Genomic DNA, 71533 nt, shown 5'->3' with positions numbered 1-71533 from the left:
TGGGTTGGGAAGGGAAACCAGGTGGTTTTTGGGGTGGATATAGACTGATCTTGTGGGTTCTCCATATTGGTGCTGCGGTAAGAAAGGTTAGGGTGGTTGCGGTAATTAGGATTGAACTTGTTATAGCCTTGGCCACCAACATAATTGACCTTTTCTTGTCTCTCAACACAAGCTTCCATACCTTCTTGATAAAGTTTATATTCATTGACAAAGTGGACTGGCTTTTGAGTGGCAAGAAGCATCTTATCCATCTTTTCATTCAATGCTTTGGTCTCCTTGCGGTGATGCTCATTCATATCAGAATGATCTCTTGTAGTTCGATCATAATCCTCCCTATAATTACCATCACCTTGAGCAAGATTCTCCACCAAAGTCATACCAACATCAACATCTTGGCCAAGAAAGTTTCCATTACTTGCTGTGTCAAGCAACATCCTTATTTTTGGTAGCACCCCTCTATATAATGTGCTAAGAAGAGACTCCTTGGAGAAACCATGATGAGGGCATTGCATAGTATAGCCCTTGAATCTCTCCCATGCTTCACAAAAACTCTCATTTCCCTTTTGAGCAAAGCTTGATATCTCATTTCTCAACCTTGCTGTTCTTGTAGTTGAGAAGAACTTGGATAGGAAAGCTCTCTTGCATTGATCCCACGAGGTGATGGATCCCACTGGTAGGTTCTTCTCCCAAGTCCTAGCTCTATCTCCAAGAGAAAACGGAAAGAGGCGTAGTTTGAATGCATCTTCCGAGATACCGTTGATTTTCACTGTCCCACACATCATATCAAACTGATCCAAGTGGTCAAGAGGGTCTTCCATAGGCAGACCATGGAACTTTGAGCTTTGCACCATGTTGATAAGACTTGACTTGATTTCGTAGTTGTTGTTCTCAACAGCGGGTGCTCTAATTCCTTGGCGGTTCCCATAAATGTTCGGTTGATCAAAGGCTTCAATGACTCGTGGTTGTCTTGGAGGATGGATAGGAGCTTCGTTTTCATTGGGCTGATCATTTCCATTATGACCAGCGGCTGGAGGAGGGTTGTTCTCCATGGCTTGGCGGGCTAAACGGCGGTTCTCTCTTTCAAGTCGGGGTACGTCGTCAACAGGCTGAAACAAGTTTGCTAAACTTTGGCTTCTCAAGTTCATACACCCTGAAAATCAAAGACAAACCACCAATGCAACCAAGCAACAAACAGTGTAAAGTAAATGAATAGTCTCAAGCAAAGATAAATCCTAATGGTCAATTAGAATGCAAACGGGCAACGGCGCCAAATTGATGTAGTAACTTTCAGTATCAATTATTATCAATCCACAATTTGCATTAATCAACACACCAAGAATACACAAAGATGCTTAATCTACTCTTGAACAAGGAAAATTCTTTGTCACAATCTTAACTAACAAAAATGATTCAAAGAAAGGAAACAAGACAGTGCAAGCTCAAGGCAAATTAACAATACTGAAAATCAAGAATAAACAAGAGAACCTTGGGCAAGGTAATTGAGTTGGGAGATAGTTAATCAATCTTAGATGTCTAAGTAACAATCAAGAACAATCCTATGGTTAGAACACTTATGCAAATCAATTCATTTCCATGATAGAGATCCTATGCTAATCAAGTGATAATCAACAATTTCCAAAGGTAATCACAAGACAAGCATGCATTAAGAACAAGTCCAAATACTACTAAGCACCCTAATCATCAATTTCCATTGGCTAGGAGTGCAAAGCTCTTGAAAAGTTTGGTTCAGGAATTTCATCAAACACCTTTTGGGCATGGAAATCCTAAAGTCTAGATTCAAGCTTGATCAAAGCTATCTAGCATTATTATCACCAATGAAGATAGGAAATGCATAAATAAAGCCCTAGACATCAAAGATCAACCATCTATCTCCCTAATCTACCAAGCCCAAAGTCCTAAAAAGATCTACTCACTAATAATCATGATCACACAAAGGAAAGAGTTTTGTCTTTGTTAAATCATAATAAAAGCTTGTAGATTAAGAGATTTGAAAGACAAACTGATATTAAAACTGGAAATCCACCAAAGATTCAACAAAACCAAGTGTAGAAAAGCATAAGAACCCTAGGTGGCTACTTAACAAAAACTAATGCAAGAGATAATAGATAAGATAAGAGATAAGTCTCCACAATTAGGGTTTGAGTATTTATAGGAAAACATAAACTAAACCGGAACAAACCGGATTGAAATTAAACAATTCAGAGAAAACCAGAACAAACCGGGTTTTGGTCAAAAAATGGTGCTTGATCGACCACTTGATCGACCATTTGGTCGATCATTCCTCCGTCGTGATCGACCATTTGGTCGATCTGTTGGTCGATCGGTCAAGTCTCGGAAGTCTCGATCCTTGAAGTCCGAAGTCTAGCTTTGCGTCACGATCGACCATTTGGTCGATTGCTCGGTCGATCGTCCAAGTCTCCGAAGTCTCGCTTTGCGTCACGATCGACCAATTGGTCAATTGCTCGGTCGATCGGCCAACTCTCCGAAGTCTCGGCTCGCGACACGATCGACCATTTGGTCGATTGCTTGGTCGATCATTTTGTCCTGTGTCTAGTCCGACGAATCCGATAGTGCTTTGATCGACCAAATGGTCGATCGGTTGCTCGATCGTTTGAAGTCCGTGAATCTGATAATGTGTTGATCGACCATTTGGTCGATCGGCTGGTCGATCGTTCGGCCTTCTTGCCTTCATTTCCAATTCCTTGCAAATTCGTGACTTTTTTGGCTCCAAAGCACACAATCCTTGCATATCTCACTCCAACACCTAAGATACCAAACTTGATGCAATATGCAGCTTAAACAACCTAAATGCTCATGAATATGCACAAAACAATGAAGAATTAAGCTCTGAAAACACATGAAAACACAAGATATCAAACGCCCCCATAATTTTTTTCTTAGCTCACATCAGAGTTGACATTCTCTTCTACCCCATGTTGAGTGCTAACTAAATTAAAACAACCAACATATCAATTTCACCAATCTTGAGTGCTTCAGCTTTGCGCAGCATCTTAAATAGTCTTGAATTAACCTGCTGTTAATCATGCTTTTACTTCAATCTCTGTAGTCCTGCAACTATCTTCTGTTTCAGTGATCTTTGTGAGCTGATGATTCATTTCTGACATCATCCTGAGCTGATTGTAACATCACACATCCGAACCAACACCTCTCTTCTACATTAACATCATGAAATAATAAACCTTGAGTTTTACAGATCCTCTAAACTTCTCCGAGCTTTCATATCTTCATCTTTCTCTTCTTTTGTAAATCTCTCTCTTTCAAAGTCTCATCTAAAAATGTCCTATATTTGTACTAAAATACTTAATAAATTATACATTTAAACCAATTATTCTTTATAAATGTGTCCATTTTGATCTTTGTAACACTCGAATCTCCGAGTTAACTGAATCTTCCCTGAATCCGCAAATCTTTCCATTTGATCCCCGATTCCTTGCCTTGTACACCTCACAACATCGAGTTTTCCTTGACTTTCCTGAGTCGAGAAGTCCTGAACTGCTCGCTTGCGACGTGTGTCTTGAAGACGAGTCCAGAGTCAACGCTCCAGGCCTTTAGCCAAGGACTTGGGTCTGGTGGGGGTTTCGGGCCCAAAAAATAACTATACAGTTGTAAGTTTTAGAGTAGAAGAAGTGTAACTTGAAGAACACAAGAGAGAAGAGTTAGCATTTTAGAGTGAAGAGAGTGTAGAAGCGAAAGTGTAATGGAGAAGAAGAATTTTCACTTCTTACTTGATTTAGTTCATAGATACATTCTAAATATAGACTCAAAAAAGAGGAATATGTTGTACAAAGATTCTATGCACAAATATCCTAGGTGATAGTGACATCCTAAACTTAAGACAACATGTGACTTCCCAGGTGATAGTGACATGCTTCCCACTTGCTTGACTCGCTAACGGTCACATAGGAAGGATCTAGAGAGGGTTGACATTTCTTCTCACGAGTCTGGTGAAGCTTCTCATTTGCCTCAATCATAAGCGGCCAGATGGTACGGACGGCCTCTTTTTCTCCTTGTACGGACGGTCCTTCTTCATTATCTTAACTTATACTCCCCCTCAAGCTTAATCATTGAGATTCCGTGATTAAGCTTGCAACTGTGATCACCTACCTCGTTAAAAACCTTAGTATAGAAAACCACTTGGGAATAACTATACATAAAAGAAAAAGAGTGTAGGAGACAAGTGAAAGGGAGTTCATGGTATTGTAAGATCCATGAGGCCAAGTTTGGAGTGTATGATTTCACACACTTGGGGACCAGCTGCTTTGGTGAAGACGTCGGCCAGTTGCTCAGAGCTTTCGGTGTAGCATGGCAAAGTAACTTCTAGTTGAATTTTCTCACGAACCTTATGACAATCAACCTCGATGTGCTTTGTCCTCTCATGAAACACCGAATTTGATGCAATGTGTATGGCTGCTTGGTTGTCGCAATGCATGGTCATCAGTTTTGTTGATTCAACACCAAGGTCCTTGAGAAGGTTCTTTAACCACATCAACTCGGTAGTGAGTTTCCTCATTGCTCTATACTCTGCTTCGGCACTAGAGAGAGACACCACTTTTTGCTTCTTGCTCTTCCAAGTGATGAGATTGCCGCCTAGAAATGTGCAATATCCAGTGGTTGAACGCCGATCTTTTCTATCTCCTGCGTAGTCCGCATCACAATAGCCTACGAGTTCCGTGTTTTCATTTTGTTCCATCCAAATGCCTTGTCCTGGTGATCCCTTGATATACTTTAGGATTCGGTTGACTATGTTTCTGATATGATTCTCCCAAGGAGTCGACACTCTAAGGTGGTGAAAGGGATAAAATTTGTATCCAAGAGACTGTGAAGTCTAAAGGATGAAAGGATGTGGAGCGAATGGTCGCACAAGAGCTGCGGAAGACTCCTGATATACCAGTGGATCGATTCGTTGGATATTACACACCAAAAGAGATCGACAACTTGCTGGATATGACACACCAACAAGGGATGGATCGAGAGATGCCACAAAGATCTGTGGAAGGATTTATGATAAGTCTGAACCAACTACGAACATAGATATGATGCACCATGAACATGGAGTTCCAAAAATTACAAGATATCACATCTTGAAAGAGAGAAACTTCTCTGATTTTTATTCAACAAAAAAACTTATTTTTTATTCATGAATTAAGCCTCATTATATAGAGGAGATACAACAATTTCCTATAACATTCAACAACTTGGGAATGCAGCAACTTGGGAATTGAAATTCAAACTCTAAAGTGTGTATAAGAGAGAGAAAACCACATAAATAAATGCTGTTTTGAGAATGGACGAAAATCTCTCTTTTCTTCTTGATTTTGGGCTGACTCCACTTTGTTGGGCTTCTCTGATGGACCAAGATTCTAGAACAATTTGGTTTGTAGCTTAATTCAATCTGGTCTGGTCAGAATTCTCCTTTGAATGGCCGTATGTCTGAATTCGCGTAAGCTGGAGATCACCTGTTTTGTTAATTGCGTAACTGCTTCATCTGGACTCTGTTTGATCTGATTCTTCTTCGAGAAGTTTTGTAATTGAGCTGAGCACATTCTCCAACTGGTTTCATGCACAAATTCCTAGTGGTTGAGAAGATACGCATCAAACAATGAGCACATGTCCTGACGCTTCCCATTATCATATCATACTCTCCCTCTTGAAAAAGGATTTGTCCTCAAATCCGGATACTATTCTTTTTTTTTTTTCGTTCCATTTCCTTCTTTTTTTTTTTTGACAAAAATAAAGAAATAAAAATAAAACAGAAATAGAAGATGAAGAGATGAGAAAATGAATGAAAGAAGATGGAGAGATGAGAAGATGATAGAATAATAGACCAAGCTTAGAGTGTTGCTCTGATACCACTTGATATGATTCTCCCAAGGAGTCGACCTCAATTTCTCTTGATACGATTCTACCATTTGATATGATGCTCTTCTATCAATTTCTTGATACGCCCAAAGTTGAGGATCACTCAGCCGGATTAGAAAAGATAGAAACTCGCCAGGGTGCAAGGTGCAACAAGGGAGATTTTATGGATTGAAGGGTCGCACAGCAGTTGCGGAAGGCTGCTGATATTCCCAACTTCAATAGCTGCTAGATATGACACACTAGTCCAGCAAGAGAAGGCTGTAGCTTGGATATTACACACCAAAAAACAAAAAAATGTTCTAGACAAAGAACAAAGAGATAGACTCATAAAATGAAAAGGAAAATTTATTGATGATTCTTAAATGAGATTACATGAGTTTATATAGTGATAGAAAAAACTTGGTAACAAAGTCAAGTATTAATTATTCTTGAAACTAAAAGACAATAAATATAGATAGTTGAATGAAGACCCAACTCTTGGTCTTGGTGCATGTTTCTCTTTCCAATGTGTCATTCCCAAGGTGAGTTGAACTCCATTTTCGTCACTCCTCTTTGACCACAAAATAAGGTGATTATTTTGGGCTTTCTTGGGCTTGTATTATGTTCAAAGTGGGCTGGACTTGATAGATATCATCCCCAATAGAAATTCCAATGTTCTCTTTGGCCATAAGCTCTTCAATTAACCCATTAAGTGCATTCTTGAACTTCTTTCCCTTTGACTCCTTGGTCCAATTTGCTTATGAGAAACAACATGGGCTGTAACATTTCTTTACCTTGGGCTTAGTAGAAACAACACCTGGTTGCCATACATAATTCTGGAAGCTCTTAAACCAATTGGTCCTAAAACTCTTCAAGTGAACAACTAGATTAACCTCCTTTGGCAAATGGAATGTATCCCAAATGGTTGTTTGGCTGGAAGAATTGATCTTCAACTTGGTTCGTGTTGAACAACGTTTAAGGATCTTCTTGGATGGTCTCATGATCATATCATACCCCTCCTCTTGAAAGAGTTTCGTCCTCGAAACTGTACGGCCATGGGTTGGAGAGTGTTGAAGTGATTCTGGTGGCTTCTCTTTGAGAGAATATATGTGTCCATATTGCATACCATGAAGCAGAAATGCACCCTTTACCGTGAGACCTTTCTTTATTCCTTCAAGATCCAAAACTTGCTCCGTCTTACTTGACCATAAGTGTACCGTTGACTTTTCTCTCTTTGTTGGTGCATTAGGTGAATAATCAATACTGCCAAGGTTGTTGATGATCATGCCTTCCTTTGCGGCTTCCTCAATCGGATCTTTGCTGACCTCTTTATGCTTTGGTTCCTCGGTTTCTGTTTGCTCACTCAGTGAATTTGTTATTTCCAATAGATTATTTTGAACCAGCAACTCCTTATGCTCCTTTGGTGATGGTAACAAATCAAATACAACTTTCTCTTCCTTAGAAACAAGAGACGTCCTTTCTCGTTGGTAACTTGGCGTGACTGTAGACGCTCCATCAGTTGGTCTAGAAGTTCTCCTTAGAATATGATTTGAACCACGATGGTGATGGTGGGGAACAAATCGCTTCCTCAACATAGACTTCAATTCTGTCCAAGACTCAATGGGGTGTTCTCCATTTCTCCTCCTGCTTACCACCAATTGATCCCACCAAGTAATAGCATAATCACAAAATCCAGTGGCTGCAAATCGTAACTTCTTCATCTCGCAATAGTTTTGACAACTAAAAACCGAGTCAATCTTTTTCTCCCACTCAAGATATGCCTTTGGGTCGTTCTTGCCTTGAAAGGTAGAAATCTTCAACTTCAAAATTCCCATGCACTCTTCCTCTTGCTTCTCTAGCACTTCTTGGTCTCAAGTGGCTCCCTCTTGATGATTGACTACTGTAATAATCATCAGCCCTTGCTACTCTAGGTTGATCTATTTCTCTTCTATGATGCAACATTTGTGGTCATCTCGGTTGTGCCTCCGCTTGAACTTCATCCAACCTCTTGTAGATGGCATTCATCTTAACCTTCCACGACCTTCGCATCTCTCCCATAAGTGCTTGAAATTGTAGATTTGGAATCCCAAGCCCTCTGTTTTCGATGATCCCACAATCTCGACGATCATTATACATTTTTTTTTTTTCTTTTTTCTGTTTTTTTTTTCTTTTTTTTTCTCTCTTTTTCTCTTTTTATTTTGTTTTTCTTTTCTTTTTTTTTTTTTGAAAGAAAATGAATAGATAAAAGATGAAAGAAAGAAAAAGATTGAAGATGAAGAAAAAAAAAGATAGATGAGAAGATGAAAAGACAAATACCGGTTGAGTGGCTCTGATACCACTTGATATGATTCTCCCAAGGAGTCGACACTCTAAGGTGGTGAAAGGGATAAACTTTGTATCCAAGAGACTGTGAAGTCTAAAGGATCAATGGATGTGGAGCGAATGGTCGCACAAGAGCTGCGGAAGACTCTTGATATACCGGTGGATCGATTCTTTGGATATTACACACCGAAAGAGATCGACAACTTGCTGGATATGACACACCAACAAGGGATGGATCGAGAGACGCCACAAAGATCTGTGAAAGGATCTATGATAAGTCTGAATCAACCATGAACATAGATATGACGCACCATGAACATGGAGTTCCAAAAATTACAAGATATCACATCTTGAAAGAGAGAAACTTCTCTGATTTTTACTCAACAAAAAAACTTATTTTTTATTCATGAATTAAGCCTCATTATATAGAGGAGATACAACAATTTCCTATAACATTCAACAACTTGGGAATTGAAATTCAAACTCTAAAGTGTGTATAAGAGAGAGAAAACCACATAAATAAATGCTGTTTTGAAAATGGACAAAAAACTCTCTTTTCTTCTTGATTTTTGGGCTGACTCCACTTTGTTGGGCTTCTCTGATGGACCAAGATTCTAGAACAATTTGGTTTGTAGCTTAATTCAATCTGGTCTGGTCAGAATCCTCTTTTGAATGGCCGTATGTCTGAATTCGCGTAAGCTGGAGATCACCTGTTTTGTTAATTGCGTAACTCCTTCATCTGGACTCTGTTTGATCTGATTCTTCTTCGAGGAGTTTTATAATTGAGCGGAGCACATTCTCCAACTGGTTTTATGCACAAATTCCTAGTGGTGGAGAAGATACGCATCAAACAATGAGCACATGTCCTGACGCTTCCCATTATCATATCAGTTCCAATGATGAATGGTTGGAGCTTGCATATGTTGGCTTGCCTGATTCACAGCAAAGAAAATGTCAGGTTTAGTAATAGTAAGATAGATAAGCTTACCAACTAGACAGCGGTATTGAGTGACATCTTCAATGGAGCGTCTTCAGGCTCCTCCTTTTGGCTGGCTTTGTAGTTTTCATCCAAGGGAGTTGATTGATAACAGGTTTTTCACCCATGGTATCAATTCTCTATGCAGTTGTAGGATAAAGGGTTATCAATCCAAATGGTTGTTATGCTAGCATATAAGATATGATTAGAAGCAAGCAAGTCAAGCCAAGCAATAATTGTGGTTTAGTCTAACAATCCTAAAATAAGCAAAAGAAAATAATAAGGCAAGAACCACACAACCTAAGCACTCGATGCAAGCATTCGAGTACAGGATCGGGTGGAGTGATCGGATCAAGAAGTCAAGGATGAAAAACTCGTAGGTATACACGAAGCTGGTGATCGAGTACCAGTTCGGGTAAGGGGTCGAGTTATAAAATGAAGTTGAACAATCAAGATAAGAAAGCTCCTAAGGATGGGGGTAATCGACTCATAAGTGTTCCTGACCAGTATGGATGTCCTACATGCCTCAAGCAAATATTCCCTAGACAATGAATCTCTAAAATCTTGTTAAAACACTCTCGTGATAGAAACAATCAACCTTGGTCACTCCCCTACCCAACTCTCGTTGGAGAAACATGACCAAACAGGCATTACAAACCAACTCATTATTGTCAATAAACTTCTTACACATCTAATCTCTTAGGCTAAGTGAGTAAATCTCTAGCATTGATTGATTCAAGCATTTCAACAACATCTATCGATGGCAAAACACCCTAGATCTAATCTCAACCTCTCGGTATGAAAATAGCATTAAGAACATCAACCTAGAAAGAAATTTATATAAAATAAACAATCAAGTTAAGACATCCTAATCGATCAAGAACAAATATTTGTCTATCCCATCCCTAGAAACTTTATTTCACTATTCAAATCTCACTGCAGAAAGCATAAAAACACAAATGAATGAAAATTGCATTGTATTGAAAATAAGATAAAAATAGAAGAGTACAGAATCAAAAACTAGAAAAAATAGCAAAAGAAATAAAACGAATCCTAACAAAGTGGAAAAAGTGTTTGAGTCACTCAAAATCTCTCTCAGAAACTATCGCTCTCTGTATTGAGTGTCTGCAGCGTGCTTGGGCAAGAGGAAGAAGAGGGGTGAAACACATTTCAATTTGTGGGTGAGATGATGAATGTATGGAATGATGAGATATGAAATAAATGGATGGCAGGGTGTTTCATTTCCCCTTATGCAATTGTAGTACAAGAGGTGTCAATCCAATATGAGAGTTTGCAAGCAATCAAGATGTGCATATATGTCTAAGTCAAGCCAAGTATGAAGGATGTTTGTCACTAACAATCCTATTGATGAAGTGTAAAATGCAGAATGTAAAAGCTGCTAGAACTAGATGCTAAATGTAAATGGAACAGAATGATTATGACAATTATGAAGCTAGAACAGAAATAGAAACTATGGTAATGCAAGTATTGAACTAAAGCAAGGCAAGTAATGAACAGGACACTAAGTGAATGCAACAGAAATGCAACTAGAATGAGACAAGAGATAAGACAGGACAACTACAAAGCATAAACAAGAAATCTGGGGATGAACTCGAGCAAGCGCTCGACCGAGTGAAGATCGAGTGCAGGGTCGAGCTGGACAAACGCGAGAAAACAGAGCAACACAAGAAAAACAGAGCAATATGAAAGCGAATCAAACAACATGATTTAAGCTAAGAAATCAATAAACAAGAAAGGCCTTGAGGAGGGATTCATGGGCTGGACTAATGATTGAGGTCATCTAACTTGGTCAACAAATCTCAAAACCTTGAGCTAATCTCTAGACAAAATTTTCTAAGACATGTTTAATCCACTCTCATGACAAAAAACAATCAAGCTCATATATATCTAGACTTGTTCTCACAAAGTAAAGAATCTACACAAGCAGGCATTAAGCAATATGTCAAATACCAAACAAGACCTCTAATCTCTTAGCAAGCCTAATGGTAAACTCTAGATCTAGCCTTATCTATGCTCCTTAGACATTGGTGTGATGCTAAGAACCAACAAAATTCAAGAATCTAGTATGTTCTCCTTCAAGGAGGTAAAAGATCTAAAAATAAAAGTGCAAAAAGAATAATTCCCAAAAAAGGTAAAAACTATGTTTTTGACTATCAAAAAAGCTGGACTCCTTGGTGGCTGCAGGATACAAGCCCTTATATAGAAAAGTAGTGGAAGCCCTAAAAATGCTAAAAGACAAAATACCTAGGCGGCTCGGCCAACTCGACCTGGTGACCGGTCGAGTTGGCTTTTCTCGTGCATCTTCCACTCGGTCGAGTCCATCTCCGCACACGGTCGAGTTTCTGGTCGAGTGGGCGGTCGAGTTGGACTTCGGACCTTGTTTCTTCACCCTTAACTCTCTTGCTTTCTCCTCTTGTTTGCTTCACTTCTCTTCAGCATTGCTTCCATGCTCCTTAAGCTCCAAAATCACCTGTTTTTGCATGGAAAAGATGCAAATGCAATGCAACTATACTCTAATGCAAGAACAGTCCTAAACCTATGCAATAATGGTCAAAATGGATAGCAAAAGATGTGAATATACTAAGGGAAAACAGAGTAAAATATATGAACATCAACACCCCCAAACTTAGTCTTTGCTTGCCCTCAAGCAAATAAACAAGACATAAGAAGGTAGGTGAGGTTTGAAAGTGGGATCTCAGCTCCTAAAGCTTGTAAATAGACCATCTAGAATCAATGTCCAAGTTACTAGTACTATGATGCAAGTTGAATGAGCTGTACTTAAAGATTTTAGACAAGCATATCACAACCTTTACTGATTTGAGCCTTAGATATCCACATGCATTCAAATCAACCATTTTCCTTAACATTCATTAATCAAAAACATGAATCAATTCTATGCAATGCTTAAACTCATTTGGCTTGGAGATAAAGGTTTTGAGACAATGGTGGTCTCTCTTTAGAGTGGAGCTTATCAAATTCAAGGTTCTCTCATAAAAAATGGATTGAGCTTTAGAAGAATGCTAAAGGTAAGAACACTTAGACACATACAAGAACAAAACCTTGTCTACCCAAAGGCACCCAAAGTGTTTATCCTATCAATCTAAACCCAAATGATCCTAGTGCTACCCTTTTAACTTCTTCTCTTCTCTTTCACCCTTTTTCTCTTTTGGTTTTCAAGTCTTAGGAGAGGTTTCTTATTTGGTCTATCTAGTGGGATGGGGGATTCTTACTTATTGCTATGGTTCTCTTTTCTTCTTATTCTTAAGACATGCAAGCATTTTGCTAGACTCTTCATTTCTTTCTTTTCTTTTATTTAACTAGAACCATCTTCAACAAAATTTTACTTCCCATCCTTTCACTAGCCTTTGCTTAAACACATTCTCCTCTTGAAGACTCTACCCTTTTTCTTTCTCTTTTTCCTCTTTTCTTTTTATATCAGCCAAGTCCCAAACCCAACAAGTGAACCACCTAATCCTATCTAGTTTGAAAAATGCAAACTAGAACTACACAAGGTTTTACTCTTGTCAGTTGAAACCTAACACTTTCTACCAAGCTCAATCCCAAAAATAGGCCTCACACACACAAGAATAAACATGGCTTGAAAGAAGGGATGGTTAAGGGGTAGGGAAACTGATTTTAATGGTTAATCAGCTACTTGGATCAACAAGAGTGGTAAAAAGGAGAAAGATGATCCAAATATGTATATGGTATCCATGAGTTTAAAGTAATGCACACATTGATAATTGTAAGTCAATATTAGGTTCCTATAAAATAGGAAATGGCATCAAATCACAACATGCTTCAATTTAGACCAAATGCAATGCAGGAATTCAAGGCTTGGTTCAATCTTATGCTTCTAACCACTCAACTAGCATCAAAGTACTATTAACTTGCGCATTGATCCTAGTCTAGTGAATAAAACAAGCTAACAAGGAAAAACTCATCATAGATCCCTAATGTAAATATTTAACAGTCCTACATGCTAAACAAGATCCTAATATGCAATGCAAACTACATGAACACTTTTTTTTTTTTTTAAGATTTTTGCAAAAAAATTTCAAATTTTTAGGGTTTTTCTATGCCTTAGATGCTATGCAAATACTAACATGATGATGCTAAAAATTTGAAATAAGAAAACAAAACACAATGTCAAATGCTATCTCAAACCCTCCCCCAAACTTAAATCACACAGTCCTCTGTGTGAAAGAAATTTGATTGAGGATTCAAGACCAAAAACAAAACACAATATGAAATGCAATGGTATTTACAAGTAAAGGTGATAGTGGTACCTCAAGGGTTCTGGAAGAAACTGTCCACATCCTCTTGCATGCTGTCAAAAGTGTAAGTGGGGGCTTGTTGGTGACTTGTAGAAGGTGATTGAGGCAGCTCGATGATGGCAACCGACTGGGACTCGGTCGAGTACGTGCTCGAGTGGGGGGGCCAAGCTGGACTGCGAGTGTCAAAATGTTGACGTTGCTGCTGGTAGAACTGGTGCAAGAGTGTTGGATCCATGAAGTACTGGGGTGGGAAGGGAGGGTAACCTGGATATCCTGGATAAGCAGCTGGAGGTGGGAAGCCATAAGGTGTTCTGGGCTGGAACTCTGTCGAGTGCATCTGTGGTGCTCGGCCGAGTGGGTGCTCGAGTGACCCGGTCGAGTGCCTTGAAAATTGTTGTTCTCGGCTACTTGAACTCCTCTTCCTCTGAATTGGCTCATACATGGAGGCTCTAGCTAGTTCCACAGGGTTTTCAACTTTTGAAAGTGCTCTAGTTGAGCTACTCCTCCTCAAAGGGCTAGATGGTGTTGGTGAAGAATTTCGACTCTTCAACTCAGCAATCTCCTTCTTTAGGCCCTTGATGGACTTAGCCATATTGGTCACCTTCTTCTTAAGCTTATCAAACCTCTTCCCATGCCACTTGTTCCACCTTTGCAAAAGTGTCAACCTCTTGCTATTCTCCCTCACTCCTCTACTATCCCTTGGGTTGGGCTCATAATCCTCAAAGTAAAATTGCTCCTCCCCATCAGCCATTTGTACATCTCCAGCTTCATCAACTCTAGGTTGAACTATCCCATCAAACAAGAACTCATCAGCTGGCCAAAAGTCAATGTTTGCTCCTTCTTGAATGGTGGTGAGCTCTTGGTTAGGCAAGATCAAGTGTTTCTTCCCAACTGTTGGAAGCTCAAAATTGAAAATGTGATTTCCTTGATGTATCTCCTTGGCTAGTATGAGAGTAGAGGTGAGGTAGCTTGAGTCAATCCATCTTGGTGAGACCTTTTCTCCTCTAAGTGGGACCTTGGCAGCTTTTAGAATTGGAGTGATGATGCCTCCAATTGTTAGGGCTCCCCTTGAACCTTTGTTTTGCAACTTGCCCACCCAACTTATCAAATATATCATGTGGTCAATGAGCACCATTGCAAGGTCAGTCTCCACAGTGGTTCCAAGAATGATGGTTCCATCTCTTGCCATGAGAATGATTCCATTGAGCGCCATGTCAATCATCTTAAGCTCACCCTCATTGAGATTTCCAGTTTCCTTCCTAGCAAAGAAGGTGTTTGCTAAGGCCTTGTCGAAGTACCTTAGGACTGGGCTTCTTATCTTTGAACTCTTGGTCTTGGAGGATAAATAAGTGATGTTGTCTCTAATGGTTTCCCAAACAGCAAAGAGCTCTTCTCTTGGTATCATCAAGCTCCTATTACTCCCAACTTCAAAACCAAACACATTGGCTATCTTCTTCAATGGAAGCTCATACTTCTTCCCCTTGATTGTGAAGGCAATATGACCAGCTCCCAACTCAACATCATTCCTTGCATATGTGTGCAGCTTGACTGTGGCTAGAAACTCACAACTTTCTTCCTTGTAGCCCTCCATGCAAAGCCCATGAACTTGGTTAGGTTGCTCTTTTCAAAAAGATACCCCACATCTTCATCAATGGCTAGCTTCTCCATGGTTTCCTTGTGTGGATATCTAGTCCCCAGGAACTCCATTCTCATGAAGGCTTCATAAAGTTGCCTCTTTGTCAAACCACAAGATTCTGCTTCTCCATCATCCTCTCCCTCTTTTTCTTCATCTTCTTCCTCATTCTCACTCTCAACCTCCTCTTGTTCAACCTCTACTGCTGGCCTTTTCCCTTTGGCCTTGTTTCTCCTCATGAACTCCATAAGAGTTGGCTCCCTTTCTTCTTCACTTTCAGTTCTCTCAGGATCTTCCTCAACTGACTGGTTCCTTGAACACGGTGTCTGGCTCGATCGGCCACTCGGACCACCACTCGGTGGAGTGCTTGCTCGAGTGGGCCGTCGAGTGGTTCTTCCATTTTCTCCTCTTAATCCAAGGCGATCATCACGACGTTCCATGGAGCTTGCAGCCGCTTGTTGAGACTTCCTAGTAATCCTTGAAGACATTTTTGAACAGAACTGAAGGGAATAGACTCAAAGCTTAAGGTTAATAGGTTAGTGACCCAAAAAATTAAAAGAGCTAAGCTTGAGCAAAATATGAACTTTGAAAGAGATTTTAAAACTTGATTTTAGCTGTTTTGAGCAAATGAGAGAGTGTGAGAGATATAGGATCGTGTAAAGCTCTATTTAAAGAAGCTAAGGGGACAAAGAGACAAGGGTGGAGCGTACATACCATTCAAATTTGAAATGGGAATCTTTGACCTGCTTTATGCTGCCACTCGACACCACACTCGACCATCACGTGGTCGAGTTCCTTGACCAAAGTTTGAAAATTCAAAATTTTCTTCTTTTTCTTCCCTCCACTCGATCATTCTAGATAAATGGGAATCGAGTGGGCCTTAGTTCTTTTCCAACTCGGTCGAGTACCTCTTGTGGGCTGGTCGAGTGGGCTTGCAAATTTACTTCCCAAGTCCAAATCTCTCCATACCCATCTACACTTTCATCAAAAGGCCTGCCAAACACAAACATAAAAGAAAACACATAAAAACTACTAAGAAAATAAAGCATATTTACAAAGGATACCTTAGGGACTTCCTCCCTAGTGAGCTTGTTTAGAGTCACTAAGCTTGACTTTTTTTGCCTTCTTAGACTTGGTCTAGATACCAAGGAGGTGATGAAATCCTCCCTGGAACCTCTTGATCACTGTGAAGTTGATCCTTGATCACTTCACCCTTATCACACAAACCATATTTCTTCTTGATTTTGAGCCTTGGTCTTGCTTTCCTCAAAGACTTCTTGTTTAGCTTGACTTAGAGATCCTTAACCATACCAGTCAACTCTTGAACTGAACTCTTAAGCTTTTCCACAGAATCCTCTTGAAGAGAGAGCTCAGCCTTTGGGGTTGCCTCATCACTTAAACCTTCATGACCACCTTTTTCCTTGATAGTAAATGGTTAATCATCAATGGTAGGAAGGTTGGTTGGGTTATAGATGTTAAACTTCATAGCTATACCCTCAGCAATGTTCATGGTCACAAGACCTTCCTTGACATCTATAACTGCTCCAACAGTGGCTAAGAATGGCCTCCCAAGAATGATAGGATCTTCAGGTTCCTTGTCCATCTCTAGAACCACAAAATCTGTATGAACCCTTGCTCTTCCTATCTTGACTGGAATATTCTCCAACTTGCCAACCACATCTCTATTTGACCCATCAGCTAGGCATACATGAAGGTTGGTTGACTTGAAGTCAGTGTGCCCAAGCTTTTGTGCTATAGAATAGGGCATCACACTGATAGATGCTCCCAAGTCACATAAGCACTGGTTGTAGTGAAGATAGCGAAGTGTTCAAGGAAGATAGAATGGACCTGGATCCTTTAGATTAATTGGGATGATAAATCCTCCAAGGCCTTCAAGATCCCTCTCATCTTGAGCTTGAGCCTTCTTCTTTGACAAATCAAGCAAAAAATCCCTATAGAGAGGATATGGATCATACTGTTCCAAGGCAGGTCCTCTCTCTTCTTCTTGATAAGCAATGATGATCTCTTGTATGGCCATCACTTCCTCTTGTTTCTCAATCACAATCTCTTCCTTTAAGGCTTTCACTTCCTCTTGTTGCAAGGCCATCATCTCCTTTTTCTCAATGATTTCCCTTAATTCCTTAAGCTTCTGTGCATTGAAACGTCCTGGGAATGGTAGAGGCGGTTTGTAAGCAGGAGGAATGTACTTAGCAGGCTTGACAGCTTCTGATCCTTCAGCTCGATCGACCACTCGATCATGCACTCGGTCGAGTGCTGACTCGAGCTCTTGGTCGAGTGCAATGTCGGATTCAGATTTCTTCTCAAAAACTTCACTCAGGGCTTCAATAACTGACCAATCCTCCCCATCTTGAACATCACTGTCCTCAGTAACTTCTTCATCAGAGATATGAATGGCTTTTGTAGTGAACTCCCTTGGATTTTGAACAGCTTTTCCAGGGAGTTGGTTGGGCTTAGGAGCTGAAGTAGAGGCAATGTTTCTCTCCATAAACTTCACTCTAGAGTTGAGACCTTCAAACTTCATGTTAATGTCATTATACTGGTATGTAAGCCTTTGATTCAACTTAGCAAACTGTTTAGCCTCCTCAATCTTTCCATTGGTTTGCCCAATCAACAACTGTTGCATCATGGCTCTTAATTCTTGTTCCTGGCCTTGGTTAGTCTGAAATCCAGGTGGGGGACACAATTGGGGCTGGAACACTTGTTGCTGTTGTTTGGGGACATAGTTGTTCTGTTGTTGAGGCTGTTGAGGTGGATAGACTTGATCTTGTGGATTGACCACATTGGTGCTTCTATAGGAGAGGTTGTTGTTCTTGAATCATCCTCCTTGGTTGTAGCCTTTGAATCCACCCTGGTTTTGCATATAACACAGCTCAGCAAATTCCCTCTCCCCTTCTTGAACTTGAACCTCTTCTTCACCAATGATGTTAATAGACTTTTGTTGGCTAAAGAGGATTTTATCAAGCTTCTCATTGACCATCTTCAAATCCTTCTTGTACTTGTCCTCTTGGTCAGTGGAGGTGGACCTTATGGTTCTGTCATAGTCCTCATTGTAATTGCCATCTGACTGAACAAGATTTTCAACCAATTCCCATCCTTCTTCCACATTCTTGTTGAGGAAGTTGCCATTTGAAGCTGTATCAAGAAGCATTCTGATCTTGGGAAGCACTCCTCTATACAAAGTACTTAGGAGGGACTCAGCCATAAAACAAAGATAAATCAGACATTACCGGAACTTTTGGTGGACCTTTTGATGTTTGAAGTTCCTGTCCATGTCCCAGGTTATTTAGTTCCTGTCCCAATTTTAAAATCTGGTCAGTCGTGCTCTTTGAAAGCACGAGCTCTTTCATCTGTTTGAGGTCCGTCTCAAAAGATCCAAGCTTGGTTTCAATCCTTTCATCCATCTTCTTCTCCAGATTCGCCGATACATTTTCAATGTTCCTATCAACGGTGTCAAACCTTGTGTATAACTTAGTGATCAATTCATAGATAGTTCTAACCGACTCATCTTCGATAGTTCTAACCGACCCATCTTCCCCAACATCTTCCTCCTCACTTACCTTTTTTCCTTTCTTCTTCCTCTCCTGTGCAACTCCTTCACTAGTTTCCAACTCCTGACTGTTGGAAAGTTTCATCTTCTGGACTTTCTGCTTCTTTGCGGGAGGAGATTCAGACTCAACAACTGCTTCAGCTTTCTTTTTTTTTTCTTCTCATCACTCCCCTTAACATCCCAAAAACCTTTAACAAACGTATTCATATGTATGTCTTCGATCAGGCGATCGATTGCTGGGTCGTCTTCTTGTTCTGGCCACGAATGAAATAGCTCGCAGCCATTTTCCTTCATAACCATATTAATCACACGCAGCTGTAACATAAGAGATTATGAAACCCATCAGTAAGTTTTAACTCAGCCAACACTAAAGCATAATTCAGCCATTACTAAAACATAACTCAGCCAAGACTAAAGCATAAATCAGCCATTACTAAAACATAACTCAGCCAACACTAAAGCATAAATCAGCCATTACTAAAACATAACTCAGCCGTTACTAAACAATAACTCAGCCATAACTAAATCATAACTCATCCATTACTAAACAATCACTCAACCAGATATAAACCTTACCTCACCAAGCGCTTTGATCTCTTCAGCAATTGCGGTTTCCAGCAATGAACGTGTACGGTTTCCACCCCATTGAAGCATCGGTATGCCACCATCTTCAGCTGATGCATTCCCAAACCGTTCTCCAAAGCATTCGATGGACTCATATGCCCAAACCTGTAACACGGGTGTAAACCCACTAAGGGTGTACGACTTTCCCGTAGGGTTCAGCATCTTTATGGAATTAACAAGAGCTTCAAATGCTGATCAACCCCACGGATACGTCTTCATTGCTTCATCATCAAAAACTCTTTTGGCACTTTCATATGGAATTCTAGAGTTATGATGCAAACCATAAAGTCCAATGAGTTGAAGAAGCAACAGCCCCAACAATTTACGATGATCACGGTTAACCCATCCCCGGCACACTTTTAATGCTTCCCTGAGTTCAAGTAGCGTTGGACCTGCCCCACCAGGCACTTTCAAAAGTCTGAAGAACTCTTTGTGTTCCTCTTCAAGTTCAAACCGTTCAGTAGGCATTGGGTCTATGTTTAACCCCGTCACATAATGAAATTCAACCCAAACCTGATAGGTTGACCGCCGACCACAAACCAAAGCTCCTTCTTATGTACCCTTAACTGGTTACATAGTAGGAAATGTACAACCTTACCAGACCAGACGAATTGGCTATCAACTAGCTTAGAGATTATTCTAATAGGTACATCCTTCGTTTTTTCCCACGCATCCAGTCCTATTGATTCCCTAATCTGAGTGAATTCTTTCATCCTGAAATTGGTGTTAATATCTCTACACTCTATTTTAGTGTATAGTCTTGGGGGTAATCCCTTGCTTGTTCTTCAGAAATAATCACCATCAACATCTGTTATAGTACATAGTTCATAAGTAAATCATAACATAAATCAGTCATAACATAAAACAAACTCAGCCATAACATAAAACAAACTCTTACACGAAGCATAACATAACTCAGCCACAAACACATAACTCAGATCTAAAGCACAAAATATATCAGTCACAACTCAGCCGTAACTCAGCCGCAAAATAAAACAATATCAGACCCGTGGCGCCTGCTCAATCCGTGCCACCTGCTGTCCTCCAGGCTGCACCTGCTGCAACGCTGCCACTGCTACCGGCTGCAACTTCGGACACATGGGCCTGATATGCCCTGGCTCCCTGCAATGATAGCATACACGAGCCGCTGCCGTCAGGGCATTCCTCTTGGGACAACTAGCAACATTGTGATCCTTGCTCCCACAACTGAAGCAACTCGCACCACTCGACCTCTGCGTAGCCTCCCACCTTCTCTTGGTTCCCTGTGCAGGCCTACCGCCCCTGCTAGAACCACCCTGCTGCTGAGCCCTACTAGGCTGAACTGCTGGACTAGCCGCCACTGACTGTGCCCGGATATCCTCCTCAATCTCTGCTGCAGTCTCAACCAGCTCTGAACGCGTAGTAAAACTCCGCCCTCTACAATGAACTCTCAAATCATCACGTAGAGCCCTCAAAAACGTCCTGATCTGAGCCTCCTCAGACTCCATAGCCCGACCCCCATAACATAAAAGTCGACTGAACTCCAAGTCCAGCTCCCGCACTGACCGCGTCCCCTGAGATAACTGAAGGAACTGCACCTCCAACCGGTCCAATGTCTCTCTAGGAAAATACTTGCGGTTGAACTCCAAGACGAAGTCAGCCCAAGTCATCTCCCGCTGCACTCTCCTAGCAGCCACTGATCTCCACCACAACTCAGAATCACCACTCAAATGGTCGACCCCTATGCCCACTCAAAACTCCTCAAGACATCTTAGAGTATGGAAGTTACGTTCCACACTCGTCCTCCACGCATCCGCAACAGTAGGGTCTGTACTACTCGAAAACTTCTCAGTGAAAAGACCCCTCATCTCCTTGAGCATAGAAAAATAACGTCCATGAACTCCTGCATCTGCAGCCACTGGCTGCCGCTCCTCCGCCACCACTGGTGGCACTACCTGAGCCTGAGCCGGTACCACTGGTGGTAACCGCTCTAACAACTGTGCTAGCATAGCCGCAAAGTCTGCACCAGGGACTCCACCCACTGGGACTCCCACACCCGGGGCCTTATCACCACCGGCCACTGGAGCATCAACACCGCCCCTCCGGCCACACTCACATAATTCCCCAGAACACCCTGCGACTCGCCAACACCCTCAGCTGTCACACTCTGGTACTCGGTCTCACTACCCTCTGGGACTCTGCCCCTACCACGACCACGTCCGCGTCCACGACCACGACCAGCAACAGCACCATCTCTAGCCATCTGCACTACCATGAACAGAAGACTAAGCAAACAATTTCTATTATAACACAGAAAACATAAACTCACAGTGGAATCACACAGTCGGCTCGAAGAGGATGTTCTAAGACTCCATGCCACACACAATTGACTAACTCACATAATCAATCAAGACATGCAATCCCAAACATCACAACAGAAACCTAGTGAACCCAAACCTAGAACCGTAAGGGCTCTGATACCAAAATGAAAGGACCGACCTTTTTAAAAAAAAAAAAAATGATAAATAATAAATATAATATAGTAAATAAACTACAACTAGTGGTCCCATACCCACTAGCCACCTAACCGCAATCACAATCATCAGCGGAATAACCAATCTCAACAAATATCTAATAATAATCCAATAATAATAATAGAGACAATATCCAATAACCAAACATCCGGAAACATGAAACCAGCAACCTAGCAATGTTTCTAATGACCCAACTCTAGCAACCTAGCAATGCCAGACAACATCAAACCGAGTCCCTAGAACATCCTCTTCTTCATTGCCTTGATTCCACGATCACACTTTGCCTTTACCTGCACCACAAACACATATTGCAATGCATGAGTATTTTATAAACACTCAGTAAGGAAATCCTCCCATCTACTGGGCTATACACACAAGCAATAGGGTCATCTCTAACCATCAAACAACAATCAACAATCAACAATAACAAACCAGGACTCTGCATCGACCGACACCAACATGCATTGACCGACACCAACTAGGGATGCATCGACCGATTCCAATCTGCATCGACCGACGCATGCTTGACATAACACGAAAACCCTAGAGTTTTACGCGCTGTCCTCGCACTTGCATCGACAGACGCAAGATATGCATCGACCGACGCAAGATATGCAGCGACCGATGCAATGCCGAGCATCGTGTTTTCTCCGAAGCTTCTCGCTGGATCTTCGTACCTACAACCACAAAACTCGATCCGAAGCCACAAGAAAGCTTCCTAACCTCCAAAGTAACGATCTAGCAAGTCTAACATCACACAACAAGAAGATTAAAGAGTTCTCTAGCTTAGATAAGTCATGGTCCTGCACTTACCTTTGCCAAGATGAATCTGAACCTAAACACAAGGAGAAAACGCTTCTAGGAAGCTCCTACAACGATCCCAGCTACAGATCTCTACAGGAACAGCCTTAAATCTCTAGAAATTACCAAGAACACCAAGAACACTTCTCTTCCTCTTTCGTTTCTCTCAAAAGCGGCTAAACACGCCTAATGAGACAAAACACGAGCTTAAGGGTTTTCCTTAACCCAAAACGCAGCGTTTAACTTAAGTCAAAATGCAGGAACTCGACCTTGCATCGACCGATGCACATAATACATCGACCGATGCAATCCCTGAACCGGGATTTTGGTTCGCGGATGTTACAGGTAGTTTCCTTAGGAGCCTTGCTCTCAGTGATATAGGACCATAGCCCTCAGCCACATAAAGCCGTCTTTGTGGTTCTTGCCCACAACAAACAGTTCTCTCCCTTGAAAGTAACTGGAATAATCAAGCTTGTGTTACCTTTCATTGTGAACAGACCGTTGGTTAAAGATATTATCCAACGGTTAAAGAGCAGAGTTTAAGAATTCGAAGATGAATAAACGAGTTAGTAGAACAAAGGGATGAAAGTAGCGAATGTGTTTAGAAAGAGGAGCGTTCTCGCTCTGATACCATGTAAGTTTTAGAGTAGAAGAAGTGTAACTTGAAGAACACAAGAGAGAAGAGTTAGCGGTTTAGAGTGAAGAGAGTGTAGAAGTGTAAAGTGTAAAGTGTAAAGGAAAAGAAGAATTCTCACTTCTTACTTGATGTAGTTCATAGATACATTTTAAATATAGACTCTACAAAGAGGAATATGCTGTACAAAGATTCTATGCACAAATATCCTAGGTGATAGTGACGTCCTAAGCTTAAGACAACATGTGACTTCTTATGCTTCCCACTTGATTGAATCGCTAACGGTCACATAGGAAGGATCTAGAGAGGGTTAACATTTCTTCTCACGAGTCTGGTGAAGCTTCTCATGGGCCTCAATCATAAGCGGCCAGATGGTACGCACGGCCTATTTTTCTCCTTGTACGGATGATGGTACGGATGGTGCTTCTTCATGATCTTAACTTATAACAGTTTAAACAACCGAATGGTTTTGCCGGATTCAGTAGATGCTGGAACAAATCCGATAAATATTTATTTCTCTAAGAGAACACGAGGTCAAAATAATATATATAAAAGTAAGGTTTTGACCTCTCCTTATTGGTTGATTTTCACTTAATACTTTCTAATTTATTTATTTTTATTTGCTTTCTAATTGTTTAATTTCTTTGAATATTATTTAATACCTAATTAACACAATATATTTATAACTCACATATTAAAATAAAATTATAACTGAAATAAAATAAATTATGTATTAACCATATTCCACCATTCAATTTTATTCAAACACAATAAATTATAATTATGCACTCACTTTTCTTTTGTAACTTCCATTCATTCTTATCATATAAATAAGCATTCTCTCATTCTCTCATATTAGCATTCTTTTACTTTCACATTTTCATATTCTCTCATTCTCTTCCACTTCTCTCATTCTCTTTTACAATACCTCAAATCATTTTTAGTTTTTGTTTTGTTTTTGATTTCTTGTTTTTGTTGTATGGGTTGCAAAAAACCAAATGAAATATCATTCTCTCCTCATCTCTCACCAATATCAAAGGTTGTTATATCTCATATGTGCTGTAAGAGTTTGATTCTATATTTTAATTCAGATAGTATTATATATATTTAATATTGTTTTCAATTTTTATTTTATTTGTATAAAAATAAAATATTTCTTTTATATTTCTTGCCTTTCTAATTTATTCATATTTTTTTTTAATTTTCCATAGTTAAATTTAAATTCACATATGTTGGTTTTAACAAAAAAAATTCAAGTTTATTTGAGAATTAGATGTTTCTATTTTGTTCAAGCGGTCAATGTGTAAAATTGAGTCTAGCCACATAAATAATTCACTTTAATATATATAGTTGACTTTTTCATTCATCATCACTCAAACACACTATAAGTTATAATTGTAACTCCTCTAATTAAATTATTTTTAAAATGTAACTTCTATCCTTGAAATCCTATAAATAACCATTCTCACATCATCATCCACCATATCACAAACTCTAAATATTTTATTTGTTTTGTTTATGTTTTTGCATGAATTCAACACTCATGGTAAGAGTGTGATTATATATTTTGCTGGATTTCTCTTATATTTTGTTCAATTTTATTTCTTGTTTTTAATGTATTTTTTCATTCCTTCTTTCTCTTATTATTATTTTCAATTACATATGTATAATAAAAATTTGGTGGCTATAAAAATACAATTATTGATGCAGATTCAACAACACTAATTTCAATAAAAACCCAATGAGGGAATCAATCTAAAGAAATCATCTTCATACATGTATATATATTTTATTTTAAAAAGTATGCAATGTTTTAACAAAATTAACTATAATAATAAAATTATTAAATCAAAATTTTTAACTCTCTCTTACCTCCAAATTGTTTTTGAGAATTTTTATACTTATCATTATATTTAGTTCTTGTGATCCAAAATATAATTATATAAAGATCATTATAATATTTCTTTAATTCAAAATTTTGTAATTTAGTGGGGGTTATTGGTTTAAGATTTGAATAGAGTTTTAAAGATTTTAAATGTTATGTAGAATATGTTGTTATTAGATCAAGATTTTGTTAAACTCTGTTAAAGTTTAGTGTTATTAGTATGTGATTTATAAAAAGTCATTTAAAATCTTAACAAATCTGGGTTATTAGATTCAGACTTTTATAAAGTCATTAAAACTTTTGTGTTATTCAATTAAAACAAAATAATCTAGGATTATTAATGAGTTCAATTATTATGTTATTGGTTCATGATTTTAGACAATTTCTTTACAAAATAAAGTCATAGAAAGTATCATAAAAATACAGAGATTGTTTGGAGGACTTTACAAGATTTTAAAAAACTAATCAACAAAACTCTCTAGCAATCTTTAACAATCTTTCACTTATTCATTTTTCATGATTTTGTTGAACTCTTCAAAAATCTTTATAAATCTCAAACCAATACCACCCCCTTAATGATTTTCTATATAATAAACAATTTGATATTCCATTTCCAAAATTTTAGTACAAAGAGGAAATCATTAGAATTTAACCTAGCAATATAGCTTAAATTAAGGTGAATATAAAAGAGATTAAAATTGAAATTAATATTTGGGATTTTTAACTGCGTTTCATATGATTTTATAGGAAATATAATTAATTGATACTTCAAAAATAATTTTGCAATTTAATTATTGAATGTTTTAGGTAAATTTTGAATATCATACTAAACTTTTATGATTTGAATAAATAAAGTGTATTATTGACACTTAGGAAATTTGTTTGTTATATATGAATTTTAATGAGAATTTTTAAAATACATATAAATTAACATAACTAACACAACAACCCGCGCATATGCGCGGATATTACCTAGTGTTTTACAATTTCTGAATTTTTACTAAAAGAACCAAAACGATTTTAACCTTTTTATATTAAAAAAAAATTTAGTAAAAAGGGCAATTCTCAAAATTATCACTAAAATAAGTTTTTTTTTCTTAAAAAATACCACTTTTAGTTTTTTTTTTTCCCAAAATATCACAAAATTAAACTTAAGTTTTAATATTACAAACTAATCTCTAAATCCTAAGACCATCTCCAATGGTTTTCCCTATTTTTCCTCTATAATAGAGATGCTCTATAATAGATGTGAGTTTTACTCCAATGGTTCTCTATTCTCACCTCTAAAATAGAGATTGCTATTTTTTCCTCTATTTATAGAGGAATCTTTGTAAAAATAAAATAGGATTCCTCTATAAATAGAGGAAAAAATAGCAATCTCTATTTTAGAGGTGAGAATAGAGGACCATTGGAGTAAAACTCACCTCTATTATCGAAGCAAAAATAGAAGACCATTGGAGATGTCCTAAATACTAAATTGTACCCCCTAAAAACTATATCCTAAATCTAGAATTGGCAACCCAAACCTTAAAAAAAGTATTCTACACTCTTAAAAATTAATTTTTTTGTTTGTGTGGCTGTGGTACTTTGGAAATTAACTTTTTTTTTTCAGTATTTTTGAAAAAAAACTTAATTTGTGATATTTTTGAAAAAAAACTTAAAATGTGGTATTTTGAGGAACCATGAATGGAAATGTGTTTTTATATGTTTTTTAGATTATAGTTTTTGGTTTTTATTTTTTCAGTTTTTAGTTTTTGTAATAGATTTTAATTTTTGGTTTTCTTTAAAATTATTTACATAAGAAAACAGAAAAAGATAAGAAACTTAAGTTTTTCCTAAAATCTCTAATTATATGGATTCTATGTTTTGCTAATATTGTAAGGAAAAACTAAAAACTGATTTTCATATTTTTTTTAGGAAATCTGTTTAATATAAAATATTGAATGGAGAAAAAATGGATTTAAAATGACCTAGATTTGAAACTTCATGGTTTAAATTACCTCAATGTAAAAATTTATTGTTTAAATAACTTAAATTTTAAAGTTAATAGTTTAAATAACATTTTTCTTTAATCAAGATTTTCATCAAAACGACATTGTTTTCTTACTAATAGAGAACTAGGTAACAGTCCGCACATAGTGCGATATAAAATAATTATTTAATGTTTTTACTGTAATTTTTATTTAAAAAATCTATTATATTTATGGGTAATTGAAATATTTAAAATTTGATTGTGTAGTATATATCTATAAAAAAATTGTAATTAAAATTTAACCCATAAGAATTATTATAATATCAATCTTATATTATTATATCATATGAACAAAGGGTTCTTAAAATTCATTTTAAAAATTTTATGAAAATATAATTAAATGATATAATTAAGTTAGAAAGATAATATAAAAAAAAAATAATTTTGGGTGTTAGGTAAATAAATGTAAATATTTTTAAAAGCTGATGACAAATAAGGAAAGAGTGTCATGAGCTCTGTAATTGTACCCCCTAAAAACTATATCCTAAATCTAGAATTGGCAACCCAAACCTTAAAAAAAGTATTCTACACTCTTAAAAATTAATTTTTTTGTTGTGGCTGTGGTATTTTGGAAATTAACTTTTTTTTTTCAGTATTTTTGAAAAAAAACTTAATTTGTGATATTTTTGAAAAAAAACTTAAAATGTGGTATTTTGAGGAACCATGAATGGAAATGTGTTTTTATATGTTTTTTAGATTATAGTTTTTGGTTTTTATTTTTTCAGTTTTTAGTTTTTGTAATAGATTTTAATTTTTGGTTTTCTTTAAAATTATTTACATAAGAAAACAGAAAAAGATAAGAAACTTAAGTTTTTCCTAAAATCTCTAATTATATGGATTCTATGTTTTGCTAATATTGTAAGGAAAAACTAAAAACTGATTTTCATATTTTTTTTAGGAAATCTGTTTAATATAAAATATTGAATGGAGAAAAAATGGATTTAAAATGACCTAGATTTGAAACTTCATGGTTTAAATTACCTCAATGTAAAAATTTATTGTTTAAATAACTTAAATTTTAAAGTTAATAGTTTAAATAACATTTTTCTTTAATCAAGATTTTCATCAAAACGACATTGTTTTCTTACTAATAGAGAACTAGGTAACAGTCCGCACATAGTGCGATATAAAATAATTAATTACTGTTTTTACTGTAATTTTTATTTACAAAATCTATTATATTTATGGGTAATTGAAATATTTAAAATTTGATTGTGTAGTATATATCTATAAAAAAATTGTAATTAAAATTTAACCCGTAAGAATTATTATAATATCAATCTTATATTATTATATCATATGAACAAAGGGTTCTTAAAATTCATTTTAAAAATTTTATGAAAATATAATTAAATGATATAATTAAGTTAGAAAGATAATATAAAAAATTAATTTTGGGTGTTAGGTAAATAAATGTAAATATTTTTAAAAGCTGATGATAAATAAGGAAAGAGTGTCATGAGCTCTGTATGGTTAAACAGCATAATAATGTCTGTAGTCATTCAGTTATAAGATTTAAAGTTATGTTTTTTTGGTTTAGCCTAACAAAACTTCATATTTAAAAGAGATAGTCAATGAAAATCGATGTTTTAATTAGATTGTAACAAAATTCATGATTTAAATAGGTAAAATTTGGAAATTAATTATTTAAATGACATTTTGTCCACGTACCATTGCTTATTATTATTTTCCTTTTTGTAGAAAAGGAAAACAAGTAAAAACTAATTAAGTACAAAAACCAACCTTCCAAAAGTCAGATCAAATTAAATGGCTTCCTCTTCCTCTTCTCCGACGGCGGCGCTCTCTCCTCGTACGGAAGAGGAACTAACTCTGACGGTTAAGTGGAATGGAAAAGAGTACACCGTCCGAATCTGTGCCGATGACTCAGTGGCCGAGTTAAAACGTCGCATCTGCCTTCTCACCACCGTCTTACCGAAACGCCAAAAGCTTCTTTATCCCAAGATCGGAAACAAACTCTCTGACGATTCTCTTCTGCTCTCTTCGATCTCCTTTAAGCCCTCGTTGAAGATGACAATGATCGGGTCAGTCTCATTCTTTTCTTCAAAATTTCTTAAACCCTAACGATCTAATTGATAACGAAACACCACTCGATTTTTTTTTTTTTTAATAATTTGCAGTACTGTTGAAGATGATATAATAGTGGATCAAGCAGAATCTCCAGAAATTGTTGATGATTTTGAGCTTGGTAAGGAAGAAGCTGTGGATGTTAAAGACAAGGAAGTCAATAAGCAGAAGTTGAGGAGAAGAATTGATCAATACAAGGTGTGACATTTATTATTTTAGGTATATATCTATGTGTTAATGAGTCAAAAAGCTTATACAACATTTTGCCCACAATTTTGTAGATAAATCTTCGAACGCCATGTCGCAAAGGCAAGAAACTTCTTGTTCTAGATATTGACTATACATTGTTCGATCATCGTTCTACAGCGGAGAACCCCTTACAGCTTATGCGTCCTTGTAAGCCCCCTATACAACACCTGTTTATGTTTTAGCTGGTTACTTAGTTTATTTTCTCTGATTGACTGTTTTGATTACTCAATGCAGATCTCCATGAATTTCTTACCGCTGCATATGCAGAATACGATATCATGATATGGTCTGCTACCAGGTGATGTTTTTAGTATTGTAGCTTTTCTTGTGTTACTTTATTCCTATATACAGTTCTGATGCTAGATTTATCCACCTTGGCTTCTGCAGCATGAAGTGGGTTGAGTTGAAGATGACAGAGCTGGGAGTGCTGAACAATCCTAACTACAAGATCACAGCTCTTCTCGACCATCTTGCAATGATCACGGTCCAGTCAGACACTCGTGGCATTTTTGATTGCAAACCACTAGGCTTAATTTGGGCACTACTTTCTGAGGTATTCATACACCCTACAACCTTACTTTACACATAAAATCTTGATCTTTCTTTGTAATGGCTAGGTGTTGTTATTGTGACTTGTGCAGTTCTATAATCCTGAGAACACGATAATGTTTGATGACTTAAGGAGGAATTTTGTAATGAATCCTCAAAACGGTCTAACAATCAGGCCGTTTAGGAAAGCTCACGCAAACCGAGATACAGATCAAGAGCTTGTGAAGCTGACTCAGTACCTTCTGACAATAGCAGAGCTTCAAGATTTGAGCTCTCTACACCATAGCAGATGGGAATCATTCTCCCAGGACAACGTCAAAAGGCGCAGACAGGAATGACTTGGCATCCATATTATTGGGGTTTTGTTTAGTTTCTTGAACATTCAGATGTCACTTTTCTGTTTGCTTTAAATATTTTAAAGGAGTGTAAGCATTAGTAGTATCTAATGTTGAACTTTCCACAGTAACAATCAAAATATTTCTTAAGGATTTCTAATAAATGATGCGAGTTTAGTTACACAAACAGATGGAAAAAAACAAACAACGCCATCAGAAAAAAAAAAAAAAAAAAAAAACAAATAAACAGTTGAGACAGAGCTTACATCACTACACATTCTACATGGGAACATTCTCTTCGGACACACGACACAGGCAATGAACATCCCAAGATTTTAGAGCCCTAGAATGAAGCAGAATCGTGATAAGGATTGCAGTCTATTGAGCAGACATGCCATGAACAAATGAGTTTTAGTAATATCTTAACATAATACCTGATGTGCGCAGAGACAGACCAAACCGCCTCCGGCGAACCCTTTGTTTCATTTATGCCATCAATCGCTGGCACTTGGTAATCGAGATGCCAAACCAGGTCAACAAGGATAAAAATAAACTAAGAAGCATGCGCACAAACAGAGCAGCTACTAATGCGATAGGGAAAGACACAAGAAGCTGATCTGGAACCATGAAGACAGCTCAAGCTCAAGCCATAAGCATAAAAATATTTTTGGCAGGAACTTTGAACCCTTAGGGCCTCAAGGACAGATTCGTGAATTGCGACTCTAGATCTCTACTTTTAGAACGTTGGTGGCTAGATGATCCTTGCTTTTTTGGCTGCTGTTGCTGTTGCAGCTCGTGCTGCTGTTGTAGCTGGTATAAAGCCCTCAGCCTAACTATCTCTTTCTCCAATACTTCATGTTCTACTGAAAAAAAAAAAAAAAAAAAAACCCCAAAATGACGTTAACATCTCACAAAATACTCAGGGAAACTAGAGTGCATCATTGACGAAGCTTTCTAGTAGTACCATAGCTTGAAGCAAGTTCTCTGATTAATATGATTTGATGCTATTATTATTCTACCCTAGCACTGATAAAAATAGTCATCTTAATTTCAAAGTGATAAGAAATTAAGAGCCTGAAAGACTTACAGTACTTGATAAGCTGTTCTTGTGCTAAGCTTTCCAACCGATTCTTAAGAGATTTGTTCTCCAAGCTGAGGATTAGATTCTGCTGATTGAGAAACTCAAGCTCCGCCGACACTTCAGAACCCTCTACCTGTAACATTTGGACGTTCCTTTCCAGTTCAGCTATGTACTGAATTTTACGGACCCGAGAGCGTTGAGCAAACTGCCTGCAAAAGAAAAACAATTTGGTTTGATTAAGCAGAGTAAAATTACAGCTGATCTAAGGGCTTTCTTGTTCTTGTATGCATGTCAGCCTTTTTATATAAGGCAAGAGAAGATATAAAAACAAAGGGTGTTTAATCAGCCAGGCCTAATATTTTGCCACACTTAGACCTCCCATCAAATAAACCATGAACATTATACATAATATCAGAAAACAGTCCAAGACACACTAAAATATCATAAAAGGACTACGTACTGTCTAGCACGTTTCGTATCTGCCTCGGAAGTAGCAGACTTAGCCAGAGAACTATCCCTTTTTACGGAATGATTGATGAAATGCATAGAAACATCTTTCTTAGCATCAGCAGCACAAGAAACCTTGTCTGCTTCATGTAGGCTACTGGATGACCCTGATCTTGGGATAGAGGCGCTCTCCAAACAACCAGAACTACTGTTTAAGCGAGCACCAGAATCTGATAATGAATCCCATGTTCTCATTTTCTGTTTGGGCAAATGAGCTGAAGGGTAGAAGGCGACTGGCTGACTTCTGATGTAATCAGACTCCTTGGGACCACTGGCGTGACCAGAGAAACTGCTATTGTTATATCTACCACCATCCCAAAGTGTGTAATCAACATCAAAACCAACAGGGACATCTACATATGCAAATGAATCACTTGATGACCGTCGATGGCCTCCTTTCCGTACAGGTGTCTCAGGTTCGTTGAGAAGGTCGTCAAGCCAAGAAGGCTGTTCCTCAATCAGAAAGCTCTCAGAAGAAGTTCGATGATGATTGATATTTCCTTCTCCCAGCTTATGAACAGCCTTAGATCCAATCACACTAGTTGGAGCAAAATCTGCACAGAATGTTGGGCCACCAGTAAACGGACTTTTCGGAGGAAGTAAAGCCTGCTTCCCACTGCATGCCAGATTTCTAAGATTCTGAGACCCCTTCGAACTTGCCATCTGCCCAACATACATATAATAATATTACTCAAGAGGCAGCTCTTTAAGGTAGAGAGATAAATAAACTTCGACTACCTAACAGAGAATAATAGAATAGATGAAGTTGGCCTAAGCAAGGAATCTTAGTACCTAACAATGTAAACATAAAAGCTCTCCTTATGCTATCAATATGCAATACCCTGAAGAGTATAACATCAAAAAATTGCTTCAACTGGTAAAGGTACTTCTTTTACATAAGATGCAAAGTCCAAATCCACCAAATGTGAACGAATTCTCAGAATTTTTTTACATAAGATGTTGTAAATCTTCCCTAATTACAACATTTCATCAACAACGAAAACAGAAAATGCAAAAAAGCCCTAAACTTACAAAAAAAAGACTGTTTTGAAAAGTCTTCTTACCACTATGTATAAATCGACAAGGAGACGAGATCTGCAAAATCGAAACGACGATTGGGTAAGAGAATATGGATTGTGTTGTCTTCTTCTAATGAATGAATGAATGAATGAATCTGTCTATTCGTTGTTTTTCTGGTGGCAGAGGTTATAAAGGCTAGCTGGATTGATGAGTAAAAAGGCCTTAAAATTAACGATGATTTGTTTTATTTTTTTTTCTAGTTATGTTTTTCGTTACCTGTGTTCTCGCGCTGTCTTCAACTTGAGCGTAGTTTGTGATCTGACTTTGTGAATAAGTTTTTTTTTTTGTTTTTTTTTTCTTTTCTGGTTAAAGGACTTTGTGAACATATATATATATATATATATATATATATATATATATATATTTTTTTTCTTTTTTGGTTAAAGGACTTTGTAAATATATATATATAAAAAATGATTTTGTGAATCTATAATATTAAAAAGGAAGTACTTTTTTCACTATGTAGACACCACTAATGAGCGTGAATTGCTTATTTTCTGTTTTGCTGAAGAACTATATATATATATATATATATATATCCTAATATATATGACTAACTGTATATCAAAGATTTTTGTTTTAGAGATGGAACTAGAATTCCCAAAAATGAAAATAACCTCAAAGAAACTAAAATTTACTTTGGATCATACCATTTAGAATTTTTAAAAGCTAAAAAAATTCTAAATTATATAATCCATTAAAAATAAAACACATGGACATAATAGATTTGTTCCCGAATATTAGTGGGATTTGGTCCCGAATTTTGCTCTGGGATTTGTTCCCAAGATTTACAACATCTCGGTTGATACGATTTGATCTCAACGGATTTGGGATATGTCTCTGGTGTAGTGTGTTCCTCGGTCTTAAATGTCTTGATTCGAAGGAGATGTTGTGGGTATATTTAAAGCCGGCTTGGTACGAAGAGTTTTCTCATCTGCAAATCTTTTACTTTCTTTTGCGAATACATCGCTCTGTTTTTGTTTCTGTTTGGTCTCTGTTGGTTCTCTTTGTGCTTCTCACGATGTCGCAGAGCAGTTTGTTTACCAAGGTTTCGTCTGGGAAGAAGGTTGCTGAGGTGCCACCGAAACGTAAGATCAAAATTCCCCATTTTGATAACTCTGCCTTGATTGAAGGCTATTTCAAGACTGTCATTTGGTGTTGTTTTAATCCTTGGGCTCAAGACATGAAGGCTTTGCTGCTCATGTTTCCTCGTATCTGGCAATTGGAGGGAAGAGTTGTTGGTGCAGATTTAGGTCTTGGGAAGTTCCAGTTCGACTTCGACAGTGAGGAGGATATTGTGGAGGTGCTAAAGATGGATCTTTTCCATTTTGATCAATGGATGGTGGCACTGGTTCGTTGGAAGCCATCGGTGGACCCTGCTTATCCGGCTTCTCTTACTTTCTGGGTTCGTGTCTTGGGAGTTCCTCTCCAGTTTTGGGCAGACCCTACGTTTAGGAGCATTGGGGAGGATTTGGGGCAGGTACAAGCGGTTGATATTGACGGGGGACGAGTTCAGGTGATTATCGATGTGTTCAAGCCTTTATGCTTCGAGTCCGAGATTGAGTTTGGTAATGGGGAGCAGACTATTGTCTCTTTGCGTTATGAGCGGCTCTTTGGTTATTGTCTGCGGTGCTTCAGTTTGTGTCACGATGCATCTCATTGTGAGGTAGCTAATGGTGTCCAAGTGCCTGAGTCTAATTCTTCTATGGAGGAGGACAATGGTGCTCGTCGGTTCCAAAGCTACAGAGGTGCAGTGGGAGGTGAGAGGAGGAGACAGGGTTGTCAGGAGAACAAGTTCCCGACTGCAAATAACAATCGGGCCATTGGGGAGAGTTCTCAACAAGGGTTCCAGCGGAACGCATCACGATCGACAACATCAGGGTGGTCAGAGGGTTCATTCTCGTTCATAGGGAGCGTCTTCTTATCGTCCGCGGAGGTGTACTGATTTGGCAAGGTTGGGGGAACAAGGTGGTACGGTACAGGTTTCTTCTCCTATTCGAGAGCCTGCTGCAGAGAAGGGAGCGGGGATGGTCAGTGTGGTTTCTCCGGTGTCATAAGGGGTAGTGCAAGTCCAGAAAAATGTGCGCAAGGCACTGTTTCAGGAGGATGCAGCAGGTGCACATGAGGATGTAGAGGACAATAGGGGAGGGGAGGATGTTGTGGAGCAGCGTTCTGAGCAGGTGGGTCTTGTGGTTACAGGTCCTGAAGAGATTTTTTTTGTTGCTTCGGTGGTGGAGGACCGTGTTACTACATCGGAGGTGATAGAGGACGCCGCTGTGGACTCTGCTGCGGAGTCTCAGGTGTCTATTGATATGGATGCTGATGATCTCAGGTCAGAGGCTATGGAGGAGAGTGGCGAGGCTGTCTTAGCAACGGATGACATTCTCCCTAGTGTGCCATCGGTTGAGACCGGCTCAGGTATTTTAGTGTCTTTTGTGTCCTCTCAGGTTCAGGATGAACAGATGGGGACTGTTGAGGGTAATGTTTTACCAGCGGAGAAGGCGGTTAAGCCAAAGGGAGGGCTGCTGAAGGGAGGGGGGGGGGTCAAAGAAGCTTCCGTAACACTCACAAAAAGAGGCCAGCCCCTAAGGGCCCGGATGAGGGGGGTGATGGTTCTAATCCAAAGAACCAGGACATGGGGAAAGGAGCGGCAGGTGGCGGAAAACCAATAGGGTGATAAATAAAGATTCTCAGCTGGAACTGCCAAGACCTGGGTAATAAGGCAACTATTGGACATCTTAGGGATCTTTGGTATTAGCATCATCCTGATTTCTTGTTTCTTTCATAAACAAAGCAGCCTTTTTCTATTTTGGAAAAATTTGTAGGCCATTTTGGCTATTTAAATTTAATAACTGTTGATCCTCTTGGTTCAAGTGGTGGATTGGCACTCTTTTATAATAAAGATGATTTCAATGTTTCAATTCGTTTTTCAGTCGGATCGAATGATTGATGTTGAGGCAGTTTGTAAAGGCAAAACTTTTATTTACGGGGATCCAGTCCCTAAAAAACAAGATTTGGTTTGGGAGAGATTAACAAGGATGTGTGTGAATAGGAATTTACCCTGGTTTCTTTTTGGGGATTTTAACGAGTTAACGGGGAATCATGAAAAGAGGGGGGGGGGGGGGGAAGCTCCGCCATGCGTCTTCTTTCCGCTCCTTTAGTTGCATGATTCAAGATTGTGGTTTTCTAGATTTTCCATACCTTGGGGACTTTTTTTCATGGCAGGACTGGCGGGATAACAAACCAATACGCTGTCGGTTGGATCGAGCTTTTGGAAATGAGGACTGGCATGATATATTCCTGGATACTGTTACAGAGTATTTGCCTATAATTGCCTCAGATCATAAGCCTCTCTTGGCTTTTATAGGAGCAAAGTACCCACGGGGGAAGTGACGTTTTTCTTTTGATAGGCGGTGGATTGGGAAGGACGGCTTGATGGGTGCTATTTCTACAGTTTGGGAGAGTAGCGGAATCCAGGAGCGGGGGGATTTTGTGGGTAAGGTGGTTGATTGTCAGCGGTCAATCTCGAGATGGTGGAAGGCACAAGTTCTGGTTGGAAGGGATGTAATTGAGGATTTAAAACAGAAGCTAATTGTGGCTCAGGCGAATGATGTGACTACTCCGGCAGACATTACTGTGCTGCATTCACAATTGCGTGAAGTCTATCGGGATGAAGAAATTTATTGGTATCAGAAAAGTAGGAAACGGTGGATGCGGGTGAAGGATAGGAATTCAAAGTATTTCCACGCATAAACGAAGCAACAGAGGGCTCGAGACCAGATTGCGGGACTTTTTGACAAAAATAATAACTGGTCTACGGACGATGATGCTATCCGGCTAATTGTGATTAAATTTTAAGGGAAGTACATACTATGATCACAGATGAGGATAATGATCGCCTTACCGTTATTGCTACGGAGAAGGAGGTCAGGGCAGCTTTATTTATGATGTATCCGGATAAGGCACCAGGTCTAGATGGGATGACAACGTTATTTTTTCATAAGGCATGGAGTGTTGTCAAAACATATTTGATTTTATTGGTCAACTCTTTTTTTACACAGGGTTCTTTTGACAAGAGGTTGAACACAACACATATTTGTTTAATTCCCAAGGTGGCAAAACCAACTCGGATGGCAGAGTTACGATCGATTAATTTGTGTAATGTGGGTTACAAGATTATTTCAAAATTTTTATGCCAACGGTTAAAGCGGTGTTACCAGGTCTTATTTCGGAGACTCAATCGGCCTTTGTTCTGGGCCGCTTGATTTCAGATAATATTTTGATCACGCAGGAAATGTTTCATGGGCTTCATACTATTCAATCATGGAAATCGAAGTATGGCCATAAAGACAGATATGAATAAGGCATATGATCGAGTAGAATGGACTTTTATTGAAAAGGTGCTTTGGAAAATGGGTTTCTCGGAGAAATGGATTTCTTGGATTATGTTTTGTGTTATCTCGATGGACTATCGGGTTTTACTGAATGGGCAACTGAATGGGCTTATCAAACCAGTCTGGGGTTTGAGGCAGGGGGATCCATTATCGCATTACTTGTTTATTTTATGTACGAAAGTTCTCATTGCAAATCCTCGGAAGGCGGAAGCGGACAAATTGATCACAGGTATTAAGGTGGCGAATCAATGTCCACCAATCACTCATCTGTTGTTTGCGGATGACAGTTTGTTCTTTTGTAAAGCGACTAAGGAAGAATGTTTGGATATCCTTGGGGTTTTGAGGAGCAATGAGGCGGCTTCGGGTCAACAAATAAACTTATAAAAATCGTCGCTTCAATTTGGTCACAAGGTGCCAGAGGAAACGAAAGTGGAAATGCAGTCGGTTCTGGGTATTTCAAATTTAGGTGGAATTGGGTCGTATTTGGGTTTGCCGGAGAGTTTGGGGGGGGGGGATCTAAAACAAAAGTGTTTTCTTTTGTCCGGGACAAGCTTCAGGGTCGCACTACGGGTTGGACGTCAAAACTTCTTTCGAAAGGGGGGGGGGAGGAATAAGTGATGATAAAGTCTGTGGCCACTGCTGTTCCGACGTTTGTGATGTCATACTTTCGGCTCCCGAAAACAATTACGTCCAAGCTTTCTAGTGCTATAGCAAATTTTTGGTGGAGTAATAACGGTCAGTCTGGGGGTATTCATTGGTTAGCTTGGGAGAAACTTTGTTTGAGTAAGCAAGTGGGAGGTTTGGGTTTCCGGAATATAGATGATTTTAACACGGCCCTGCTGGCCAAGCAGCTATGGAGGCTGATCGACGACCCAAATTCTCTTTTTGCGAGAGTTTTCAAAAGCCGGTATTATCAAAATTCAAACCCTATGGAACCTATTAAATCATACTTTTCATCTTATGGTTGTCGAAGTATTGGTTCTGCTAGATCTCTGGTAAGTTAAGGGCTTATTAAAGGGGTTGGATTGGGGGATACTGTTTTTGTCTGGACAGATCCCTGGATTCCAGCCCAATTCCCGAGACCAGCGTTAAGTAAAGATTCGTTTAAGGATCCTTTACTTCAAATTAATGATCTTATTGATCATAGTACGAACACCTGGCGAATGGATCGGCTAGCTGACCATTTCGATCCAGTGGATGTGGCTTTGATAGGTGTCCTACCTCTGAGTATAACTCCGCAAGGGGATTTGCTAGGATGGCATTTTACGAAATCTGGTAAATACACGGTTAAGTCAGGGTATCAAACGGCACGTATGGCGGTTCCTACTGCAATACTGACATTGTTTGTGGTCTTGATATAAATCCTTTGAAGGCTAGTGTTTGGAAAGTTAAGTGTCCCCCAAAAATTCAGCATTTTATGTGGCAAGTACTTTCTGGATGTCTCTCGGTGACGGCGAATTTACGCCACCGGGGGTATTGTGTGCGATGTGGAGTGTGCTCGATGTGGTGCTCTGATGGAAACAACCAATCATGCTTTATTTCAATGTCCGCCTGCCCTCTAGGCTTGGGCTCTTTCCAATGTTCCCATGGGCACAATTGGTTTTCCATCAGATTTGGTTTTAGCAAACGTGGACCATTTTCTAGGGGTACAAAATCACGGGTCACAGGTTTTTGCATTCCCTTGGATTATGTGGTATATTTGGAAAGCGAGGAATGCCCGAATATTTGAAAATGAGGTGGAACGGCCCGACGAGGTTGCACGGCTGGCGGCCAGTGAGGTGACGGCTAGACAGCGGCTCAGATTGAGAAGGATGCAGATGGTTTTGAATGTCTAAATTTAGGTCCTCGGTTGGAGAGAGGATGTGTTTCCCTCCCTACTGTTTTTACTGGCTACCATTTTTTCGTTGATGGCTCTTGGAAAGATACATACAAGTTTTCAGGTGCAGCCATGGTGTGTACGTTGGGCCAGGGAAACTCCCCGTTCATGGGCGCTTCTTTCCCCTCTTCATGCTGAGGTCGAAGCTTTTGTTTGGGCTCTGCGATGTATGATAGGACATGATTTCCGGGATGTGGTTTTCTACACAGACTGCTCAGATTTGGTGAAGATGGTGTCTTCACCCTCCAACTGGCCAGCCTTCTCAGCTTATCTCGAAGACATCAAGGTGGATATGGAAGAATTCACAAGCTTCTCGTTGATCTTGATTTCAAGGAATGCAAATGTTCTTGCGGATCAACTGGCGCGACAAGTTCGTACCCAACTGCATGTGGTTACTTATGTAAACCATTCCCCTCCCAATTGGCTCGTTTGAGCTAACCTATTTCGATTTTGTTGTAAAAAAAAGGACATAATAGATTTAAAATTGATCGATATGAAATATAACAATTTCATAAGCTTTGGAAAATATATAAGATGGGACAGGTTGGTAATATATTTGAAAATTTTCATTTTTCTATTTATGTCAAATATCTGGAGAAGTAAATGTGTACAAGACGAAAAAGGGTTATTGAGAAAATAGAAAACGTTATCTAAACTCTTATGATAAAATATGATACGAGAATTTAGGGTCACACTACAGGAAATGTGGGTATTGATAGCACCATAAGATAGCGTTTTGTACGTATATGCTATGTTTGACTGAATCGTGATTTAAAGATAGCATTTTGTATATTGTAAACGCTACAAATTATTTAAGCGGTATAATGAATGTGATGCGTGACAATTTTTTGGTTCGAGATCTTTATTATCCCGCTATTGAAAATCGTAAGAGGGAAAAAACTAAAATTTTGTCTAAGGCAAAAATCGCACTTTATCTCACTCGATTTCTCAGTCTCTCAACTCGATTTCTCAGTCTCTCAACTCGATTTCTCACAATCTCCCAGGAATCTTCAATAGGTATGTTTTCATTCAATCGTAGCTTATTTGTTTGTTGGAATGGAAAACGATTTTCATTTGGGGTTCCGATTCTTGGGTTGTGTGAACATTGATGCGGAAGTTTGTGATTTTGGGTTTTGATTCTTAGTTTTGGTGAACATGCATGTCGAAGTTTGGCACATTTCTTGTTTCAATTTTGATTTTCTGTTTTGATTATGGTTTTTGGGTTTCGATTTTATGTTGATTGAAACTGTTCTTCATTTATCAATTTCAGAAATGGCGAAGACAAGACGAGGAGGTCAAGTTGGTCATCGTCGTAGTAGACGTAATCAAGGCTTGGAGGTAGAAGAGATAACAACACAAGTTGCTCCAGCAGCAACACTAAAGGTGAATAACAAAAGAAAAGCAAAGAAAGTGGCCAAGAGAAGCAAGAAAGTGGCTGGTCAAGATGATGAGGTAGAAGATGTTACACCACAAGCAATGTCTGAAGATGAGAAAGAAGATTCTGAGAAGGGTAATGACAAAGATGTAACACCGGATGCTGATCAGACTGAGAAAGCAATGTCTGATGATGAGAAAGAAGATTCTGAGAAGGGTAATGAGAAAGATGTAACACCAGATGCTGATCAGACTGAGAAAGCAATGTCTGAAGATGAGATAGAAGATTGTGAGAAGGGTTTAGAGAAAGATGTAACAGCGGAGGTTGATCAGACTGAGAAAGCAATGTCTGAAGATGAGAAAAAAGATTCTGAGATAGAAGCAGAAGCTTGTTTGACTGGACAGGAACAGCAGGAGGATGAAGAAGAAGCTGGCAATATGGAAGAAGCTGCCAATATGGAAGAAGATGGTGTTGGCAATGGTCAAGATAATGCGATTCCTAGCAACACTGATGAAGGAAGTCAGGTACCAGAAGAAAGAGTGAAAGAAAGAAAAAAAAGAGGACCAACAAAGATGCATAAAGTGGCTGAAAATCCTAATGAAAAGGTTTCAGTTACTTTCATTGACTTTGGTGATCATGTTGGACCTGGTTCAATAACATTATCATATTTTCTTGGTGTCCTTGTGAGGGAACACGTTCCGGTTAACATTTCTTATTGGAGGAAAGTTGATGCAGTTACTAAACAAGCAATGTGGGAAGAGATTCAGGTATACATTTATATGTAACTACTTTTTGTTGAACAGATATGAAACATGTTTGACCTTTGCTTGTTGTATGTGATGCAGGGGAGGTTTAACTTGCAAGAAGAATGGCAGTGAGTTGTTATTTTGAAGCAAATGGGAAATATCTGGAGGGCTTGGAAGTCAAAGCTATTGTCAAAAGTACGTGCTGTGAAGACTGCTGCTTAGAGAATAGATTTAAAACCCATCAACATCCCATCCATTCAAGTGTGGAACTCTTGGGTTAGGAGCAAGACTAACTCAGCTTTCACGGTTAGTTATCTACAACTAAGTACCCTTCTTGTTTATATTTCATGTCTGATAGATTTAATCACACTGATATTTATAATGTAGGAAATAAGTAACAAGTACAGGAAGATGAGACAAAATCAGATTCCTCACACCAACCAGCCGCAAAGGAATGCTTCGTTTAGCTGATGATATGGTAATAGTAGTTGTCAAATATCTATATATATTGTATATCTTGTTAGAATAAAATGGTATTGAGATATGTATGTACTTTATATAGAAAAAAGACTAGAGACCCAAGTAAGGTGACGAGGAGTAAGGTATGGATTGCGGGACACACTCATGCTGATGGTAGACCTATGAAGCCTCAATTTGCTGAGACTATTGTAAGAATTCTGGAACTTGTTATATTGTGGATAATTAATGGATTACAATCACTTGATAATCACTCTGAGTTTTCTTGTGTTTAAATGTTTGTCTCATGAGCAAATACAATCACTTGATAGTTAAATGGACTCTACATTAACTGCTGATAACATAAGGGACGATGCTGTGAGCAAGATTTTGGGAAAAGACAAACCTGGACGAGTAAGGGGGTTTGGTAGAGGGATTATGGCTACTAAGTTAGCATTCTGCAATCTAGAGATGCAAAGATGGCATAAATTAAAAGTGAGATTGAAGAGTTAAGGGGCATTGTCCGAGACTTAGCTGGAAAGAAGGTAATCCGTTTCATTATTGTTCGGTCAATTGGTTTGGTTTTAATACCTTTACGAATTCCTTTTCCTTCTTTCAGACAAGTAATGGTGATACTGAAATATCCGAGAGTATTGGTGGATTCAAAGAAGGAGCTAGAGTACAAATATTGGATTGGATTCAATCAGGAGATGTAGTTGTTGGTCCTAATGCAATGGCTGTCCTTGTTAAGTCAGCACTAAGCTCAGAAGCTTCTATCTGGAGGCCTACAACCAATGTGCTATATCTTGAGGAAGCTGTGGGATGCAAAATACCTTGGCCAATGGACAAGGTGCTTCTGTATACGGATTTCGTCGCTTCTGAAGATGTATCCATGGTAAAGTTTTCAAATCTTCTTTTCTTGTGGTGAAGTGATATATCTCTAATCATTATCTATCTAATCATATATCTCGACTAACTCCAAAGAGAAGGTTAACAATATACCTCTAGGTCCAAGTGCTGTTTGTATTGAAGTTGTGAAGGTTTTCATTGATAATGCTCATTTGTGGAGGCCAACTACTGAAGCTAGTTTAATTGGTGATGCAATTAACGAGAAAATCGCATGGCCAGTCCTAAAGTTTGACGTCACGGCTGCAACCACTACAGATGCAACACTACCTAAAGTCACGGTATATTATTGAAACTAAGTTATTTCATTTTTTTGTCTGTTGATTGATGTTGGAACTTGCTTCTATTATTTGCTTTGAGTTGTAGAGTACAGGAAGCAATAGTTCCACCAGAAGTCCAAAGCAGAAGTGTTATCTTTTAGATTGCAGCAACTCTGGACATAAGGTAGCTGAAGGAAGAGTAGTTTCAACAGATCCGAACGAGACGTGCCATCATGTACCCATAGGTCCAAATGCAAGCAAGGTCTCGGTTAAAGTGGCTAAGATTGGTAATGCAAAGGTCTGGAGGCCAAATTCAGAGATTGAATTCATTTCTGATGCAATAGGTTCAGTTGTAGCATGGTCAAATGATAAAATCAAGTTTGTGTGAATGGATGGGATGTTGAAATTGTTGGAATTTTTATTTGTGTTGTAATGAATTTTTATTTTGGTTAATGACTGATTAGCAATTGTTGGAATTTGACCGGTGCAAAAAATTTCGAAAATTAAACCGGTCATGGCTAATTAAACCGGTGCTGGAAATTCGAAAAATAAACCGGTTTGGAGATGTCTAAATTAAACCGGTGCTGGAAATTTCAAAAATTAAACCGGTTTTGACATGTCTAAATTATGTCTAAACTATGTTCAAACCGGTTTGGAGATGAAACCAGCAACATTTCATCAATTATGTCTAAATTAAACCTGTTTCAATTATGTCTAAATTAAACTGGTTATGTCTAAACCGGTTTGCTAAAAATTTGTATTGTTGTGCTTCCTTTGTGCTCTATACTCAAAAACATAAAGTTAAAACTCTAAACCTCAAACATTATAGTTAAATTTCTAAATCCTATTGTATAAAACATAAACATAATCCATATGCTTAGCAGAAAAATCTAAATCGAACCATCATGTACTTCTCCAAACTTATAGCACCCCAAATTCCTTAACATCCTCCATTAAGTCTTCATCGATGGGACTCATCAATTCGATCAATGTCAAGAACCTTCTAGACTCATTCCCGTACAATACCATAACAAACAAGACATTTTCTTTTTTAAACACATGTGGTACTCTTTCTCTCCCCCAGACTTATTCTATTTAATCTTCCGTTGAGCTTTGCTTGTTTTTTTTTGTTTTATTATCATTTTTTTTAATCAAAGGTGTAAGCGAATAATGGGGTCATCGGTAATTTACCTACCCCTCGCTTCCAAGCTTTGTGTGATCATTTGACTCAAGAGTAGAATAATGGGGTCACAGGTAATCTCTCTAAACTGATCAAAATCATCTCATCTTTTATTCTCTCTTTTTTTTTTAAACAAAGCTCTCAGTTTAAATTACATGAGACTTATTCTAAGATTGATGTTCATAGGGCTTGACTCCTTGTTCATAGGGCTTGACCCCAGACTTATTCTATTTAATCTTCCTGAGAGCTTTGGTACTCCTCTTAGAGATTTGAGGAGTACCAAATTTTTTTTTTCTTTTCTCAAATCTTACTTGTCAGGTATGAACAAGGAGTCAAGCCATATGAACATCAATCTCCTTGATGAGGTAAAAAGAAAAGCACAGAAATTACCTCAGACTTTTGTGGATTTTGTTGAAAATTTGGATGTCTCTGGTTCACTGTTCAGCCTTTGGATTTTCCATTAGTCGGATTTGGACTCAATCTGCAGCATTAATCAACCAAGGCAGTACACTAAAAAGAAAAATCATAGTTCCCAACAAAAATTTTGACTCCATAAAACAATTTTTTTTTTCGACACTCTCAAAAACAAAAACAAAAACATAGTTAGTAACAGCCTCCCTCAGACTTAAACAACACTGTCCCCAGTGTTATCAAGTAAGAGATTGGTGAAGAAAAATAAACAAAAATGAATAAGTATTGAAATTGTGAACAAAAATGTGTTACCAATCCGGATGTTCTGCGTCGACCGATGCTGATGGTGTGTTGGTCGATGCACTCTGCATATGCAGAGAGTTTGAACATTACTCCTGAGTTAGCTGCATTAATTTGTGTTTCTCTCATTCCTTGGATGTTAGCACTGCTAAGAATCACTCAAACACAAGATTAAACGCAACATGATAGATAGAAGTTCATAATTCAGTAAAAATCAAATTGACTCAAAGCAAAAATAAAAATGACTCAATTGAAGTGGAAAAGAAAAACCTATGAGTGGGTTGTCTCCCACTAAGCGCTTGTTTCCAGTCATTAGCTTGACTGTGTCGGATCTCAGGCATCCGGTGGATCGGAAGATGGCAATGAATGCTTCCGAGAGAATGGCCTCTTTATCCAAGGGGGTGTATAAGCTTTAGGTGCATGAGGTTTGCCAAGGATGTGAGGAACTGGACCAGGACGGGACTGAGGTATGGGTGGCTTTCTTTTATGTCCTGCAAAATCATCAATAGAAGAAATAAACGCTCTACGATAATCTCGTGGCTTGGTTAACTGCAAAACAATTTTTGTACCTTTGAAATTCTTATTGATGAATGGAGAGGGTTTGGGTGAAGAAGATGCATACCTTGGCCTTACATGTGGGTTCTTGACTGTGGAATGGTGAGATTTTAGCTTTACAACTAGTCTAGGACTTGTAGCTAAGAAATCAACTCGAGAATCTTCAGTTTTGGACAAGTCTGGACGTTCTCCTGGAGGTGTGTCGATCGATGCTACAGCTGCATCGATCGATGCTGACTCTGCAACTCGTGTTTCTTCAATGATTCTGCAACTAACCTCAGCAATCCGTGTTTCTATTACAAAAACTTCATCTGCCAGCGACTTGTCATGCAAATCCTGGAAATTTGGCGGCTCAACCGGTCGTCGGTCACTCGTCGACATCACCCGGTACCTCTCGACCATTCTCTCGGCAACTCTCGGTCGACATCGGTAGTTCTTGGTCCTTCTTCTCGGACGCTATCGGCAACTCTCTATTCCTTTCTCGGACAGTGTCGCTAATCCTCGACAACCCTCGGACATCCTAGGCAACTCTCGGCTCTATTGGACATCCTCGGTAAACCTTCGGACGATTTTTCTCAGCAATTCTCGGTCCTTCAGACTTTCTTGACAATTCTCGATACTTTGCGGTACGCGTCGGACAACTCTCGGTCCTCGGTACGTCTCGGACGACTCGGAAAGTACGTCTCGGACAACTCGGATATTTTTCGATCCGTCCAAAATTTCTCGGACTTTTCTTCAGCAAACTTTCTTTTCTCCTTGCTGGCTTCCTCTCTTGATCTTTTGGCCTTGAGTTTTCACTTTGAAATTTACCCCTTGGTGAGGGTCACTACATTCTCCCCCTCTTAATAGAATTCGTCCCGAATTCCATAGGGTTTTGAGGGTCCTGCCTCATCTTCTTCGACAAATAATTGAGAATATTTGGCTCGAATCCTATCCTTATCTTCCCATTTGGTAACTTTACGGTTCTGCTTTCCCCAAAATACTTAGATTTGTGGGATATTCCTGTTCTTCAACTTCCGCGTCCTCCTTTGCCCTATTCCAAACGGTCCTTCGGGGTATGTCAGATTTGACTCTAACTCTTCGATAGGTTCGGACACAATCATGTTAGGATCTGGCACATGCTTCCGTAGTTGTGAAACATGGAAGACTTTATGTAGCCTCATCATCTCTGGCATAGCTAGTCGGTAGGCTACTTCTCCAACTCTTTGCTCAATCGGATATGGTCCGATGAACCTTACCGCGAGCTTTCCCACTTTACCGAAGCGATCCTTTCCTTTTTGCGGTGCGACCTTCAAGTACACCATATCTCCGACTTTAAACTCCACTTCCCGCCTTTTACGATCTGCGTACTTCTTCTGGCGGTCTTGTTCCTTCTTCATACTCTCCCGTATGAACTTGATCTTTTCCGTCGTCTCATCAATCAGCTTGTGATTGAAACTCGTTCTTTCCCCAACTTCGGTCCAACATAAAGGCGTTCGACACGGCCTTCCGTACATCGCGTCAAATGGTGACATGCCAATGCTTGAGTGATAACTGTTGTTATACGCAAACTCGACCAAAGGCAAATTCTTCTCCCAATCTGATGACCATTCCAAAGCACATAGTCGGGGTATGTCTTCTATGGTTCGGATAGTCCTTTCCGTCTGTCCATCTGTCTCTGGGTGAAATGAGGTGCTCATGTGAACATCTGTTCCCAACGCCCTGTGCAGATCTTGCCAAAATATTGACGCAAATTTCGGATCGCGATCAGAGACAATGTTTGCTTGCACACCATGCAACTCCAAAATTTCGTCTATATACTTCTCTGCCAAGACAGGTGCTTGATCCGTGCTTCTTACTGGAACCAAACGGGCTACTTTGGTTAATCGATCAACCACTACCCATACTGCATCATTAATTCTCCCCTTCCTTATTGGTAGACCATTAATAAAATCCATCGAGATAGAGTCCCATTTCCACGTTGGTATGGGCAAGTTGGGTAGCAAACCTGCTGGCACTTGATGTTCTACCTTGATTCTTTGACATGAGTCACATTGGCTTACCCATTGTGCTACCGCCCTCTTCAATCCAGGCCAATGATAATATCTGCGCACGTCCTTATACATCTTGGTGCTTCCAGAGTGTATACTTAACGCTGAACTGTGGGCTACTCTCAATATTTCCTCTCGTAGTCCACTCCGGTCTGGTACAGTGATTCTCCCGTTAAGAAGTAGGGTGTCATCATCTGCCAAATGATAACCACTAGCATTCGGTCCTTCTGAACTTTTCAACTCCTCGATAATCTTCTTCAGATTCTCGTCCTTGGCTTGCTCATCACGAATTCGACGTAGTAGGCTCGCTTGAGTTACTGCTTGTAAACCCAACGGCTCACTAGATTCTCCTTCTAAGGCTAGAAGCCTTACTTTCTTCAATTCCTCGGCTAAAGACTCCCCATCTTTCTCGGCATCCACTTGGGCTTTCCTTCGGCTTAGAGCATCTGCCACTACATTTGCTTTACCTGGGTGGTATTGGATCTTCAAATCGTAATCGGCAACGAATTCCATCCACCTTCTCTGGCGCAAATTAAGGCTTTGATGGTCCGTAAATACCTGAACCGCTTCCCCATACAAGTAGGATCTCCATATCCTTAACGCAAACACCACAGCTGCCATCTCTAGGTCATGTGTGGGGTAGTTTTCCTCATGCTTCCTTAATTTTCGGGAGGTATAGGCAATAACTCTCTCTCCTTGCATCAGAACACATCCAACACCAACTCTTGATGCATCGGTATACACAGAGTACAGCTGATTTGGCTCGGGTAGAGCTAAAATTGGTGCCGATGTTAACGCTCCCTTCAGCTTCTTAAAAGCTTCTTCCACTTCTTCGCTCCAAAGAAATGGTACTCCCTTACCGGTGGGTTGTATCAAAGGTTTTGCAATGGATGAAAACCCCTTTACGAACTTTCGGTAATACCCGGCAAGGCCTAAGAAACTTCTGACTTCTGTCACTGAGGTTGGCTTCGGCCAATTCTGAATTGCGGCAATCTTTTCTGGATCGGCAGACACGCCTTGCTCCGAAACTTGGTGTCCTAAAAATCCAATCTCTCTTTGCTAGAACTTACACTTGCTGAACTTTGCGAACAGCTTCATTTCCCTTAATCTTTCCAACACTTTTTTCAAATGTTCCGCATGCTCCTCTGCACTTCGTGAATATATGAGGATGTCATCGATGAATATTATCACGAATTGATCCAAATAATCATGGAAGCCTTCATTCATTAACCGCATGAATGCTGCTGGCGCGTTGGTAAGTCCAAACGGCATCACAACGAACTCGTACTGGCCATATCTTGTTTGAAACACTTTCTTCATCACATCTTGTTCCGTAATTGAGATTTGATGATAGCCAGAGGCTAAATCAATCTTCGAAAACCAATTTGCTCCTCTGAGTTGATCTAACAATTCATCAATCCGTGGCAACAGATACTTGTCCTTGATGGTTATGTTATTGATTCCTCGGTAATCAAAACACAAACGCATGCTTCCGTCCTTCTTCTTGACAAATAGCACTGGGGCTCCCCATGGCGATGCACTCGGTCGAATAAAACCCTTCTCCAACAAATCCTCAAATTGAGTCTTGAGTTCAGCCAACTCGGCTGGTGCCATGCGATACGGTGCCTTAGCAATAGGGACAGCTCCAGGCTCAAGATTTATAGTGAAAGGATGGCTTCTTGGTGGAGGCAATTCTTCCAACGACTTAAATACGTCCTCATAGTTCTTAACTATGGCAATATCCTCAACTCCCAAACCTTCTTTGTCATCTCCTCCCATGGCGGTAAGAGTGACTAGATACACACTTTATTCATCAAACGATTTCCGATCCTAACTGCTGATGCGAAGTACGCCGTCTTACTCAGGCTAATTCCGTTGAAAATTAGAGGTGTCCCTCCTCCATTTTCAAATATAACTCTGCTCCTGCTGCAGTCTATATGGGCTTGGTGCTCCGACAACCAATCCATTCCCAAAATAGCATCAAACCTCTCCAACGGCATCACTAAAGGATTTACCGGGAGGCTTGAATCCTGCAAGACTATCGACACTTCCTTGAGCCATCTTCTCGTCTTCAAAGGCGGTTGATTACCAGCGGTGTAGACGTTGATATTCACTTCTTCCTCCTCACACAAATCTCCAAACTTGTCAACCACTTCGGGAGTCACAAAACTATTGGACGCTCCCGAATCGAACAGTACATGTGTGGGGTTACCACCAACAAGTAATGTTCCTAAATGCAAGGCAAATATAAAAATGCAATGCAAAAACTAAACACACAATCACACAACATTCACAAGCGAGTTAGAACCCAAACAAACCTGTTATAGGGCCCTTTGCGGCCTTTGGGGTTTTGGGTGGTTCTACTCCTAAAGCAAAAACATTTGCTGGGGTTGCTTGCTTCATCGCTGGGGGTTCCTTCACTTGCTGCGCTGGCTGGGCACGGTTCACAGTTTGGGCGTTCTGTTTGGTCGGCTTTGACGGACATGAGTATTGACCGTGATCACTTTATAGCCGTTGCGATAAAGAGAAGAATAGTCTTGGGCGGTGCATTTAATGATCAAGTTTAACTTTGGGAAGGACTATATCTCCTTCCTTATTCCCTATGTGATTTATTAGGGTGTAGCCCTAGTTCTCTTGTTATATATATTCCCTTGTAAATTTTTGTAAAGGTAACTTATGCAATATAAGTCTTTTCATATTCTCTTTATCGAGTTCTGTTCTTCTCTCTTCTTCTACTTAAATCTCAACATGGTATGAGAGCAATTCTTCGATCCTTGATACTCTATTCCTATTCTTATTCTCTATTATACTTAAATCTCTTATATTCTTTTCAAATCTTGTTTCCTATTCTCGGTATACTTGTCTCAATTCCTCCTGATCTCGCTCATGGACACTACATAACCTATTGTTACACCAATTGTTCTTAAGGGAACAAACTACTTGCTGTGGACAAGAACCACAAGAACTGCCCTTGGAGGTCGTGGTCTTTGGAGTCATGTCGAAACTGACTATGTTCGAAAGCGAAACCTCAAAGGAAAAGATGAAGGCACTTCCGAGGTGGAAGTAGAGGAAGAGAGCGAGACGAAGACTAAGTGGTTCCAAGAAGACCAAATTTTCCTATCCGTTCTCCAAAACTCTCTCGATACGTCAATTCTTGAAGCCTACTCTTATTGTGAGACGGCCAAGGAGCTTTGGGAAACGCTCAAAAGTGTCTATGGTAATGTCTCTAACCTGACTCGAGTGTTTGAGGTCAAAAAGGCCATTAATGAGCTCCATCAAGAGGAATTGGAGTTCACTAAACATCTCGGTAAGTTTAGAGCACTATGGTCCGAACTCGATATGTTGCGGCCAAGTACACTTGATCCGGCGGTACTGACTGAAAGGAAGGAGCAAGACAAAGTCTTTGGACTTCTTCTCACCTCGAATCCCTCCTTCAATGACCTCTTGAAGCACATTCTTAGAGCCGAGAAGCTTCCTTCCTTCGAAGACATTTGTTCTCAAATTCAAAAGGAACAAGGATCTCTTGACTTGTTTAGCGGTAAAGGGGAGCTTGCTACGGCTAACAAAGGAGTGTATAGGCATGAAGAGAGGAAGGTGTTGATCTGTGACCATTGCAAGAAGCGAGGACACATGAAAGATAAGTGCTGGATTCGTCATCCTCATCTCAAACCGGCCAAGTTCAAGGCTAACCTCTCGAAGGAAGCGGCTAGCGACAAAGGAACTGGTTCATCGAGGCAGGGAGATGAGGCGGCTATGACGGCAGCCTATGGAGAGGTGGTAAGGAAGTCGGACCTAGAGGCCCTCATCAAGTCTATTGCCGCTCTAAAGGACTCCGGTATCAATTTCTTTGCATCAAAACCTAGTACCTCTCTTGTTGTTGATTCGGGTGCTTCTCACCACATGATTAGTAACCCTAGTCTTATACACAACATAAAACCGGCTCTAGGTAATGTTATCATTGCTAATGGAGATAGAGTACCGGTTAAAGGAATAGGTGAACTAAAGTTATTTGATAAAAGTTCGAAAGCTTTCTTTATGCCTTCTTTTACCTCGAATCTTTTATCAGTAAAGAAAGCTACTACGGATTTGAATTGTTATGCGATTTTTGGATCTAACAGTTTACATTTTCAGGATATTGAGAGTGGAAAGGTCCTTGGAGAAGGAGATGGTAGAGGAGACCTTTATGTCCTAGAGAAAGCTTCATTTCCTTCTAATTCGTTTTCTTTTGCTTCGAATCTCAGTAATAATTTAAGTGATGTTTGGCATGCTAGACTAGGCCATCCTCATTCTCGTGCTTTTGAATTAATGGTACCTAATGTTTCGTTTGATAACTCCACTTGTGAGTCTTGTATTCTTGGTAAACATTGCAAAACCGTTTTTCCTAAATCAAGTACCTTTTATGAACATTGCTTTGATTTAGTGTATTCTGATGTTTGGACATCTCCTTGTCTTTCTAGGGATAACAACAAGTATTTCGTGACCTTTATTGATGAGAAATCTAAATATACTTGGCTAACCTTGTTACCTTCTAAAGATAAAGTCTATGATGCCTTTGTCAATTTTCAAAATCATGTTACTAATCAGTTTAATGCAAAGATAAAGGTACTCAGATCGGATAATGGAGGAGAATACACTAGCCACAAACTTAAAGAGCACCTAGCTAAGCATGGAATCCTTCAACAGACCAGTTGTCCATATACGCCTCAACAAAATGGAGTGACTGAGAGGAAGAATCGACACTTAATGGAGGTGGCTCGGTCGATGATGTTTCATTTGAATGTCCCTAAGCGGTTTTGGGGGGATGCGGTCATGACGGTATGCTACTTGATAAATCGGACACCAACAAAATTCTTAAATGACGCATCACCCTATGAGGTACTTAACAAAATTAAACCTTCTCTTGATCACTTACGTGTGTTTGGGTGTGTTTGTTTTGTATTAGTACCCAGAGAACAGAGGAATAAACTTGAGGCCAAAAGTACTAGAAGCATGTTTATTGGCTACTCAACAAGCCAGAAGGGGTACACGTGTTACGATCCGATCAATGGTCGCACTCTGGTCTCGCGTGATGTCAAGTTTCTTGAACAACAAGGCTACTACGACAAGAGGGATTGGGAGGGCTTAAAAGACTTATCTCAATCTAATACTGACCGGGCAGCTAACTTACGATTCCTTCTTGACCATCTCGGCATCACTAAACCAACACCGCCTGGCGCACAGAACATCAATGCTGATCCTTTACCATCATCTCCAATCCAATCCGAAGAAAGGCTGGATACGAGTTTGCCTATTGCAAATCCATCATTGGAACAAGTTTCCGAACCCATTGCTTCTTCAACTACGAAAATTTCTACTAAGTCCGATCATGTCGAACAACAAACAGAGAGCACAGATAAAGAAGAGATACTTGATCAACCGGTTACTCAACCCTTGCTCCGGCGCAGTACCCGGATCCGATCTCATCCGTCTACATGGAAAGACAAGAGGGTTTACTACAATAATCAGGCAGTTGCTCATCCTATTCAGGCTGTTTGTTCGCTTGACCTTATTCCCTCAGCTCATGCTGCCTTCCTTGGTAAGTTGGATGCGCACTTTGTCCCTCAAACCTACGAGGAAGCTAAGCAATATAAGGAATGGCTTGATGCGGTGGACGATGAAACAGCAGCTATGATCAGAAACAGGACTTGGGATGAGGCCGATCTTCCGAAAGGTAAAAAGGCTGTCAGCTCAAAGTGGGTGTTTACTATCAAATATTTTAGTACTGGTGAGATAGAGCGTTACAAAGCCCGTCTGGTGGCCCGGGGCTTCACTCAAACCTTTGGTCTTGACTACACCGATACATTTGCACCGGTAGCCAAACTTCACACAGTCCGGGTGGTCCTATCCTTGGCTACTAACCTCTCTTGGGAACTCTACCAAATGGACGTCAAGAATGCTTTTCTTCAGGGGGAGCTGACTGAGGAAGTCTACATGCATCCTCCATCGGGCTTAGAACACATCGTTTCTCCGGGTAAGGTTCTCCGGCTCCACAAGGCAATCTACGGTCTCAAACAATCTCCGAGGGCGTGGTACCACAAGCTCAGCTCTACACTGCGTACGAATGGATTCAAACGCTCTAAGGCTGATCATACGCTGTTCACTCTCCACACTAACGGTGGCCTTGTCGTCGTTCTCGTCTATGTTGATGACATCATTATCACCGGCGATGATAAGGACGGTATTTGTGCCACTAAGGCTCTCCTTAACTCTACCTTTGATATTAAGGATTTAGGTGAACTCAAATACTTCCTTGGGATAGAAATTTCTCACTCTCCGGAGGGATTATTTCTCTCTCAAAGGAAGTATACCCTTGATCTTTTACATGAGACAGGTAAAATGGGTGCAAAACATGTGTCCACGCCACTTGAGGAGGGTTACCAGGTCAAGTGAAAGGGGGAGAAGCCAACACCCGGTGCTCCAGTTCCCAAGTTGCACCAACCATACAAAGATGTGGGACGCTACCGTAGGCTGGTGGGCAAGCTTATCTATCTCACGATCACAAGGCCGGACATATGCTATACGGTGAACCAAGTCAGCCAACACATGAAGGCCCCAACGAACTTTGACTGGCAAACGCTTGAGCGGATCCTTTGTTATCTCAAGGGTAGCCCAGGGCAAGGTATTTGGATGGGAAAGAACAACAACACGGAAATTGTCGGCTACTGTGATGCAGACTACGCTGGTGATACGATGGATAGGAGATCTACGACAGGGTATTGTACGTTTGTTGGAGGGAACCTAGTAACCTGGAAGTCGAAGAAACAGAAAGTTGTGTCTCAATCTAGTGCCGAGTCGGAATATAGGGCGATGAAGAAGCTAACCAACGAGTTAACATGGCTCAAGAGTCTCCTTAAGGATCTTGGAGTGGAGTCTGATCAACCAATCACCATGCATTGTGACAATAAAGCCGCAATACACATTGCAACCAACTCAGTCTTCCATGAAAGGACAAAGCACATTGAGGTTGATTGCCATAAAGTGCGAGAAAAGATTGAAGAAGGTGTTGTTTTGCCGTGTTACACTCCAAGCAAAGATCAACTGGCGGATATCTTCACCAAACCCACAAGCTCTCAGATTTACGAATACATCTCCAGCAAGCTCGGACTCGTTGATCCAACTCATCCGTGAAAGAACTCTTCTAACCCGTGGAGATCATACTCTTTTCCTTAACATGGTTTTGTCCCATGTGGTTTTCTATGTTGAAGTTTTTAATGAGGTGATCTTTTGCGGGTTCCAAGCTTAGCCGTCTCCCATGGCTAAGCTTGAGGGGGAGTATTGACCGTGATCACTTTATAGCCGTTGCGATAAAGAGAAGAATAGTCTTGGGCGGTGCATTTAATGATCAAGTTTAACTTTGGGAAGGACTATATCTCCTTCCTTATTCCCTATGTGATTTATTAGGATGTAGCCCTAGTTCTCTTGTTATATATATTCCCTTGTAAATCTTTGTAAAGGTAACTTATGCAATATAAGTCTTTCCATATTCTCTTTATCGAGTTCTCTTCTTCTATCTTCTTCTACTTAAATCTCAACAATGAGGTCGCATAGTGTCCCATCTCGCCACAGTAGAAACATGTGACAGACGAGAGACTCGTATTCTTAGTTTCCACAACGTCCGGCAAGCTCAAGCAAAATGCCCAATTTGACGACACACATAGCATCCCCTGGGATCCATGTTATTCACTGCACGTCCTCCTTGGTTAACAGTCATGTTGACTTTACCACGACCTGCACCCCAATTTCCGGGAATTCACAACTTTAGTCTGCTGCACGGGTTCCTTCTTTTTCTCTTGGGCCATAATTTCTTTTTCCAACTCAATGGCCTCTTCAACACTCACCGCTCTCTCTTCCACTTCTGCGACACTTCGGTATGTCACAGCGTGCAACCTTCCCTTTATATCTGGCCTGAGTCCATTAAAGAACCTCCGGGCCTTAGCTAGCTCATCGTCATTACCCTGGTATAAATACCTCCGGAGTCTGGTGAAAACTCTCCCATATGCTCGAACACTCATCTCACCTTGTTCCAAACGCAAGAACTGATTTTCCAGTCGATCACGCAACTCTGGTGGAAAATACTTCTTCTCAAACTCCCTCCTGAATATATCCCATGATATTGTCTGAAATCGATAGCGGGAAACCACGCTATCCCACCATGCACGAGCATCTTCTTGTAGAAATTTGACCGTGACTGGTCTTCTAAACTCTTCCGGACATTTCGACATTTCAAAATTAGTCTCCAATTCTTTTATCCACGCGTCTGCTAAGACCGTGTTCAGATATCCCTTGAACTTGGGAAGTCCTAAGTTCCTCATCATCATTACCCATTTTAGGAATTGGTCTAATGAATCTTCTGTTGGCTGATTTGCTTGATTCTGCTGCTGCTGGATCATGTGATTCAAAAGGTCTTGAATCATCTTAAGCGTCTGCTGGGTCTCTGGTACATTCGGCTCACTCGGGCCTTCTCCACGAACTTGGTCTCCTCTTGGCATATCCCGGTTTGGGTTATCAGCAAACTGACCCCTCGGTGGAAATCCTGGCGGATACATGTCCTCAGGTGTACTGAAATAGGTTGAGCTGGTTGGTGTGTATCTTGGCGTCGCGCCAAGTACATCCCATTCCGGGATAAACGTGTTTGGCTCAAATACGTCTGGGAACGACTCTTCCCCTTGCGCATCATCAAAATACGAACCCCATTCCTCCAAACAAAACTGTTGACTTGAACCCTCTCTGTGCCCGGCGAAAAGCGCATGGATCTAGACCTGTCGGATCCTTGACCAGACATCTGCATCCACGATCAACAAAGGGTTTACTTAATCCCATCTAACCCTAAGTGATGAACGAACCAGATTATCCTAAGTGTCTACTGCGACCTTTTTGACTCGATAAATCATTTGAAAACGCGAGTCCTATACAGCATCATAAACATGCTCTGATACCACCGTTGTAACGCCCCTGAACCGTACTATGACCACCAAGGCCATCGGACAGACCCGAGATGCTACTTGGGAAACGTTCACCAATGATCCGGCCGGGTGCAAGAACAGATCAGGACCCATTGGCCAGTCCATCGGTGAGGTTCCCAACCACACGACACATCCTTTAGGCTTTGCAACCCTACGGATACGCCGTGCGTTGAACCGACTCGGACAAAGTCTATATCAGTATAACTCGCCTGAATAAGGAAACCCGAATATTCGATTAACAAAAAGAGTTTTTACAAAAGAGTTTTTGGACAAGGCTTAGTGCCGAGTTTGATAAAAACATACTTGTATTTTACAATAGACACAAAATAAAACTACTCCGGGTTCCTATCGTTCACCACGCCCTCTAGTTCCCTCTAGGGTCACCTGCAGGACAAAATATTATCATAAGTAATCTAAGATTACTTAGTGAGCTCAGGGTTCCTGCACAATAATAATCCCCCCAACCCCAAACATCAAAAACAACAACATGCAAGCAAGCATCACAAACTTCAAGCAATCAAACAAAAATCAGAGATAGCATGCGGAAGATAATGAGCAAAGCAAATTAATCTTGCAAGCAATAACATCAACATGCATCAACATGCAACAACACGCAACAACATAAACTTGAGACAAAACAAGAGTTTTAAACAAGTTCTAATTTATGGGCCCGTTATGCTTCCTCTCCCTAACCCTTCATAAACAACCGTATTACAGCCACAAAGGCATGCAATCGGACTTCACTCAAAGCTACACCGTCGTGTAGACAGCCTCGGCCAGGGTAGCGAGCCCAGTAACCTCTGAGCTCTTCGTAACCAACCCTACAACACACGAACATGGGTTGCATGTCGCGGCTGCATGTGGTACATATGGGAAGGACAGTGATACCAAGTCTTACTATGCTTAGTAGGAATTTCTCGCGGACTAAAACGCCTTAAGACTTGAGTTTTTATGGTTTTTAACTCATAATTTTACAAGTATCTTAACATGTTATCACCATTGTTACTAGAACATTTCAAACTAGTAACTGGTATAACCTCACCGCGCATACATTTAAACAAGAAAATCACCAAGAAATTCAAGTAAAATGCAACTAAATGCTCATGCAAACCGTGCACTAGATGGATGTCTTTGTTTCCCATCTAGTCCGGCGAAATATTTGCCTGAACTCACAGAAAACTGGCAATCTCGGTAAGAGTGGTCAGACTTTCTTCACGGCAACACCTTAAACCCTCCCTTGGTGAAATCGAGTTCCTTCTCGATTCAACACTTAACTGCAGTCGTGCGATAGTCTTGTCTTGCTTCCTCTTCTCTTCTCTTCTTCTCCCTTGCGGCAATACTTCTTTTCTTTCTCTCCTCTTTCTCTCTTTCTCTCCTCTTTTTCTTTCTCTCTTCTTTACTTACGCAATTTTTGCGAAAATAAGAGAAGATAGAACTCCTTATATAGAGAAAGAGGTGAGCGACTTGGCCTAATGCATGTGTGTCATGTGCCACTCCTTTAAGCCACACAATTTTGTGGTTGTACACTTGTTAAGTGTAGACAACACTTGTCACATGGAATCTTGCATGCCTTCTCTATTCACACTTGCATGAAACATGATTGGCTGCATGGAAATCATGATGTCTTCCACTTCCAATTTTGTTGCAGAGATTCCTTGGAATATCCTCTTTGATTCCTCTCTTAACTTGCATGAATTCCCATTGGTTAAATCTTGAGAAGACAAATTCCACAAATCCCGGAAATTTGGTGGCTCAACCGGTCGTCGGTCACTCGTCGACGTCACCCGGTACCTCTCGACCATTTTCTCGGCAACTCTCGGTCGACATCGGTAGTTCTTGGTCCTTCTTCTCGGACGCTATCGGCAACTCTCTATTCCCTTCTCGGACAGTGTCGGTAATCCTCGATAACCCTCGGACATCCTAGGCAACTCTCGGCTCTATCGGACATCCTCGGTAAACCTTCGGACGATTTTTCTCGGCAATTCTCGGTCCTTCGGACTTTCTCGACAATTTCCGGTACTTTGCGGTACGCGTCGGACAACTCTCGGTCCTTGGTATGTCTCAAACGACTCGGACGGTACGTCTCGGACAACTCGGCCATTTTTCGATCCGTCCAAAATTTCTCGGACTTTTCTTCAGCAAACTTTCTTTTCTCTTTGCTGGCTTCCTCTCTTGATCTTTTGGCCTTGTGTTTTCACTTTGAAATTTACCCCTTGGTGAGGGTCACTACACGCTGGCGTTACAATTCTCCCCTTCTAACAAAAGTTTTGTTCTCGAATTTGAACACACCGCCACTAATCCACAAAACTCCTCTAACTACCGCTGCAACGGTTTGCACCACCTAACCATCCGGTCTACCGCAACCAGGACACCACCGACCAAAATCACCTTGACTCCACTGGTCAACACAATTCAGACCCCACGGGTCAACCCAAACCTGACTTTCCCAATCACCACAACTCTGACCTGACCCTCCCAGTCTACACACTGAAACCCCCAAGATTGAACGCCCATCAACCCCGAGATTTGCATCCGGTCACAACAGAAAATCTGAGATTGAACCCCCATCAATCCCCTAAATCCGCATCCGGTCACACTGCTTATCCCACGTCCTTGACGCTTTTGCCCCTAATTTATCTGCTCTTAGGTCGCAACCTTTAGGCCATACCGTTCAAAATCTTAGACACCCCGTCTTCCAGCCATAAAGTCTCACCCTCAGGTTGTCACCCTCCAAATCTCGGTACCAGGAGAACCCCCATCTCTTCTGCCACCCTCAAGACCACAGTCCCTCGAGTTATCGATATCTAGGAACCCCCTGTCCCCTTAGAAGAATCCCCATCTTCTCATGAGTTAATCAGGACCTCCCCCCCCCCCCCGCCCTTACAGCAAATGGTCATAAAGTCTATAAGCATTCCCTTGGACCACCCCGTGATCCGCATAGAACATTGCAGTGTCCTACCAACCACCATATTCTCTCCCGGAACACCAACTCCACCTTGGCCACTCCTAGGCCACACTCTAAAACATCCTAAACACTTTGAATGTTCACACACACTCTTTCCAGATATAGTCAAGTTCTAACTCCCATAAAACTTTCCATTTTTAGAAACGTTCTAATTATGGAAAGTTTCCATTCATAGAAATTCCAAGCTATTTCCTTTTCCACATGACACACAAGTCGGTCAACACTCACACCCTTGATTGGCTCCAAATTCTCTTCCTTAGCCAATTTGCTCCAAAACGTTCCAAATTGCTCCATTTTGCTCCGTCCATGCCAAAATCCTATAAAAACTGCAAAGACTCACAACGACCCTAAAAACATATCAAAAGACTCTAAAAGAATCCTTATATAATGGCTAAAAACCACAAAAACCATGATATATCAACTCCCATATACCTAGCCTTTTCTTGCCATCAAGCAAAACATAAGCTTAGACCGGTGACCAAACAAGAAACTACAAAGGACATAGAAATAATTGGATGGGTTTTTCACCCATCGGAATGGGCGGCGCCAGCGTGCATAAACTGGGAGATATCTATTCATCTCTCACAGATCCAAAGAGATTCATCTTCCAAATCACGTATTAAGTCACATGGAATTGACTGAGAAAAGCGAAAGAAAATTGTGAGAGAGAAGAGGGGCAATTTTGTCATTTTTGGTCAAATTAAATACTTATTTCTGTAATTCGGGATAATAATACCTAAATTCATAAGAATATGAAAAAGGCTTATATCTGTAATTGATCCCAAGTTTTATTAATTAACAAATTTCTTAATGATTTTTTTCATCAAAAATATATTAATTTGGGAGAAATATCTATTTACATACGTGATATAATGCAGTTCAGTACAAACTTTGCATACTGAAAGATCCGTTTTACATTTGTATTCTCGGAATAAGAAATAAATGAGAAAGTTGGGTATTCTTCTCTATTAATGATGATTTCTTCTAGGTAAACAAAAAATGTTGGCCACTCGGTAGAAGAAGATATCATCTTCACCAAATCTGAACAATCAGCATGTTTAATGCCTCGACCGTCAACTCACTTAGTGGGCCCATGTCTACTCCCAGTCCATGAGCCAACCTTGAATAGTGAGTCCCAATCCATTTCCGACCCATGGGTCCACCATATATGACGTATGGTTTGCTACGTCTGAGAATCCTCACTCACACGGTTCCAACAATCACTTTCGGCAAGATCACCTATCCTGAAACTCCTCCAGAATAAACACGCTTAACCGTGAAGTTCTTTCATATATTTCACCTTGTTTTACCTTAGTTTATTTACATCTTTTGCATGATTTACTATCTAGTTTGGCCATTATTGAGTAGCTTTAGGACTGTTTATGCATTAGAGCAGAATTGCATTGCATTTGAATAGTTTTTAGCATAAGCAGGTGATTTTAGATCCTAAGGAGCATGGAAGGATGCTGAGGAGGATTGGGGCTATCAAGTGAAGAAGACAAGGGAGCTAGAGCAGAAGAATCAAGGTGAAGAAGTCCACTCGACCACCACACTCGACCAGACACTTGACCGTGTGAGGAGAGGGACTCGGCCCACTGAAGAAACGCAAGAAGAGGTCACTCGACCAGGTACTCGACCGAGCACATGGTCGAGTTGACCGAGCCGCCTTCCTATTTTGTCTTCTAGCCGTTTTAGGGCTTCCCCTCTCTCCTATATAAGACCCTTGTACCTCATGGCCGCAAAGGAGTTAACGTCTCAAAAGTCCCTAAAAAAATTTGACAAATCTCCTATCTCCCTCTTTATTCTTCATACCCTCACCTTTTTTAATAAGAGGTGGTGAGACGATTTTAGCCTTCTAATTTCATTGATTTAGATTAAATTTTTTAAGTAAAAAAACAAACCCAGCTGAATCATTGACCCGAGAAACCCGACCTGGTTACTCACCTCTCAACCTAGCCGCCAACGACTCTTCCGTCGTCGGAGCTCCTACTGCTGTCGTTCTTCACCAACTCGAGTTGAATCAAGTTGTTCTTCAAAATGCAGGTGCATTACTTCACATTAGAGTAACTTTTGGTTGAATTTGTTTTTGATTTGTAAATTTAGAAATTCAATTGGATTTAGATCGAAGAAAGCTTAGCACATTGGGTGTTTTACAAAGGTTGATGGGTCGATTGAGCTATCTATTAGATAAGAAAGGGATTTGGTTTTTGATTTCAGTGAATTAAGGAGATTAGAACTCGTTTACCATTTGATTTGATTTTGATAGGAGAGAGAGAAGGTGGTGAAACTGGTAATACTGGTATATTTAGTAAAACTAGTAAAACTAGTAGTAGTACTAATTAGGAATTTTTTTATATTGGTTGGTTTGGCAGGATAAAATATGCGAGAACGTCAGCCTACATTTTAAATTTGAAGGTTGCATGTATAGTATAATGTTCAAGAGGAATATAACATTGTTGATGTTAAAAGTAAGGATACAGAGGAAGCTTGGGTTTGTTGAAAGTAATGTTCAGTTGCAGCTGAGCTACAAGCCACTACTAGTAGAAACATTGGAGCATTGTGAGCTTAATGTTGATGAGGATGTTAATGTTTATCTAGACTCCGTTAATTATGAGAAGCGAAGATGTATGTTGTTTGTGAATGTCATCCCTTCTGAGCCTCAGCCTGAGCAAGTTCCCATAGTGCCCATAGTGCCCACAGTGCCCACAATGGCCATAGTGGACCAAAGTTCTATTGGTATGAACTTTGAAAACCAACATACAAAGGATGGTGAAATCGGACCTAACGCCATTGTTGTCTACGTAGGCAAAGAGAAGGCTGTAGAGGGTGATTCTAATAAAGAGGGTTAAGCTGATTCACCTGACGAAGGTGATGAATATACTGAGCCACGCCTTGTTGTAGAACCGTGTAAGTATATTGAACCATGGGATGACGGTTTGGGTCTGACTAAACTTCAAGAATTTCCAAACAAGAAGGCATTGCAAGATGTGGTGGATAGAGCTTCATTCGCTAACTGTTTTATTTTTGAAATAATAAAGTCGGACAAGGTGCGTTATGTGCTCAAATGTCCTAAAGAATGATGTAACTGGGGTTTACGAGGTGGTAGGATTCGAGATACAGATATTTTCTCGATTAGAAGGCATAACAAGATGCATACATGCTCTCGGGCTAGTCAAAGTTCAAGCAACAGTAAGAGACAAGGCACTCCACAATTAGTTGCTTCTCTTTTACATGGTGATTATCCAGGGCAAATGGAAACTCCACCTCCGAAAATTATCATGGATCTTGTCAAGACAAAATTAGGTGTTGATATATCATATTCCACGGTGTTGAGAAGGAAAATTCAAGCTGTTACTGATTTGAAAGGTAGCCCAGAAGAAAGCTACAAGATGCTGTGATGTTATCTGCACATGTTAGAGAAGGTTAATCATGGTACAAGATCATATGTGCATTGCAATGAGAATAATAAATTCATGTACTTGTTCATAGCTTTGGGAGCTAGCGTTGAAAGATTTTAAGTCATGAGGAAAGTTATAACTATGGATACAACTTTTCTAAAGAACGGATATAAGGGTGTTCTTGTTCTTGTTTTTGGAGATGTTGAAAACCGTTGTTGGGGATTCTTCTGAAATAGTATTTAGGACTCACAGAAATACAAGTCTCATAAAAGCCATAGCTAATGTGTATCCTCTGGCTCATCATGGTTTTTGTATATGGCATTTATCCCAAAATGTGAAAGGTTATGCTCGTAACGTCAACAAACACGTTGTTGCATGGATTTTCATGGAGTCTAGTAGGTTTTACACAGTGGCTGAGTTCAACATTGCTTACGCTTCTTTTACGACAAGATATCCTTCTGCTGCCAGGTATCTTGCAGAATCTACCTAGAAAGAAAGATGGGCAAGATGTGTTTTTCCAGGAGATAGATACAACCTAGACACAAGCAACTGTCTTGAATCGTTGAACAGCGTATTTAAAGAACTGGTTTAATGAACATCGAAAATATGCTGTGTCTGGATCAGTCGCAAATAAATTGGTGCCTTTAGTGGAGAACTACTTACATGATTTATGGGCAACTGCTGAGAAACTAAAGGTGACAGAGCTAAATGGTTTCGAACTTGAATACAATGTCATTGACAGTGACGGAAAGCCTTCTTTGGTGAAGTTGCGATTGAGAAGTTGTAGTTGCAGGTATTTTGATATACAAAAGTATCCTTGTGTGCATGCATTGGCGTCTTTCATTACATTCCAAAATTATAGAGGTAAGGATATCGAGTTACATGAGATGTGTTCTAAGTATTATTGTAATACCCGAACTCGATACCCAGAACTGGTCAACGGCTTGACTCCCTGGCCCGGCCCAAAACGCTCCTTAAATGCAAAACCACCAATTAATTATGCAAAATGAACTCTTCTCTTAACCAACCTGCAAACAGAGAGGGGTGAGTAATTGATAATTACTTAGTGACGGAAAGCCTCAAGGCTCCCGAAGTCTCCACACCCAAACACGCTTAGACAATCCCAAAGTATAAACCTAAGACACGCAGCAATCATTGTGTCCTAAATCCTGTGACACACAAACATACGCACACATCACAGAAATGGAACTACGTACGTCCCATGATACCACATGTCAAGACACGCCAAACCGTGCATTACCAGATTCCTCATGCTTTCGCACTTCTTCCTGCACATTTTCACTTGCGTATCCGGATTCCTCGTGCTTCTCGCACTTCTTCCACGCATAACCACGTGTTGGCTCGTCAGCCAATCTTGTCTACCCGCATTCCGCGCCCGTAGACCACCACATAACTACAAGTGTATCACCGATATATATTCTCCAAATTCTGTTTCACCACGGGTCACTATGTCCCAAGCAAGGGTCTGTTTATCTTCTACAAGTGAATCTAGAGAAGATGTCATCTTGCGGTTAAGGAAGATTATGTAGAAGTGTGTGGATGCTTCAGTTTCTTAAAGCCTACAGTTGGATGACAAGAGATCAACTCATTCCTGATAATCTGCTGGGGCAGCAGATTGTAATGAGATTTTTGATTCAGGTGTCTACAGGAACAACAGAGATGTGATGCTTTGGTCATCATTGTACATGCATGTTTGGACAAGGTTGTGTTAAAGAACAGATGACTGTGTTTGCTCTCAATGATGCTGAATGCAACTGTTGAGTTTCTCAGGAATGTGTTTGCGTTGAAGAATTGCTTAAGAGAAGGTGTATGAGATTCTTACACTAATCTGTCAACTGCCAAGGGGTTTGATCAAGACAGTGAATGTTCTCTTCAAAGAACATGGATTTTATGAAGTCTCACTTATGACAGATTCGGAAAGTAGAACATGCCTTGCTCATCTGTTTATATGGGCAACACGGTTCTGTGTAGAATCGATCAAAGAAGTTGATTTGAATGCAAGGATGAAGGAGATCTACAGTGAAGCAGAGGTTTGAAATAATACACAAGAGACTGTTTTTTCTAGTAAAGCTTGTGTATGGTCACCTCTTTACTATGATTCAATCAAAGTGCTACTTGCTGTTCTAATTCTCGACTATCCGCGTCCTATTGCCCAACATCCAGTTGTGGTTGCAAGGAGAGTCAAAATGCCTACAAACATGAAGCTGTTCAAAAAGGTGTCGAGACTAATCATCAATGTGCTTAAGGATGTGAAGCACTGTTAGCAGGTAAGTGATTCCCATAACTCAGTATACAGTTGTGATACATATGTTTGTTTTTTACTTAGTTGATCACTCAAGCTGGGGGAGAATGATTCTGGTTCTGGTTTTTGTTCAACGCCTAATGATAAGGAGTTCTGAACTTATGGGGGAGAATTCTTGTAGCTACTTGGTTTAGGGAGAGAATCATTGTTTATAGGGGAGACTTAAAGATCCAGTATAACGATACATATCATTCTTCCTAATGATGAATCGATTGCCTCTTCTTCCAACCTTGTGGAACTTCTTCTGGTGTGTGAGTTGACTTACACGATTCTTAAATCTGCAGCAATCAACCTTAGTATGACCAACCACACCACAATACCAACAACGACCCAATTTCTCTCTCAGGTTGTTCACAACAATCATTTGATTAGTCTTCTACAGGTTGAACTCAGACGCTCGTTTGACAGCACCACCTCTGTTTTGCAGCACTATTAACCCATTCACTGCACTTGTGCCACCACTTGAGTTTCTTCCATGGTTCTTCATACCACAGTTTGCAATCATAGTAGCCTTGTGAGTGACCAGCCGCTTGTCCAGATCTTTTGCTCCTTTACTCAGCCTCTTGTTAATCTTTAGCTGATCCTCAAGACGTTGTCTCAACAGAGACGTAATAACATTCTCCTCAGACAACAATTTCTCAAGAGTGAAGACTCTATATAGCAGCTCTTTCTTCTCAAACACCAGATCATAATTCTCCTTCTTCTGCAGAATCAGATCCTTAGACAGAGCGATGACTTGTTTCTCAACAGATAAGCCAGCCACATCATCCTTAGGCTTCAAAATAGACTTCTAATTCTCATCATCTTCTTTGGCTGAATCAATATCACTCCATGTCAAACAAGATTTCGTATGAACACATCCTTGACAGTTGTAACACTTCAACACGCTTCTTCTTTCAAGTCTAGAACATTCTTATTGGAAGTGTCCATAACCTTGATATTCAGAACTCTGAGATTCTTTCTCTGCGTCAGATCTGGATGATGAAGATTGATGCTGACGTTGTATACCCTTCAGACTTTTGAACTGGTTCTTAATCAGTATTCCCTCATTACCTTGAACAGACGTCTAAGTTTCTACAGTCTTCAGAGTGAATGATTCCTCAGCCTTCTGATCGTTCTTTCTCATCTGCAGTTCATCTGTCTGAACTAATTTCACACACTGATCAACCTTCTGTTCATAAGAACTTAAAGGGCCTTTACCATCAGATTTGTGAGAAAGATATCCATGTGATAAGCTTCTGAGAAATTCCTTGACAAACCTTTTATCCCTTCTTCAGCACTACAACTTCATGACAAGGGGAGCTTAGTTGACTATTGAAACGACAGGATGGTGATACATCAGATTTTTCATTCTTCATCCTTCTGGTTTTCTCAAAGAAGGCTTCCAAAATATCCCAAGCTTCTTTCGCTGACATACAGTCTTGTATCATCGCAAACAGATCCATCGGCAAGCAGCTGAAAATTGTAGATAACGCTTCAGCGTTCTGTTTTCCCTTTAACTTCTCCTTAGCCATCCATAGCTTATAGGGTTTTATTACAGTTTCTCCTCCCATGCTTGTAAGTGTTGGAAGTGACCATCCATCTTCAACAGCGAACCAGGCTTCCATATCACGACTCTGAATCATCTGTCTGATTTGTGCTTTCCAATCATCATAATGCTCAGCGTCTAGCATCAGCGGATTGTTCTCATCAACAAACTGTTGTGGATTCTCCATACCTCGTCTCAAGATCTCACCTGTTGAAAAGATAAACAATTCTTTTATCAGGCGTCCCCTCTGATACCAATTGTAAAGGTATAGAGAAGCACAACACACTGATTCACACTTGGAACGCGCCAACCCAACGCTTTTCTATTCAATCTTATTAACAAAATTTATCTTTTACAAGGATACAATTTTGTTTCGGCCCTTACTCAACCTATTCTACCCAATAGGATTGAACCCGACTAAGAATGAATCTAAGCCTCTATCTTTTCTATCTAAACACACACCTGTGTAGATCTAAGAGAATAAAATCACCCTCTCTCTTTTCTATCTAAACTCTCACCAGAGTAGATCTAAGAGAAAGAAAAACAATTCTCTGTGCACTTAATCACCACCCTGATTAACGTCACAGAGAACTGGGAACACCCCTTCTAAGCCTTATCTTTGTGGCTTCGAAGTTTACAAACGTATCTATATTCTAGAGTGCTCAAATTGGCTCGTGGCCTACTCCTAAAATATATATACACGACTTGAGAAACCCTGGAAGGCAAATCTCCAAGTATCACGGGATAAGGAAACTGCTTGTTTCTCAGCCTTATCCTTTGCTTAACTGTTGCGGAGAATATTCTTCATATGTCCAAGCAAACGGAAACTGCTTGCTGCTCAAGCTTAACCTTTCCTTATTTATCGCAGAGAATATTTTCCATATCTCCAAGTACAATCTTGTCTCTATCTTCAATGCCAAGTCAATAGCCTTCCTTGACACATCATCACATCCACTCATGTCTTGTCACGTCAGCTCACACATCCATGTCAGCAACTCAAGCGTCTGTGATCTGATGCAACTTCCTGATTGGCACAACGCTCTGTTTGGCCCAATGACTTGTTTCTCACAGTGAGTTGTTCCAGAATCTTCATTTACAATCTCTCCCTTTTGACTGAGTTTGATACTCAAGCATCTCTCTGGTTCAACCTGAAAAGACACTCCAACAAACACAAGCCAAAAACAGAACAAGCAACAACTAGACAAACCAACAATCATTATTTAGCAAAATCAATCAACAGCTTGTTTACACAAAACTATGATTAGAAACCTAACATTCATAAAGCCCAGCGGGCTGCAGCGGAAACCAAGGTCTTAATAGCTCTCTAATCAGACATATTCAATTGGCATATTCTTAATCATTAACAACATAAGATCAACCACTTAGTCAATCCCATACAAACGACTTAAATTGGCTGATTGATATTTAATAGGTTTTCAAATTTAATGTCCCTCTTATATTGCTCCACATTTATTCCCATACTAACAAAATTTACACAAAAATCGTAACTCATCACTTCCCATATATACGAAATTAAGACTATGTTATAAAATCGTAACTCATCACTTCCCATAGCTACGAAATTGCTCCACATTGATTCCCGTATCGCTCCTTATTCGCTGTTTGGTATTTTATTCGTTTCGAAATTTAATGCCCCTATTATATTGCTCCACATTTAATCCCATACAAACGACTTAAATTGGCTGACTGATATTTAATAGGTTTTCAAATTTAATGTCCCTCTTATATTGCTCCACATTTATTCCCATACTAACGAAATTTACACAAAATCGTAACTCCTCCACATTTATTCCCACACTAACGAAATTTACACAAAATCGTAACTCATCACTTCCCAAATATACGAAATTAAGACTACGTTATAAAATCATAACTCATCACTTCTCATATCTACAAAATTAAAACAAAATCCTATATTCAAAAAACAAGTCAAACACCAATATTCAAAAAACAATCTCCTCCACGATCTCTTAATTACACCACGTCTTCCTCTTAACTGTCTCCCTTAAAACCCAAACTCGGCTCTTACTATATATAAACCAAATTACCATATTCGATTCTTACCACCATTACCAATTACCCATTATGAGTATAATTCCATTGAAGGACCTACAGCCAGGACGTGATCCTCAAATGGTGTGTGGCCGGGTTCTACGCAAATGGCATGCTAAAGCTTCCATCAAAATGGCAAAATAATCAGCCTAGATTTCCTCCTACTTGATGAACAGGTATACAACTTCCATATGTTTATATACATCTTTTTAGCTCCTTTATTTTAATTAGTAACAAAGATATATATAATGCACTCTACCTTAATTCAAGTTTCCATACACTAATACCGAGTTTACCGCTTCCGGGATGACCTTCACGAGGGAAGCATCTACAATATTTCTGAATTTCAAGTGGATACTAGCTCTCCACAATACAAACTAACAGATCATCCCTACGTTATTAAGTTCTTGGATGAGACTATCCTTACATCCATAGAAGGAAACATATCCGTGATTCCACATGAGATGTTTAGGTTCCGACAAAAAAATGAATTGTGGACTCTTGCTGGGACTAATCAACATTTACCGTAGTGCTCTCTAAATATCTATGTCTATCCGCATCATTATCTGGTCATATATTTATCTGCTCATCCCATTAACAAGTACTCACATTCTAGATGTTGTTGGGGAACTAACAAAGATTCAAGGGACCAGTTTAGATGACACATCCTCAGAAGACAAAATCCCTTTATATTTGTGACTAGCAGAGTAAGTTTCTCATTCATCCCATCTAACATTGACAAGTTTTCCCCCAGCTACTAGAACTTAATTTCTCCATATATATGCAGTGGTAACAATGTCCGCATCATGGTATGGGATGGATGTGCAGCCGAATTCCGGAAGTTATATGCTTCTATTGTTGGCAAATCAACTATACTAATAATCATGGCTGTCAATCCAAAGTCCTATGGAGGTAGCGAAACTATATTTACATCTACACAATTTACCCTCTCTAACCACATGTTTGCTAAATAAATAATAATGCAGGCAATCTGTCATTGAGCACAACATACTCAACCCGTTTCTACAGAGGCGAGGACTATGAAGCTATCAAAGTCTTTCCAAAAAGGTACATCTCCCCCACTTAAAATTACCATTTTTTTGAAATACTTACCATGTTTTGTTTGACAATATACAAATACTTACCATGTTTTGTTTGACAATATACAAATACTTACCATGTTTTGTTTGACAATATATTCCTATGAAATTACAGCTCCTCACTTCCCGATGGGGTACCACCGACTGTTAATGGAGGTAAAACTCCTGCAATAATTGAAACATTTTCAATTGCAGAGGCCCGCAAATTTGTATCCACTTCAACAGAACAGGTCTATTTCCTAATCTAATTCCACTGTTTCCATTCCTAAACTCATTTCCATGACACATGCATACTATTATAAATGTAGGAGAAGGAGTTCAAATGCACAGCTTACATTGTAGAGATCGTGGTTGACCGAGGGTGGAAATACATTGCATGTGGCAATTGTGGGTTAAAGCTTGTGGAATCAGGATCTTCCCTAATTTGCAAACGTTGTTCTTGTGAGCCTATTGGTGTGGTCAAGTATCGGGTTGAGCTGGCTGTCACGGACGGTAAAGACAAAACAATTTTTGTTATGCTTGATGAACCCACCACACAATTGATAAACATTGGAGTTACAGAGTTGATTGACTCACAGGTTTGTAACAGCCTAACCTCTCCCCATGCATACAACTTGCGCATTAATCCTATTCTCATGTTTATCTTCTCTACGTATCATTCTCTTATCCTCCATTTATATAGCCTGCAATGAAGGATGGTGTGCCTGAAGTACTTACAGAGTTAACTGGGAGGACATTCGAGTTTGAATTAAAAATTTCCAGCTACAACTTCAAATCAAAGTATGAGACATTTACCGTGGCTCGGGTTGTTAGTGAAGTCCAACAACCACCCCCTCAGACATCAACCGAGCGTTTGAGTTCAACCTATAGAAGACTAATCAAATGATTGTTGTGAACAACCTGAGAGAGAAATTGGGTCGTTGTTGGTATTATGGTGTGGTTGGTCATACTAAGGTTGATTGCTGCAGATTTAAGAATCTTGTAAGTCAACTCACACACCATAAGAAGTTCCACAAGGTTGGAAGAAGAGGCAATCGAGTCTTCATTAGGAAGAATGATATGTATCGTTATATTGGATCTTCAAGTACCACAATTAACAATGGTTTACACCTCAAATCGATGAAAGAAAGGACAAAATCAGAAGGTGAGGCAAGAATGTGGAGTGTCGGAGATCTGAACAAAAGAACATGTCGCTGTTAGTATGCAAGTTAGAGCCTCCACAAAGCTGCATGTTTCAAGTGTCTAGATTATACTATACCACTCACGCATCTGAAGGAGTGTCACAAATATGTTCGAAGATACAGGCAAGTAAACATCAAGAAGCGTGACATGAATTGTTATGTTGCACACACTGTTGATGGTCAACATACTGTTGTATTGAAGCACTATGTTTGTTCAAGGTACATGACTGTGAATCAAGGAAGGCTACACAACTTTGAAGAAGGCTTATCTGACATGGTCACTTTTGGAGATGAAGCTGAAGGTAAAATCAGAGGCAAACATGCATCTCAGGGTAAAGATCAGCCCACTATGGTGTCTACCTTGTCCATGGTCTAAAAGCCAATATGGTTAGCATCAGTCAGTTGTGTGACGAGGGTTTAGA

General features: G+C 39.8%; 4 protein-coding genes, 1 non-coding gene and 1 pseudogene across 11 annotated transcripts; 5 read left to right on the top strand and 1 right to left on the bottom strand.

The window, feature by feature from the left end:
- The first annotated feature begins 489 nt into the window (after positions 1-489).
- Positions 490-596, top strand: LOC147948337 (small nucleolar RNA R71). The gene has a single exon (XR_015585879.1). It is a non-coding gene; the product is annotated as a small nucleolar RNA R71 (small nucleolar RNA).
- Positions 597-28845: 28249 nt separating this feature from the next.
- On the top strand, positions 28846-30548 carry LOC147948336 (ubiquitin-like domain-containing CTD phosphatase). The gene is made up of 6 exons (XM_087480944.1): positions 28846-29208; positions 29305-29449; positions 29533-29647; positions 29735-29798; positions 29888-30053; positions 30142-30548. Exons 1-6 carry the CDS (start codon positions 28934-28936, stop codon positions 30385-30387), a joined length of 1011 nt encoding a protein of 336 aa, XP_087337070.1. The 5' UTR covers positions 28846-28933; the 3' UTR covers positions 30388-30548.
- On the bottom strand, positions 30513-33354 carry LOC147948335 (uncharacterized protein At4g06598-like). 6 transcript variants are annotated; one of them, XR_015577783.1, is made up of 7 exons: positions 33269-33324; positions 33037-33067; positions 32765-32814; positions 31926-32635; positions 31472-31674; positions 30819-31247; positions 30513-30727 (listed from the first exon to the last, which is right to left on the bottom strand). XR_015577783.1 is itself a non-coding variant. In XM_087480930.1 (5 exons), the coding sequence occupies exons 3-5, from the start codon at positions 32633-32635 to the stop codon at positions 31072-31074; spliced, it is 1089 nt and encodes a 362-aa protein (XP_087337056.1). In that variant the 5' UTR covers positions 33037-33067; positions 33269-33354; the 3' UTR covers positions 30513-31071. The 6 variants fall into 6 exon arrangements, 2 of the variants coding, with proteins under 2 accessions (XP_087337056.1, XP_087337064.1); XR_015577781.1 differs by lacking the exon at positions 32765-32814 and having other exon boundaries at positions 33269-33354; XR_015577782.1 differs by lacking the exon at positions 33269-33324 and having other exon boundaries at positions 33037-33254.
- Positions 33355-36861: 3507 nt separating this feature from the next.
- Positions 36862-43453, top strand: LOC147948334 (uncharacterized; annotated as a pseudogene). Its single transcript, XR_015577778.1, has 8 exons — positions 36862-40339; positions 40593-41464; positions 41543-41749; positions 41831-41921; positions 42004-42111; positions 42212-42444; positions 42519-43086; positions 43172-43453. The product of XR_015577778.1 is annotated as an uncharacterized LOC147948334 (transcript).
- A 6571-nt stretch (positions 43454-50024) lies between these two features.
- Positions 50025-53970, top strand: LOC147948333 (uncharacterized). Its single transcript, XM_087466398.1, has 5 exons — positions 50025-50102; positions 50563-50848; positions 51086-51427; positions 51608-51880; positions 52484-53970. Exons 1-5 carry the CDS (start codon positions 50025-50027, stop codon positions 53968-53970), a joined length of 2466 nt encoding a protein of 821 aa, XP_087322524.1.
- A 15666-nt stretch (positions 53971-69636) lies between these two features.
- LOC147948332 (uncharacterized) lies at positions 69637-70816 on the top strand. Its single transcript, XM_087466392.1, has 5 exons — positions 69637-69742; positions 69817-69898; positions 70046-70160; positions 70239-70508; positions 70613-70816. Exons 1-5 carry the CDS (start codon positions 69637-69639, stop codon positions 70814-70816), a joined length of 777 nt encoding a protein of 258 aa, XP_087322518.1.
- The last annotated feature ends 717 nt before the right edge of the window (positions 70817-71533 follow it).

The sequence above is a fragment of the Camelina sativa genome, chromosome 2, assembly GCF_030686135.1.
Source record: "Camelina sativa cultivar CO46 ecotype springtype chromosome 2, ASM3068613v1".
Classification (NCBI taxonomy): domain Eukaryota; kingdom Viridiplantae; phylum Streptophyta; class Magnoliopsida; order Brassicales; family Brassicaceae; genus Camelina; species Camelina sativa.
Note: the sequence above shows the minus strand (reverse complement) of the source record. Positions and strands in the feature narration are given on the sequence as shown.

Coding starts and splice junctions, on each gene's coding strand:
- LOC147948336 (XM_087480944.1), top strand. CDS start 28,934: ATGGCTTCCTCTTCCTCTTCTCCGACGGCGGCGCTCTCTCCTCGTACG. Junction 29,209..29,304: donor TTGAAGATGACAATGATCGG/GTCAGTCTCATT, acceptor AATAATTTGCAG/TACTGTTGAAGATGATATAA. Junction 29,648..29,734: donor CTTACAGCTTATGCGTCCTT/GTAAGCCCCCTA, acceptor TACTCAATGCAG/ATCTCCATGAATTTCTTACC.
- LOC147948335 (XM_087480930.1), bottom strand. CDS start 32,635: ATGGCAAGTTCGAAGGGGTCTCAGAATCTTAGAAATCTGGCATGCAGT. Junction 31,675..31,925: donor GATACGAAACGTGCTAGACA/GTACGTAGTCCT, acceptor TTTCTTTTGCAG/GCAGTTTGCTCAACGCTCTC. Junction 31,248..31,471: donor AGAACAGCTTATCAAGTACT/GTAAGTCTTTCA, acceptor TTTTTTTTTCAG/TAGAACATGAAGTATTGGAG.
- LOC147948333 (XM_087466398.1), top strand. CDS start 50,025: ATGAGTATTGACCGTGATCACTTTATAGCCGTTGCGATAAAGAGAAGA. Junction 50,849..51,085: donor GGAGTTCACTAAACATCTCG/GTAAGTTTAGAG, acceptor TTAGCGGTAAAG/GGGAGCTTGCTACGGCTAAC. Junction 51,428..51,607: donor CTCTCTTGTTGTTGATTCGG/GTGCTTCTCACC, acceptor ATCTTTTATCAG/TAAAGAAAGCTACTACGGAT.
- LOC147948332 (XM_087466392.1), top strand. CDS start 69,637: ATGGTATGGGATGGATGTGCAGCCGAATTCCGGAAGTTATATGCTTCT. Junction 69,899..70,045: donor ATCAAAGTCTTTCCAAAAAG/GTACATCTCCCC, acceptor ATGAAATTACAG/CTCCTCACTTCCCGATGGGG. Junction 70,509..70,612: donor CAGAGTTGATTGACTCACAG/GTTTGTAACAGC, acceptor CCATTTATATAG/CCTGCAATGAAGGATGGTGT.